The sequence below is a fragment of the Phodopus roborovskii genome, unplaced genomic scaffold, assembly GCF_943737965.1.
Source record: "Phodopus roborovskii unplaced genomic scaffold, PHOROB, whole genome shotgun sequence".
NCBI lineage: Eukaryota > Metazoa > Chordata > Mammalia > Rodentia > Cricetidae > Phodopus > Phodopus roborovskii.
In genome coordinates, this window is record NW_026126480.1 from 55,037,067 (window position 1) to 55,102,970 (window position 65,904).

Genomic DNA, 65,904 nt, shown 5'->3' on the forward strand with positions numbered 1-65,904 from the left:
AGAAAGCTACTGACCTCTGGCTCCTGACTGTGTCAGACTCCAGGCAATTCATTTAATTATATCCATTCACCCAACCACCCACCCACACCCATCTTCCCAGGCCCCAGACCAGGGACAAGGGAGACAAATCAGATGATTGTCATAAAACAAACAATCTTAAGCATAGTGGTTGTCAACAACAATCCCCTCCCCCCCCCTTTTTTTTTTTTTCTGAGACAGGGTTTCTCTGTGTAGACCAGGCTGGCCTTGAATTCACAGAGATTCGCCTGCCTTTGCCTCCCAAGTGCTGGGATTAATGGTGTGCATCATCACAGCCTGGCTAACAATCCTTTCTTTTTAAAACTTATTTTCTTTCCTTTTTCTTGGGCTGGAGAGATTCCTCTTCAGTTGAGAGCTCATACTGCTTTTCCAGAGGACCAGAGTTCAGTTCCCAGCACCCACAACTGGCTATGACTCCAGCTCCACAGGAACCTGCACACACACGTATATATCCACATAGGCACACACACACATTAACTTAACAGTTGAAACTTTTAGGGCGGTAGTGGCACTCGCCTTTAATTCGGGCACTTGGGAGGCAGAAGCAGGCAGATCTTTATGAGTTGGAATCCAGCCTGGTCTACAAAGCTACACAGAAAAACCCTGCCTGTCTCGAAAAACAACAACAAAAATCTTTAAAATTGTACTTGTTAGTGTGTGTGGGGAGGGGGCACAGGTGCTCCTGTGCCACAACAAATGTGGGAAGAGTAATGGATGACTCTGGGGAGTCGGTTCTCTCGTTCCCCCTTTCTTGCTATTTCTGCCATGGTAAGTATTCTGGCTAGCTGTCCCAAAGCTTCAAGATGATTTTCCTGACTCTGCCTCCCATTTCTCCATAGGTGGGCTGGGATTGCAGATATGTGACACTGCATCTTCCCCCAAATCCTTCCGATTTAGCTAAACAGTACTCTCTTTCCCCAGGACCTATGACTTCCCCTGCTATAGGTTTTTGACCATATTTACAGTAATGGGTATAGACTGTCTCCTGTACAGCGAGCTTCAAATCCAATCAGAGCGTGACTGAATTGGTTACCCAATACCAATAATACCACTATTATACAACTGGGCACATCCTGCCTGGCTGATTGGTCTTGGAGTTCACAGGTTCACAGCCAGGTAAGATCAGTGACGCCTTTTCTCCCCAAGCAACTTCTGCAGCACGTTCTGAGAATTCTGAGACTGTGAAAGCTGACCAGCAAGGAAAAAACTTCCAGCTCAGTTGCAGCTTGATTTCTCCATATCAGTGTCTTTAGCAATATAGTCTTATCTAGTTCTGATGGACAATTTTTGTGGTGGTTAGTTTTGGGGGTTTTGTTTTGGTTTTGGTTTTTGGTCTTTTGAGACAGGGTTTCGCCGCTGTAGCTTTGGAAGCTGTTCTGGAACTAGCTCTTGTAGACTAGGCTGGTCTCGAACTCACTGAGATCCACCTGCCTCTGCCTCCTGAGTGCTGGGATTAAAGGGCATACCACCATTACCCAGCTCTTAGATGTTCTTTTAGTTTGTTATGGAATATTCCATTACACTGTGTGAAGATGTGTCACCAACACCCAGCATTTGGTGGTTAGTTTTGTTTTGTTTGTTTAAGGGTCATCTGGGAAGAAGGAAACTCTATTAAGAAAATTACTCCAAAACCAATGAGATGGCTCAGCAGGTAAAGGAGTTTACTGCTAAGCCTGAAAGGAGTAGATAGCTAACTTCTATCAGTTGTCTGCTATTCTGTGTAACACACACACACACACACACACACACACACACTAATGTGGGGGAAATGCCTCCATCAATTGGCCTGTGGAGCATTTTCTTTCTCTTTTGCTTTTAGTTTTGAGACAGGGTCTCACCACATAACTATGGGTGGCCTCAACCCAGAGAGAGCCACCTTCCTTGGCCTCCCAAGTGCTGGATTAAAGATGTGCTCCCAGCCAGGGGCATTTTCTTGAGTGATGACGACTGATGTGAGAGTGCACAGCCCACTATAGGCAGTGCCACCCTTGGGCTTGTGGCTCCAGAAGGTATAAGAAGTGTAGCTGAACATAAGCCGGGTGGAGCCTAACAGAATTCCTCATGGCTGTTGCTTCAGGTTCTTGCCCTGACTTCTCTTCATTAAGGACTGTGATGAGGACGTGTAAAACAAATAAACCCTTTGCTTTGGGTCATAGTGTTTAATCACAATTAAAATTAATTGTAGCAGGCTCTTTTTTGAACCATTAGCCCCCAAATCTTAACTTATTATTATGAAATCTTAGTCTTAGCTTAGGCTTGTTTCTGACTAACTCTACGTGACGTCACATGGCTCTTGCCTTTTACCTCTCCTCCTTCATATCCTGCTTCCTCCAGTCCAGCTGGCAGCTCTGCCTTTCTTCTTCCCTGAGACCTGTCCCCCAGAAGTACCACTTAACCTCTTATTGCCTAACTATTGACCATTCAACTCTATATTAAACCAAACAGTGACACATCTTCACACAGTGTAATGGAATATTCCATAATAAACTAAAAGAACATCTAAGAGCTGGGTAATGGTGGTGTGCCCTTTAATCCCAGCACTCAGGAGGCAGAGGCAGGTAGATCTCTGTGAGTTCAAGGTCAGCCTGATCTACAGAGTGAGTTCCAAGACAGCCAAGGCTATACAGAGAAACTCTTGTCTCAAAAAAACAAAACAAAAACAAAAATGCAACTAAGAGAGAAGGTCTCATGGAATTGAGCATGGCCCTGATGGTCTGATTCTCCTGCCTCCACCACCCTCATGAAGGGACTATTAGTATGCTCCACCACGTGTGGTTTATGAAGTGCTAGGGATCCACTTGAATTCAGGGCTACATGAATTCTTCGTAAGCACTCGATTGAGCCACATCCACCACTCCTTTGTTTTTATCATTTGAGTCAGGATCTTAGGTAGCCCAGGCTGGCCCTGAACTCCTACTTTCCTGTCTCTTCCTAGCCAAAGCTGTGATTACAAGCATAGCCATTTATGTACAAGCTAGAGATCTGAACTGCTTGTGTGACAAGCACTTTCCTCACAGAGCCATCCCCCTGGCCCATAATATACTTTGAATAGTAAAAGGGCTTATCAATGTTTATAGGTTTTTGAGGGGGGGAGAAGGTAGTTGAAACAGGGTGCCACACTATATTTCAGGCCGACCAGGAGCTTACTACATATGTAGCCCAGGCTGGACTTGAACTCAAAGATTCTTCTGCCTCTGCCTTCCTAGTGCAGGGATTACAAACAGAGCTGTGCAAATTTGATGCTGGGCTACACATTAGTTACAGGCCAGCCTTGGCTATAAAATAAGCACCTAGGCCAGCAGTAGTGACGCACCCCAGCATTTAGAGGCAGGAACAGGCAGATCTCTGTGCATTCAAGACCAGCCTGGTCTACAGGACTGAGTTCCAGGACACCAAGGGTACACAGAGAAACCCTGTCTCAAAAAAGAAAAAAAAAAAAAAAAAAAGACATAATAGTTTCCTAATATCTATGGAATCTATAGTGATGTGACTTTTGATACTGGTAAGTTGTCTTTTTTCCTAACCAATCCTGGGTAAGATTTGTTGATTATATTGATATTTTCAATTTCTTTCCTTCCTTCCTCCCTCCCTTCCTTACTTCCTTTTTCTTTGAGACAAGGCTTCACTGGCTATCCATGAAATCACTATGTAGGCCAGGTTGGCCTTGACCTCACAGAGATCTGCCTGCCTCGACTGCCCAACTGCAGAGAGTTATAAATGTAATGTATTAAGTCATTTTCTGTACAAAATATAATTTACTTGGTAAATGTTCCACATGCACTTGAGAAAAATGGGGCCCTGGGTGGTGCATATCTGTATTTTGGCCCGTGTGTAACTAAAGAAAGAAAACTGAGTCAAGAGGATTCTGCAAGTTAAGGACAGACTGAACTACAGAGAGGATTACAGGCCACACTGGAACCTTGTTCCAACCAACCATCCAACCAACCCAGCCAGCCAGCCCAACCAAGAAATCATAAAGTCTGCTGTTAGGTGGAGCATAATACAAATGTCAATTGTGCCTATCTGATCATGTTCCTAGGACCTAATAAAGTCTTACAGATTTTCTATTTGCTTTATCTGTCATTGGGAAAGGACTATGGAGACATTTATCTATTGTAGATTGGTATGTTTTACCTAGAAGTTCAGTCACATTTTGTTCTTGTGGCGTTTGAAGCTGTTTTTCAGTGAATATTTAGGGTCGTTATCTGTGTGATTGCCTGCATTCTTACCTTTTTGTCTTATTTTATTTTGGTTTTGGTTTTTCTGGGCAGGGTTTCTCTATGTAGTCTTAGCTGTCCTAGAACTTGCTCTGTAGACCAGACTGGCTTTGAACTCACAGAGATCTACCTGCCTCTGCCTCTACCACCCAGCACATTTTTACCTTTAAAAAAAAAAAAAAAAAACTTATTTTTCACCAGGCACGATAGCACATGCCTTTAACCTCAGAACCTGGAAAGCAAAGGCAAGCGAATCTCTGAGTTTGAGGCCAGCTTGGTCTGTAGATTAAGTTCCACGACAGACAGAGCTACATAGTGAGATCCTGTCTTGAAAAAAACAAATACACACACACTCATTTTACTTGTATAGATGTTTTACCTGCATGTGCTCGTGTGTGTGTGTGTGTGTGTGTGTGTGTGTGTGTGTGTGTGTGTGTGTGTACTACATAAATGCATGAAGTCCTCAGGGACCAGAAAAAGAATAAGCATCTCCTAGAACTACACTTGTGGATGCTTGTGAGCTACCACATGGGTGTTGCAATCTGAACTCTGGTCTGCTGCAGAACCAATGGGTGTTCTTAACCACTGAGCTATCTCTCAGCCTCCGACATGACCTTCTTCAACACTGGTATTATTCTTTACTCAGAAATCTATTTGTTGCTATTAAGAAACAAAACCCTATGGTTCCCATTTTAAGCTCAGGGCCTATGTAAACTAGTCTGAAGTCCACGGAAAAGCTTGGTACCTCAGCTCTTTTAATGCAGCTTTTGAGAATACCCTCTATGCTGGGTGGGCTTTTCAGTAATGTAGCTGCCAGGAGCTTCCTGTGCTCCAGTAATACCTCCACCGGTGCTCCTGTAATTAACCTCAGTAAACTCAGTGGTTCAACCTGGACTTGGTAGGAATTGGGTTTTTTTTGCTCAGTTGTTGCCCATCTGGGGTGAACTGCTAATCCATGCATCTCCCCAGGAGAGGTAGCACAAAAAAATCAAGTACAGGAATGGAGACTGCTGCACTTGGTCTGGCATGAGATAACAATGGTGTGCATTAGAGCAGTGGTGGAGAAGATGGCACAGACCCTACAGATGCTGAAGAAGTAGGATCAAAAGGACTTCCTCTCTTCTTGATTATTGCAAAACCTCCTAATTCTTGCCTGCCACCCCACCAGGCTCTATTCCACTTATTCTACACAAATAAAACTAAAGAAAAATGAAAAGGGTATATCAGGAGTGAGATGTAATCAGTGAGGATAATAGCCTTAGTCTCATTGAGTAGGAAACACTTGAGGAAAGCCCTACAAAAACAGGATGTCTGGGTAGAGCTCCAGCTACAGGTACAGATTCTGGTCTTTGGAAGGAGGCAGGTGTGGCTACAGAGGTGCTAGTGAAGAGAGGATAACAGGTGAGGGGTTGGTCCAGGGTCAGATCACAGTGAGCATAATGAGCCTTTACTCTGAGTAGCATAAGAACCCACTGGAGGGTGTCAAGGGTGCTGGTACCCATGTGAGCACATGGAGGCCAGAGGAGAACTTCAGGTATCTCACTCTATCACACTCTAACTCATCCTCTTCATATCTGGCTTGAACCTGGAGCACAGCTGGCAGCCAGTAAGCCTCAGAGATCTTCTATCTCTGTCTTCCCACAGTACAAGGGTTTTAGGCTTGTGATCACACCCTGCTTTTTATAACAATTCTAAGGATTTGAACTCAGGTCCTTAATGCTTGCAAAGTATGCACATTTACTTTCTGGTAGCCTGTCCCTGTCTTCTTTCCTTCCTTCCTTCCTTCCTTCCTCCCTCCCTCCCTCTCTCTTTCTTTTTCTTTTCTTTTCTTTTTTTTTTTTTTTGAAACAGGATTTCTCTGTGTAGCCCTGGCTGTCCAGGAACTCACTCAAGGCTGGCCTTGAACTCAAGACATCTGCCTGCCTCTGCCTCCTGAGTGCTAGGATTAACAGTGTATGCTGCCACTGCCCAGCCAGTAGCATTTCTTACCTCCCACTGTTTAGGTAATTCACTAACTTGTTGCCCAGACAGCTTTGGACATTTGATTGTCTTGCTCCAGCTTCTAAGGGGAGTTAAGAGTTGCAGGCTGTATTGTCTTGCCTGTCACTGTTTTAAAAATACATTTAAGTGTGGGAAGAACACCCCTTAGCTGGTAAACTTGAGTAGTAAATGATTAAAAAGGCTGTAGAGGTCAGAGAACAACAACAGTTATTTCCTTTCACCATAAGGGTCCTGGAGATTGGACTCCAGTCATTAGACTGCCAGCAAAATTTAACCCTCAAGCCACTTCAATGGCCCTCATTTGTTTTTGAGATAGGATCTCACTTTATAGCCCCAGGCTGACCTCAGATTTACAGTGATCTTTCTGCCTCTACCTCCCAACTTCTGGGATTACAGCAGCTGGCCACTCTGCTCTACTCACTAAATTATCTCAAAAATTGAAGAGATCTGAGCTGGAGGCAGGACAGGGGAGCGAGCCCTCACCATCTTGGGACCTAAAAGGTTGAATTCATAGGAGCAGTGGGAAAGAGGCCAACATAGATACAGCATTTAAATAAAGATGGGCAGAGGAAGTGAGACAGATATACTTGCATATGTGTGTGTGTGGGAGTTTACAAAAAGTTTAGGAGATTTTCAAGTACAGGGGAGTGGTGGGTGGTGCACACCTTTAATACCAGCACTTGGGAGGCAGAAGCAGGCAGATCTCTGAGTTTGAGGCCAGTCTGGTGTTCAGAGCAAGTTCCAGTATCAGCCAGGACTGTTGCACAGAGAGGGAAAAAAAGGTCGTAGCCTTATGGGGGAGGGGCGGGGAGCTAATTTATTGAGCCAGTAAGCCAGAGGTTCTCAATCTGTACGTCTTGATCCTTATGGGGCATCATATATCAGATATTTACATTACTATTCATAACAGTAGCAAAATTACAGTTATGAAGTAGCACTGAAATAATTTTATGGTTGGGGGTCACCAGAACATGAGGGACTGTATTAAAGGGTCGTAGCATTAGGAGGGTTGAGAACCATTACGGTAAGGTCAGCAGGTGGTGGGGAAGATGGCTGAGACCAAGAATACAGATATTTAGGGGTGGCCAGACTCTACATTAGACTCCTAGGATCTGTTTAGTTAGGCCTCTGACTCTGCAGGGAGTCCGCCTTAAAAAATGGGGGGAGCGCCCCCTAGCTGATAAACTTGGTTAACGAACGGTTTTAGAGGCTGGCAAAGGAAAAATTCAGGGCTCAAGGTAGACGCTTTTAGGTCTCCATTCTGTTTGCGACTATAATGACTGAACCCTAACACTGAAACAGCAGACAGCTCAGAACAGAGAGGGTCATGGCTACCATCCAGGAATGAACACGCACGCTGATTGAGATTGAGCACTTCGGATGCTTAAGTCAACCTCTCGGCACAGAACTCTCCACACAAGCCTCGAAAGAACAGGAGCTCTGCTTCGTGTTAGTCTGGACACACACGAGCGCTGCTCCCCTTGTGGGCGCGGTAAGCGTTCCTTCAGGCAGGATAGGGATCCCCTGCCTACGGACTGCGCTTTTTCTGTTGGCAGCTAGCTGCAATAGAACCGAGCCCAGGGCAACCCTGCCTACTGACCCTAGCAACCACTCACCTGCTGTTCTCTTCCCATAGGCCAGAATTTTTTCTTTTCTTTTTCTCATTGGTCCGCGTAACTTTATTGCAACCAATCACCGGTAGCCACGGAACCCAATTCACTCCTACCCAACCTGAGTTGGGGGAAGTGACATAGGAAGACATCTGTTTTCTGCATCCAGTTTTCCCAGGAAGTACTTTACTTCTTACCAAGTCGTACTTGTCCCAGGAGTGAGGCGCTGACACATTTTATTTATTTCTTTTACGCCTGACGTAAAGCCTGGCTCTTGCTTGCTCCTCCCCCATCCAAATGGCACGGCCCGCAGAATGCCCTATCTTCCAGGCATTTTGACAGCTGGAGTCCTGGAGGGACTGGAAGGGTTTAGGGTGGTACCCCTACTACTGTGATTAATAAGTGGGAGGCGAGCAGCCCTCTTGGTCGCGACCACGCGCCACATCTCTTGCTTGTCCCGGCTGCATGCGACGGGTCCCGGAAGCACCGACGAGATCGCTGCACGCAAAGTGCACTTGGTACGGTCCACTCCGCCGCGCCCCGCGCCGCCGGAAGTGAGGTGTCTTACCCCGAAGTTCCGGTTCGCAGGGGGTGGGGAGTGTTGTTAACCGGAGCGGCTGCCGCAGTCGCGGTGATTGAGCGGGCTCGCGGCTCTGGGCTCCTGGTGAGTGGGCCGGTCTGGTCCAAGTTGCGGTTAGGGTGGGCGGTCGGGGACCAGGACCTTGCCCTTTGGGATCACTGAGATCAGCCCTGCGTTCCGCCGCCAGTTATCGGCCTGTCAGATGGCTGTAGACCTCAGGCGGCGGCGCTGCCACTGTTCCAGAGGCCGGGCCCCGCCTGCGACGTTTGCAACTCCTAGCGCTCACAGGTGTGCGGCTTCGAGGCGACCCAGGTGGCTCTCGATCCCGCCGCTGCACCCTGCTGGTTGGCCGTTTCTCATCTTGGAGTGGACACTGCTCTGGGGGGCTGGGAGGAGGGTGCCAGGGTTCCAGACTGACGTACCTACTGGGCACGCGTCTATGCAGACCACCCTAACACAGCTGTCACCGGCAGTACTGCCTCCCAGACTGTGCCCTCTGAGCTTTGCCTTCTCCAGCCAGGCCCAGCGTTCCCGCCTCTAAAGCCTATCATCCCAGTTCCTACAGAGGGTCAGCTGTAAGAGCCCTCCTCTTCCCAACATTGCTGCTTTGCCTCATTGACTCCCTAGAGGTGGTGGCTTGGCAGGCAGCATGGAAAGAGCCCTAGATTTGAAACAAGACTGACCTTGCATCAGTGTGAGCCTTTAACCCTTATGAGTCCTGGCTTCTTGTTTTTGCAGTGGGGAGTATATGCTGTTCTGAATCTAATGGTTGTCAGGGTGAGGTGAGAGTTTACCCCTACTACTGATGCTTTGCCAGGGACTGTGCCAGGTTTACACAATATGGACATCACAGGTGACATTTTCTTTGTGCAGGTCTCTGGGCCAGGGCGATGTTCCGCACCGCAGTGATGATGGCGGCCAGCCTGGCGCTGACCGGGGCAGTGGTGGCCCATGCCTACTACCTCAAACACCAGTTCTACCCCACTGTAGTATATTTGACCAAGTCCAGCCCCAGCATGGCAGTGAGTTCAGGGCTCAGTGAGGGAGGACTGCCCAGGGAGGGAAGGAGGAGTCTATGTGGGGCAGAGCCAGGGCTATATGTCATAGTAGGGGAGGCATAGCCATTGGCTGCTTAACTTGGAATAATCTATGACAAGACTTGGGGACATGTCATAATGATGAGCCTCAGGCAGAGGAAAGCAGAAAATGACCTCAAACTATGGCTTTTCCTCACCCTTAGGTCCTGTACATCCAGGCCTTTGTCCTTGTCTTCCTCTTGGGCAAAGTGATGGGCAAGGTGTTCTTTGGGCAGCTCAGAGCAGCAGAGATGGAGGTAATATATTGGTGACTCCAAAGGACAGGGTCCAGAGCCGGGCAAACAATGACTGGGTTCCATATCATCCCCTGCTCAACCCACAGCACCTTTTGGAGCGGTCGTGGTATGCTGTCACTGAGACTTGTTTGGCTTTCACTGTTTTTCGGGATGACTTCAGTCCTCGCTTCGTGGCGCTCTTTACTCTCCTCCTCTTCCTCAAATGTTTCCATTGGTTGGCTGAAGACCGTGTGGACTTTGTGAGTTGGGGGTGGCTGATGGGCATGCTGGTGGATTGGGGCATAGGGTGACCCCAACCATCTTGATGGTGTCCCTCTCTGATCTGCCTCAGATGGAGCGCAGCCCCAACATCTCCTGGCTCTTTCACTGCCGAATCGTCTGTGAGTAAGGCTCATGAGGAGGAGGGGGTTGCTTGAGGGGAAAGGCACCACTGAGGAGTAGAATGTGAAATCAAAAACTTTGAGCCAGTACCCCAGAGCCCTGGCTGCCCTTCAGGACAGCTGAACAGGAAAGATAATTTAAGAAGTTAATTTGCATAGTCTCTACCCTGTTCCACTCCAGAGCTTCTCAACTGCCTGGGCCCTCAGCTTTCTGCCTTTTCCCCTGGGCCTGGGTTGCCCCAACACCCTGCCTGGGCAAAAGTAGTTCCCAGAGGGCTGATTCCACTTGGGTATATACATCTGAATAGATAGCTGGGTCTATGGCCAAGATAGACATGAGGGTGGACTGCCGTAGAGCAAGAAGTGGTTGTCAAGCCTGTGCTAACCATACTTGCCTCCATTTGGGGGGGTCTCCACAGCTCTTATGTTCCTCCTGGGTATCCTGGACTTCCTCTTTGTCAGCCACGCTTATCATAGCATCCTGACCCGGGGGGCTTCTGTGCAGCTGGTGTTTGGCTTTGAGGTAAAACTTGTTTGAGAGATTGAGTGTGGGAACAAAGCTGAGGTGGTACTGCATGTGAGCAATCCTACAAATGCTTCAACAAATCCTACAAATGGAGTACCTGCTGTATCTCCACCACCATACTGACTACCAGGGAGCAGCCATCATTTAGTTCTGCCTGCCCTCATACACTCCTAAATGACTGCAGAAGGGCACAAAAAAGGATTCCTGACCTGGGCACCTTAGCAAGCTTTCCCGGAGGCTGGTGCCACAGCTGGCTATGGATGGATAGGAGAAAATTGCTGGGTAGATCACCCAGGAGACATGTCCCAGCTCACATTTGCTGAGTACTTACCGCATGCCATGCCTTATATGCATGAGTTACATCTCATAATCAACAAAACCAACGGTTGTTGTAGATGGTAGTGGGTGCTTCGTTTTACAAATGAACAGAGGTTGACCCCACTGCTTTAGTCCTAGGCTGTGAGGACCTCATCTGTGTCCAAAGCCTGTGTTGGTAATGCTGTACCTGCTGTGCTAAAGCCTGAGCCTGGTTAGGCAAGGGGAAGCTGGTGCTTACATTCGTCTTCTGTCCCTCCCTCCAGTATGCCATTCTGATGACCATGGTGCTCACCATCTTCATCAAGTATGTGCTGCACTCCGTGGACCTCCAGAGCGAGAACCCGTGGGACAATAAGGCTGTGTACATGCTCTACACGGAGCTGTTTACAGGTGACAGGAGCCTGGGCCTCTCCTGATCCACACCAGCATCCCCTGTGTGCCTGCAGCTATGTGGCCAGCTGTGCTCTATCTCCCCCTCCCCCCCCAGGCTTCATCAAGGTCCTGCTGTACATGGCCTTCATGACCATTATGATCAAAGTGCACACCTTCCCACTCTTTGCCATTAGGCCCATGTACCTGGCTATGAGGTGAGTCCAGCCTTGTCCCTTCACTGTCCCAGACTGATCTCTCCCATCTGTCTTCCTGTACTCACTGACTTGTCTCTTCAGGCAGTTCAAGAAAGCAGTGACAGATGCCATCATGTCTCGCCGAGCCATCCGCAACATGAACACACTGTAAGTGGGCTTATCCTGTTTCCTTTCCCAAACTCTGTCCTAGATCCCTTTGTTCCAAGTTTTGGTCCTGACATGTGCTCTACCATCTTATCCAGGTACCCAGATGCCACCCCTGAGGAGCTTCAGGCAATGGATAATGTCTGTATCATCTGCCGCGAAGAAATGGTGACAGGTGCTAAGAGACTGCCCTGCAACCACATCTTCCATACCAGGTGGGAGAGCGTTTAGGGCACCTGCACATTGGGCACAGGCTCATGGGGACCTGCTCACCACTGTCTGACCTTCCAGCTGCCTGCGCTCCTGGTTCCAGCGGCAGCAGACCTGCCCGACCTGCCGTATGGATGTGTTGAGGGCATCGTTGCCAGCCCAGTCACCACCACCCCCCGAGCCTGCTGACCAAGGACCACCCCCTGCTCCTCATCCTCCACCACTTCTGCCACAGCCTCCCAACTGTAAGTGGTCATTCATTTGCCCTCAGAGGACCTTCCCTGCCCTCAGATACTTGCCCTGGGCTTGGTATTGACAACGTTTTGTCTGCCCTCCAGAAGTTCATTCTGAACAGGAAGGGATGAGAAATAGATAAATGACTAGTGGTAAGCTCAGGTACCTGTAGGAGTGGTCAGCACCTAGTAGCCAAACTATTTGCTTGGGAGTGGGAACTGTCAGCTCATCCCTGTACTCACTTCCATTTTCTCTCTGCAGTCCCCCAGGGCCTCCTGCCTCCTTTTCCTCCAGGCATGTTCCCACTGTGGCCCCCAATGGGCCCCTTTCCACCTGTCCCACCTCCCCCAAGCTCAGGAGAGGCTGCAGCTCCTCCATCCACCAGTGCAGGTAAGCCTTTTGCATGCTAAGGCAACTGGGGGTGGCAGTCATGTCTAGAGACTTTAAGACTGATTTTCATTTTTGTGCTTTGCCAGCTGTTTCTCGGCCCAGTGGAACAGCCACCACCACAGCTGCTAGCACTAGTACCTCTGCCCCAACATCTGGCTCTGTCCCCGGCCCAGAGGCTGGGCCTGCCCCTGGCTTCCCCTTCCCTCCTCCTTGGATGGGTATGCCCCTACCCCCACCTTTTGGTAAGTTGGTTACTCTCTGGGATGTTCAGGGTAAAAAAGTCAGCCCCAGGTAGCTAAGACTGACCTCTGCTTCCTGCCAGCCTTCCCCCCAATGCCTGTGCCTCCTGCGGGCTTTGCTGGCCTGACCCCAGAGGAGCTGCGGGCACTGGAGGGCCATGAGCGGCAGCACCTGGAAGCCCGGCTGCAGAGTCTGCGCAACATACACACTCTGCTGGATGCTGCCATGCTGCAAATCAACCAGTACCTCACTGTGCTGGCCTCCTTGGGGTATGCATACCAGATTCTAGCTGCGCTCAAAAGCGGTCCCCTTGTAGTTTTTGACATTTGTCTTCTGTGTACCCTGTAACATATTCTGCTGCCTTAGGCAACCTATCTAGAGGCATGTCCGGGAGCTCTTGGTCATGTCTAGTGCTTTCATCCCTTCTTTCAAGGAAGTGTGACTCTACATCTGTGTAGAGTCAGTATTTATTAGCAAGCTGACTTTTAAATTTATTCATGTTTTTCTAAACTCAAATTATTTCTTTCATTGGCTGCTAAAGCTTATCACTGCACACTCCTGACACTGAGGGAACAGATAATAGAAAGTTACTTCAAATTAGCCAGTGCCATGTTCAAGTGCTAATCTCATTGCTTGCTTGCTTGAAGACTTGCTTTATAGCTGGATGTTGGTGGGGCACGCCTTTAATCCCAGCACTTGGGAGGCAGAGACAGGTGGATCTCTGTGAGTTCAAGGCCAGCCTGGTCTACAAAGCTACACAGAAAAGCCCTGTCTCGAAAAATCAAAAAACTTACTTTACATTGGAATAGAAATCAAATTCCCATTCATAGGTGACATGTGCAAAGGGCTGGCAGGTAGATGTAGTCCAAGGCTCCAAGGCTTGAACACCCAACTTCCCAGGAAAGCCCTCTAAGGTGCCCAGCTCTTTGAGTGAAGACTATGTGAGATGGATCAGCTGTTACTGCCTCTAAATGATTCACAGTCTACAGGTCTGAATCACCTGAGACTTGAACACATGTGTTCACCTATGTCTGCTTCTCACAAGAACTCGGGTAGTTTGCCTTAGAACTTTTCCTGCAAGGCTCGTGTTTAGTAGGAAAATCTGTCTAAACCACAGTGGCCAAGATCAAGCCTCTTTTGTCTCTTCTCTTGCAGGCCTCCTAGGCCAGCTACTTCAGTCAACCCCACTGAAGAGACTGCCTCTGCAGTATCTGCTGCTCCCTCCACCAGTGCCCCCAGCTCTGAGGTCCCTACCCCATCTCCTGGAGCCTCCCCACCAGTCCCTGAAGTTGAAAAGCCTCCTGGTAAGTGTGATTAACCTTGAGGGGTAAGAATGAAGGATTCTCTAGGATTTACTTCTGACTTCTCTGTCTAGCTCCTGAGTCAGTGGGTGCTGCAGAGGAGATTCCTGAGGATGGAGAGCCAGATGCTGCAGAACTTCGCCGGCGCCGCCTGCAAAAGCTGGAGTCTCCTGTTGCCCACTGACACTGCCCAGACCTGGCCCTGGCCCTGCTCTCAAGTGGCCCTCTCTGGAACAAGTCCTGCCACCAAGTGCCAGCTCCCTGTCTGCAACAGGGAGTAGTAACCCCCAGCTGAGAAAGAAGTGGCAGGACCTCTGAGGCCAAGGAGAAGTGCTGGGTTCCCAGTTGATTGTCCCCGATGGCCCTGGCAGCTGCGAGGATGTTGTTCAGCTCTAACCTTCCTTTACCACTCTGCTGTGTTCTGCTGGGGCCTTGAAAGTAGAGGCTGAGCCTCTGGGAAGCCTCCTCTCCTGTGCTTTCTGTGAGGTGAAGCCCCTCCAAGCCCTGCTAGTGAGTGTGGGACCATGCTGCAGTGCCGAACAGTATTAGCTTGTTCCCAAGTGTGGAGACCCAGAGGGGCTGAAGACAGACCAGGACCTTGCCCTACCCCTGCCAAGACTGGTACCAGTCTCCTTCCTCTACCCCAATCTTCCCAGAAACCCCTTTGTGATGGTGGCTGTGCCCCCTAAGCCCTGTGGCACTTCCATGTCTTATTGGCAACCACACAACTCAGGGAAAGGAGTGCCTGGGGGTGGGGGACAGGCGGGCAGCACTGAGGGACCCTGTCCTGCCCCTACCCAGGCTCCTTCCCCATCTCACCCAGCAGCCACTGCCTGGTGGGCCTGGCTGAGGGTGTGTGCTGCTCCTTAACCACTGCTCCCCAGAATCGGAGGCAGGCCACCTCCAACCTGTGGGACTTGAGTTCAGGATTGAACTATTTCTGTATCTAGGTGGCTTTTTGGCTTAAATTTTGTCTTTTTGATTTGAATGCTTGACCCCAGGAAGGAGGAGCTGGAGTGAGGCTAGGTTTAGAACAGGCTCTGGGCCAGGCAGGGATGATGGAGCCAAGACCTAGCTGCTTCTTCCTTTTGGTTTTGTGTTACAGGAATTTCTGGAGACAGTTTCAGATGATTATTTAATTTGTAAATATTGTACAAATTTTAATAGCTTACATTGTATATACAGCCAAATAAAAACTTGCATTAATGACCAGTGAGGCTTATAACTTAGGATGGGCTCCTTTTCTTTGCCCAGCCTGTAGACTTATGAAAGGCCTGTGGTCTCCTAGAATGAGGATGCCGAGACCATTCAACCACTAGGCATACATTCATCTTACACATGGAAAACCTGAGCACTGGGAGGTTGGTATCTTGCCTACCTTAGGTCTAAAGTCAAGCAGGGTAGCCAGGATCTGAACACCGCTTAATCAATTTAATGGTGGGGCTGGACAAGTGACTGATATGGGATGGGACAGCAAGAGAGAAAGGCCTTCATTTTCTGCCTTCAAACCTCTATGTAGCTGATTCCGCATAACAGGCTGATGTCCTCAACACTACCTATAACAGTACTTAGAAACTAAGATATACTTTTGTCTGTTTTATCCATTCCAGTCCATGTCCTGTGTTGTATTGTTTTCCATATCTGCCACCAAGCCCAGTATAGCAAAAGCTCCTGAAGGCCAAAGATGGATGTCCCTGAGGGGTCTGTCCTGTGAAGGCCTCAGAACATGGTTCAGTGGTTGTTTCCAGAATAGCTAACCTAAGAAATGTAACACAGGCTGATCATCAGGCCTCAGAAGCCTTTCTCAAGAAGCCAGGCTTTAAGCTGCTCATCAAAGTAGCCCTTGACTCGAAGAGTACCTGTCACCTCATTAACCTGGGTGACAGGTGTCTTTCCCAGCTGGGGGGTCAGAAATTCTTCCACATCCTTCTGTAGAGCCTGGATAAAGATAACTCCAGTCAGCAGTTTCTAATTCCAGGGGTCCTCCCCTTCAACCCTGGAAGGGTCAGGAACAGACCCAAGCCACTTACCCAGATGTCCCCTTCCACCTTACGGATCACAGTCATCTGTCGGTTGCCATGTGTGATGTCCTTGTAGACAGGGATATTATGCATCCGGGATCGCCGAACAAAGTAGGGCAAGCTAGGAGGCGGATCTGTAAAGGGGTTTGGGATAGGAAGCCATTTTACCCTAGGCCTCAACCAAGGTCCTTCCCCTAACAAAAACTGCAGGGTTATAGTGGGAGTTTTTGTGTTTGCTTTGAGACGAAGGTTTCCTGAATCCTGAGCTAGCCTCAAACACCGCTAAGCATGACTTTGAATTCCTAATCCTCCTACCTCCCAAATACAAGGATTTCAAGCTTGCTGCACCTGGCTATAGAGGGTCATTAAATCCTATTGGAAAAAACTACCTCCAGACTTCAGGTCAGGGCATCTCCTTTGTCCTTCAGTTTAGTTAGGACTGAACTTTCACCTTAGTGCTATAAGGCACCACCCAGGCCTGCTACCATAGTGCTCAAGAAGAAATGAACTGGACATGACTATTTACGCCTAGAATATGTAGGTAGTTCAAGGCTAGTTCGAGCTACAATTAGACACTGTCTCAAAAAGAAAAGTCAGAAACCAGGCATGATGGCCCACGCCTTTAATTCAGCCAAGATTACACAGAAACCCTGTCTCAGGGAAAAAAACAAAATACATAAGTAATTAGAGTATATCTCCCTGGATCTCTGGGAAAACCCCCTTTGGGCTACTCTCTCCTTTCCCATTGACCCAGTGAGGTTGATAACTTTTTCCCCCTTGAGACAAGGTTTCTCTGTGTAGCTTTGGAGTCTGTCCAGGAACTTGCTCTTGTATACTAGGCTGGTCTCAAACTCAGAGATCAGCCTGCCTCTGCCTCCCGAAAAAGTGCTGGGACTAAAGGCGTGCACCACCACCACCCAGCTGAAGTTGATAATTTTTGTAACCGACATGGGAGTTAAAGGGATTCTTTTGGTTCGGTTGTTTGATTTGCTGTTTTTGAGACTGTAGCTCCAGCTGGCATAAACCTGGTAGTGGCAATGGGATTTTATAAACATAATCACACACTGGACTCTGTATTAAAGGCTTTATACGCTGAGCAAGTTATACCCATTTTGCTGAATTTGAAATTAGAAGAAGCTACATGACTAATAAAGTCACACCAAGGGCAGAGCCAAGTTCAAACCAGGACTGTCTTTCGCTATTGCACATGGTCAGCTGGCCTGGGAGCTTTCTCACCACAAGGGAAGACTTCACCCCAGTAAAACAGGGTTCTGATCTTGGGCCCTTCCCTGGGGATGAGACAATACTAATCCGCCTACATCTCAACAGCACTTTTAAATCCAATGGAAAGTCCAAAGCCTCAGCTGGGGCAAAAGGCCTACCTCTCTACAGCCTTCAAACTAGGGCCATCATTGAGCTCACCTCTGGGAGGCTGCCAGCCACTAGGAGTGGGATAATGTGTATGCTTTGGTGGCGCTGGGATTTTGGTAGGTGGGAACAGGCGCTCCACAAACTGGTATTCATCCACAGATTCCAGAAAGCTGGGGTTATCAGGAGGGCCCTGAGCTTGGCTCTAGGGCAAAACAAATCATTTTTTCATTAGTTCACACAACACGGAAGGTCTTTAGTAGGTAAAGAACCAGGCAGAAACAATAGTATAAAGACCTGAGTTCGGAAAGAACCAGACTTTTCCAGAGTGCAAAGTGGGGGGGGGGGGGTAGACGGAGCCGGAGGGAGGCGGACACGGGGACTGGAAAAGCAGCTCAAACAGTCTGAATCCCAAGATTTCTCCAGGATCCAAATGACAAACGTGCATATTACTGAAAAGCCAATTAATCGTAAGACTAATCCATATAGTATTCTTTAGTAATTTTTTTCTGAACATGGCGTTGAAACTCTTTAGCTCCGAATATGGTGCTTAATCCGATCAGGCACCGAGAAGGAACGTGCAGTAGCTCTCGGTCCTAACCAACTCAAGCTATGCGGCAGCCCCATTCCAAAACCCAGACTGCCCAAGCTGTCACCTGCCCTCTCCATCCTGCATCTACCCTCAAGTGTCAACCCGAGTGTACAGGAAAACCAAGGCCTCGGGAGGGAATGCGGAGTTCAGGGATGTCATGAGTGACAGTGAGGCTCACACACAAGCCTTTTGCCCTCAGCTCCGAACTCTCACCAGCTGCCGTAGCCCGTAGCTCCATCGGAGGGAGCGCCCGGAGTCACGCACTGCAGCTAGAAACACAGAGGCCGCCATCTTGGATTGACCTAATGCGCGTACCATCTGCGCGCGCAACCGGTTCGGTCCCGCCCCCCTCCTGCAGCGCGCTCCGCCCACCGGGAAAGAACGCCTGCGTAATGCGTAAGGGGAAGACTAGAGCGGCGGTGGGCGGCACAAATACAAGCAATTTGCGCGGTCGCGCAACAGTGACGTGACACGCGGCAGGCGCTGAGGACGTGCGCGCCCTCGCTTCTTCCTCTTTCTTGACTCCATCTTCGCGGGAGCAGCTTCGGCGTCCGAGAGTTAGGTGAGACTTGGGGGGCGGGGGACAGCTAAACTTGCAGCGCTCGAAAGCAGGGCGACTGCGGGCCGAGGGAGTGCGGGGAACTCAAGGGACAAGGGCTGTTCTGCGGCCCGCTCTCCCAGCCTGATTCAGATCCCTGGCGGGCTCGGCCTTCCGCGTGTGAGACAGCGCAATCTCCTGTCCCCTTCCCATCCCCCTGGTCTCCTTTCACATGGGACGCATCTTTCCTTATCTCAGAAGCCTGTTTTTTCTTTTTTTTTTTCAGTCGCCAAAATGCAGCTCTTTGTACGCGCCCAGGAACTACACACTCTTGAGGTGACCGGCCAAGAGACGGTCGCCCAGATCAAAGTAAGTGTGTGATTCTCTTTGATTCCACCCAACTGTGCTCCTTTATCCCCAGACCCGCAGGTAAAGCTTGTCTACATATAAACATTGGTTTTTGGGGTTTTTTTTGTTTTTGTTTTTTTGTTTTTCTGTAGGTTCATGTGGCCTCACTGGAAGGCATTTCCCCGGAAGATCAAGTCTTGCTTCTGGCTGGCTCGCCGCTGGAGGATGAGGCCACCCTAGGCCAGTGTGGCGTAGAGGCCCTCACCACTCTGGAAGTAGCTGGTCGCATGCTGGGAGGTGAGTACTTTTTCACTGAACTAATAGAGTGTGTCAGCTCGCTTCTGCGACAATACACTTGTGCCTTCTAGAGTGGTATTTGAGTTTCTAACCAGACTGGTTCCCAGTAAAATCAAAATGCTAGCATTTGGAAGACAGGCAGGTGTATAAAGCAAATTCCAGAGCTACACAGAGAAACCCTGTCAGAAAAAAAGAACAATGACAGTCAAAATCAGGCTTCCAGTCTTTGTTTTGTCTGTAGAATACGAAGGATAGAGTCCTTGTCTTAGTATACATCAACCCTCAGCACTGAACAAACTGGCCACAGTGTGTTAATGTGGGAACCAACCCAGGATAGCTATTCTGTGGCTCCCATCCCTAAATCTCTGCAACTTGGTTTCACTCCTTGTTAAAATCAAACTTGTCATTAGAAGCCCAAGAGTAAGGATTGTGCTGGGCAGAGCGTTGCTTCTTACCTGCTGCCTCCCTCCCTTCCCCACACAGGTAAAGTTCATGGTTCCCTGGCTCGTGCTGGAAAAGTAAGAGGTCAAACTCCCAAGGTGAGTGAGTGCCAGAATTGGTATTTGGACTTTATTTTTTCCTATTGCAGCAAAATCAAGACCTTTGATTTACCTGTTTGTATTCTCTTTCCTGGAGGCCAGCTGGTGGGAAGGATGCCAGGCAAGGGAGAGGATAACAAGGTTCTTATCATCGTCCTTCCCTTTTCCAGGTGGCCAAACAAGAGAAGAAAAAGAAGAAGACTGGTCGGGCCAAGCGGCGAATGCAGTATAACCGTCGTTTTGTTAATGTCGTGCCCAGCTTTGGCAAGAAGAAGGGCCCCAATGCTAACTCCTAAGTCCTATTGTGATTCTGGCACTCTAATAAAGCCACTTTGCCCAAACATGTTACTGCTTTATTTGTGAGGCCTTAGGAAGAAACAACTTTTAGGCTGGTGAAGAGCTCCTGACCATTGGGAAGGGTAAATGAGAATCTGTAATTGTAAGGGTCAGCTCCTGGGCAGTGGTGGTGCACATCCTTTTTAGTCCAAGCACTTTGGGAAGCAGAGGCAGGTGGATCTGATTTCAAGGCCACCTGTGGTTGTGGTCTACATAGAGACCCTATCTCAACCAAAACAGATTTAGATTTAGTATTTTATAGAGGCAGTGATTTTAGAGGGAAGGGAGGCCTTGGGTAGGAGGTGAATTGGTTTTTACTGAATTTGGGACCAACTGTACTATCAAATCCAAGGAGCATGGGAGTCCTTCAGCTTTGGAAATTGGTGTTGCCTGAGATCATTGGCATCCTGATTTTGTCTGGCTGAACTTGATGCTTACTGGTTCAACCCTTAGCAATAGGCTTCCAGTAAACCCAGACCCCCATTTAAACGTTCTGAGAGATAATGGTCAAACTGTAAAATGCATTGCAACCAGTGTCTGGCCCATTGTAGGTATGTGAATAGTGACTCAGACTCTTGCCTTATTTAGCCATTAGCTTTTTTACTCTAGTGAGTGTAGGTAGGTCCCACATTCATGTTGAGGTTAGGACAGCATTCAGGGGTGTTCCAGGGATGGAACTTGGGTTATTAGGATTTGGAGGCAAGGTCTCAAACTGAAGCAGAGGCTAGTTTTGGACTAAATAATTGTTCCTCCGCCTCCCAAATGTTATTAGGCTACCACACTTGGCTTGAGCAGTGCTCAAGGATCAAATCCAGGAACTCAGATCCCCAACTCAGGTTCTTTCTAGAGGAAAAGTACAAGACTGTAGGCTGTGAGCCATGCGTAGTGGTAGGTACATCACTTTAATCCCAGTTCTGTGTTGGAGAGGCAGGCAGATCTAGACAGGCTACTCTGGTCTACAGAGCTACTTCCAGGAAAGCCTCTGGCGGTGGTGGGGGTTTGGGTTGCCCCAGTTTGTTTTGTTGATATGGTATGTGTATATCTCCAGATTTGTTACCACCCCTGGTTTATGACTTCATTCTCATGGGGTTTTCATTATTAATTTTGGGGGTGTTTTCGAGACAGGGTCTTAATATTCTGGAACTCACTATGTAGACCTGGAAACCACCCTGCCTCTGCTGACCAGGTGCTGGGATTAAAGGCGTGTGTCACTATACCCTGCTAAGATCCTAGATATTTTTGTTGTTGGTTTTGCTTAAAAAGTAATTTATTTTTGCACAATTTGGTAAAGCCACAGTGAACAAGCTGGGATCAGCGACATTAATCTTTTCGAACTGAGCCACCGCGTTAGTACTTGGGCGTCTTCTGCGCATGCTCAAAGGGCTACTAGAAACGGAAGTTACCGAGAAACCTCGGGAAAGTGCTGAAAGTAGGCTACGTCGCCCCACGCACAAAGGCGGAAATAACCGAAGAAGGACCGGAAGTGGCGGAGTTGTGGCGGCTGTGTGGTGCCCGACACGCGGTGCCAGTTGCCATGGAGCCCGTAGGGCTCTGCGGCTTCTGCCCAGTAGGGGAAGCGCTGCCGGCGCGCTACACCTGCCCGCGCTGCAACGCGCCCTACTGCTCGCTGCGCTGCTACCGGGCTCATGGCTCCTGCGCCGAAGACTTCTACCGCGACCAGGTGCTACGAGAGCTACGTGGCCGGAGCGCCTCGCCCAGCCGTCTGGCGGGCGCACTACGACGGCTGCGCGAACAACGCGAGGCCGAGGATGAGCCCGAGGAAATAGGCCTCAGGCCCGGCCCGCGGCCCGGCGGCCTTTCTGGACTCTGGGAAAGCTTGTCACCGGATGAGAAGGCGGCGTTCGAGCGGCTGCTGAGCCGTGGCGAAGCTGGACGCCTTCTGCCCCCGTGGCGGCCCTGGTGGTGGGGCCGCGGGGTTGGACCGCGATTTCTGGAGGAGTTGGATCGTGCCCCGGACAGGGATCTTTCGGAGCCAGAACCCGCCCCAGAGAGAACCGCGCCCGAATCTGTGGATGATGCCGCCGCCGCGGTGCTCCCTGCTGAAGACTCAGCTGCAGCCGGGCGGCCCGCAGTGCCCTCCCGTATCCCAGCGCTGGCCAGCCTGAGCCGCAGCCCGGCCTCGCCACTCGTACGCTTCCAGCTGCCCAATGTGCTGTTCGCCTACGCTCACACTCTCGCCCTGTATCATGGAGGGGACGACGACGCTCTACTCTCTGATTTCTGTGCCACGCTGCTTGATGTTTCTGGAGCTCTGGGCGCCCAGCAAGTCTTTGACTCTACGGAGGAAGCCCTGCAGGCTGCAGCCCACGTGCTGGAAGCGGGTGAACACCCACCTGGGCCTCTGGGTACGCGGGGTGCTATGCAAGAGGTTGCTCGTATTCTGCTGGGTGAAGGTCCTGTCAACCAGAAAGGCTACACGCTGACAGCACTAGGGCACCTGGCCCAGACTCTGGGCCGAGCCCGGAAACAGGCTGTGATTAGCGAAGAGCGAAATCGCCTTTACCGGGCTCGGAAGAAGTGCCAGTTCCTCCTGGCCTGGACCAACGAAAATGAGGTTGCCCTCACACCACTGGCTCTAGACTGTGCCAGGCTCCACCGAGCCCATGCTGTCACAGCCGAGGAGATGGCAACCCTTACTGGGGAGCTGGAGCGGCTTTGGGGAGGCCCGGTGCCACCTGCTCCAAGGACTCTCATTGAGGAGCTCCCTGGCTGAGCTGGGTGTCTGGTCATTAATAAAGATGTCACTGGTCTGCCCAAAAATGGCAGTACCTTTCTTTTCTTTAAAGACACTGAGTAGCTGAGGATGACCTTGAACTTGTGAGCCTGCCTCCACCTTGACAGTGCTGGGATTACAGGTGCTGGTCATCTTGCTAATTTATGCAGTGTTGAAGGTCAAAGGCTTCTTGCATGCTAAGCAAGCACTCTATAACTGAGCTACACCCCCCCCCCCAGGCCTGAAGTGACCATTTCTGAGGGAAACCAATTGTTCCACGTTTGCAGCGTCCCTAGTCAGCTAGTCCTCCACCTTTATTCCACCCCCAAATCACTGACCCCACGGGAGAAGAAAAACAAGGCTGAAAACAGGGAAAAATATTTTCATATGGGAGCAATGGCTCCCTCTTCTTGCTTCAGACCCCTCTGAGGCTGGTCATCCCTGTCAAGTAGAATGGGGTGCAGGCCCTTCACCCCACATGTGTTCAGGCCTGAGCTGGTTAGATGGATCTGCTTCAGTAGACATAGGGTATGATTCGGTAAGGCACACGCTTGCAGTATTCCTGCCAGGCACGGCCGTACTTGCGGAGGCACTGTTGCTCATCTCGGGCCTCCCGGTGTACCAGCAGTGCAGTAAAGTAGAGGAGGTAGAAGTAGGGCAGCAGGTAGGACAGCCCTGTAGGGAAGGGGTTGAATGGTCAGATACCAGCACGCAGTGTATAAAGGCTTTCTCATCTAATGACACACAGGGTGACAGGGTTTATCATTAAAAGGCTCTGTGTCCATCTCTAATCACAGATTATTCTCTCTACCAAGCAAACCAGACAGCCTCCATTCCCAAATCTACTCACCACAGGGCAAGGACCAGGCCAGAGCCATGATGAGGTCTCCCAAGTAGTTGGGGTGACGAACCATACCCCACCACCCTGATACCAGCAGCTGCCGCCCTGTGGCAGTAGGGATGGTTTGAAGACCTGGAGAAAGGTATCTAATGAAACAGGGAGCCGCAAAGCCCTGCCCCTCATCTCACCCATAGTCTCCAGGAGACCTAGCTTACCAGCCACACTGGGGTCAGAAGGATTCTTCCGGAATGTGTTTTTCTGGGAGTTAGCCCCACGGAAGATGTAGTAACCAATAGCTGAGGGAAAGTATGATCAGGTAGTGAGATAAAGTCCAAGCCTTCTTCCTAGCACTGACCACAAGCCTGCCCAAATCCCAGGAGTCAGCTCCCAGCTTTAGAGGAGCATCAGAGCCTGGGACCTACCTGATGGATAGTGAATAAAGTATGAAAGAGGGAGGGAAATAAAGGCCCTCCTACTGACCCTTAATGAAGCAGATGAGCAAGGCCATGGGCAAGCCCAGAGGCTGTGGATGGTATAGCAGGAACTGGGCCTGTAAACTGTAGATGAAGGGTACCCAGGCTAGGTCTCCAAAGACCAGCATGAAGCCAAATCCATCATGTATTATGTCCATGGTGGTGAGGACAGACTCCTGCAGGGACAGGATCCAGAGACACTGGCTTAGTCCAGATGACATCCTCAGGATCCCTTGCCTGCCTCCCCTCCTAATCCAGCCTTACCTCATACCAGAGGGCATCACCCACATACAGCAACTGGAAGCCATTGACCAGCCACATGGCCAGGGAAGGGCTCCCCCGCAGCTCTGCCTCCTGTATCAGCAGGGCCAGGTTAATGAAAACCTGAGGGAATTGGGAGCATCAGAGTGGGAAAGTGCCAACCTCTCCCCTCTCTCAACTGTCCACATGTTGAGTGGATCCAGGTCGAAACTGCCCACACTTAAAACTCCTGCTTTTGAATCTGAGCTTTGCCACTTGGGCAGAGTATGTATCCTTGCTAAAGCTCACTTTCCCACTGCCATGTGGAAAATGGGGATAAGGGCCCTGTCTTGAGTTGCTCTTTAAATAATATAATGCTTGCAGAACTGAGGATTGTGAACCTGTACTGTGTACCATTGTTTTAGTAGCTTCAGTGCACTAGGTAACTTCAGCAATACTGACATGGTACTTTCATTAAGGGTACCTTCCCTTGATTGGCATGGAACTATGTACAACCAGGCTGGCCTGGAAGTCACAAAAGTCTGCCTGCCTCTGCCTCCTTTGTGCTTGGATTAAAAGTGTGTACCACCACACCCAGCCCTCACAGTAATTTTAGAAGAAAACTTCATCCTATCCTGTTTCTCCTGTGAGAAAATAACCTTAGAGTCTGGTATGTATGTGGGCAGGCCAATTCCCAGATCCGTGGAGAGACCAGGCCAGGTGGGGTTACCGTAACTGTAATCATAGTTACTTGAGTAGCTGAGGAAAGTGGAGGAGACCTTGATTTTGAGACTAACCTGGGCTACCCTAGTGAGACCTGTTTCCAAACCAAACCCAAACTCAGATTCATAGAGGATACACTCCTGCCTCTGTGTAAGATCTCCAAGTTGAAAGCAGGGCCTTGCCTGCATCTCTGCAACTCTTCACCACCATCTGTGTCTGTATGATCTTAACCTGAGAACCCCAGAATCTGTTATCACTGTTAATGCTCTGTATGTATGTATGCTGTATATATTTAATTTTGTAGAGCTTTGTGTGTGTGTGTGATAAGCCAAATGCTCTCTACCTAATTTTTTTTTTTTTTAGATTTGGTATTAAGACCTCTCTTGATCTTAATACTAAAGCAAAACCATAACTTCATGGCAAAACAACATTGGCAAATGATGCTATCCACCCAACAATGCTAACCCACCCTGTCCTCCTCCTGGCCCAAGACCAGCATAGTTAAACCCAGCATACCCAGCCGATGAGGCCAGGCCTCAGCTCACAGAAATATTTGAAGTCAAAGGAACCAAGGCGAGGGTTCAGCTCTCGTCCCAGAAAGAAATCATAAATGGGATTTCCTGGGGGAATAACAGAAAATGAAGGCAAAGGTAGGAATCTATCCGCCTCACCCCTACCTCACTGGGACCCTTCTCACCTGAGTTTCCTCCAGGTGCCAGGGCTGAGACAGGAGCTGCCAAAGCCTTCACATAGAGAAGGAGGCTGAAGATGAAGCTGGTGAGTGTGGTCGCAAAGGCCAAGGGCAGGAGCATTTCAGGGAGTGCCCCCAGGGGCAGCCCAGCTGACACCCCTAGCCCCACCAGCAGGGCTGTTAGCACCAGAGCCTGGAAGCCTGAACCACAACAGAGTTCTGGGATTGCATACATCCATAGCGCTCTCCCCCCACCCCTCTAGAACAGAGTAACAGCACAGCGAGATCCTATAGGGGAACGTGTCAACAGAGCTAGTCCACGGATCCACAGTCCTCCCACTAGACTTAGAACCCTCCCCAACCAGCGTTAACTCAGATTAAGGAACGGGGAGGAGAGGACCCAGGCACCATTAATAGGGTAGCGCAGGCGACTCTTGTCCTTTAGTTCCAGCCCTTCGGCCACCTACGGGTATAGGAAAGGTCTTATAAGAGTTGCTGAGGCCTTCTCCCAGGTCGAACCCTCCCTGTCCCTTCCACCCTGGTGCTAGAACAGAGTGCACACCTTGCGCGCAGGCAGCAGGTAGAGCGCCACCTGCAGGCCGAGCCAGATGAACAACAGCAGCAGAGCCTGTGGACTCCACAGCTCCTCCAGCCCAGGCAGGTAAGTGGGTGGGCCCAAGAGCCGCGCCGGGCCCGATCGGGCCACCAGGAGCAGATGGAACATGGTGGCAGGCAGCAGGACCAGGATCGCCGTGACGCCTGGGGAGAGGGCCACTGTGTCGCGTGACTGCTTTCCAGAGCTCCCCCAAGTCCACAGGCACCTTGGGTCACCTGCCTGCTTAGCAGGTACCCCGCGCCATACTCCTACCTTGATTTTCATCTTAGTTCTCCCAAAGACCATCCTCCTGCTCTTCCAACTGTCTCCCATTCCACAAACTCCCTGCTGTACAGCTGCCAGCACCGGTCCATCCTTTCCTGCAGACATTCTGCCACCTGCGCACCCCCATCTTTCTGCCTCCAGATTTCCCAAAAGAAGTCTAGCCTGTTCCCTATTGCCGTTAAGTAACATTGGTTCAGCCTCCACCCCCAACCTTCCCATTTACCCAATGGCCCCCCGAATTCCAGTGAGGCCTGGGAGGCCTCACGAGGAGTCATGATCTCTGCTTTTCCGGGAGGCGATGGTTCACAAAAGATCAAGGGGACATATCCTGTCCTATCCTGATGATCTCATTATGGTTCTGTCTATCGCTGAGGTGAAACAGCTGCTGCTCTTAACTAGCAATCTTTAAATGGACACGCCCCCTGCCCATCCTGGGCCCAGCACAGCAGCCAATCAGCGCTAGGAGGTGGGGCCGCGCTGTCGCCTCAGAAGCTTCGGCATTAAACCCCACCCCTGGCAGGTCCCACCCCTTCAGGCAAGAGGGAGGAGGAAGTCACACTGGTTTATTAGACGGGTCCAGACTCCCGCCAGCGGGGTGAAGACAGGGCACTGGGAGGACAGGATAGGACAATAGGGCTGCCCCGTGACGGCGTTGGTAGGGCCTAGCCGCGCTCGCAGATGACCTCGACAACACTGGGTTCCATGGGTACTGGGTCCGGGCAGCGCAGGGCAGCCGATGCTACCACTTCGTCTAGCAGCAGATGCACTAGCTCCTCATCAGCCACAAAGCGCCACAAGTAGAGCTGCAGGAAGTGGCAGTCCACCTGCACCTGTTGCAGCCCGAATCGCCCAAAGGTACGCAGTCGCACACACTCCAGGAGCGTCTTCAGGCTAATCTTAATGATGCCAGTCAACACTGACACCTGCAAGTGGGAACAAAGGGATGCAGCTCAGTGACTTCAGGCTTTGAGGGAGAAGCATACACCTAACTTCTGAGCAGAGGCCAGGGAAATACAAAGACAGAAATTTCCAGGGCCAAGGCAAGGAGGGAATAATCCAATGTTGCCACAAGGAGGGGCAAGGGCAGATAAGTCATAGTGATCAGATCAGAGATGGGGAAGCAGTCACCACCCACTACAGAGTAAAAATAGAGGAGAGCTCTCCCTGAGCATGGGCCACAGTGGGGCAGAGATCAATATGTGACTGGGAAACCCCGAAGACTCAGGACTATTATGGAGAAAAAGAGTGACAGCAGAAGACTTCAAGTCTGTTGTGGAGTATTACTTTAAGATATGCTACAGTCATTTATGCTGTGGATTATTTGTTTAATGATGCAAACATGAGTTACATTTGTTTGATTAAATAAAATCCTGGGGTCAGGAGGCTGAGTCAGCAACTAGCTGACAGGAAGTGGTAGGGAGGAACCATGTGGGTGGGAGCTGAGCAGAAGGATGTCCAGCTTTTGGGGGGGAGACAAGAGTGGGAAGAGAAGGCTATCTATTTGCTAACCTTCTGAGCCAGCAGCATTTCCCTTCAACCTATGAATCCTGACTTTTATAGAGGTATAGAAATCTAGAGAAAGTTCCCTTTAGCAGCTGTAATAGAGCCAATGCCTGAGGGAACAGAATTCTTGCTTGGCTTTGGCCTCACCAAACTGCTATTGGTAGCTGTGGAACTGCAATTGCCGATTAGGACAGCAGTTGTTTAAGGGGCAAATACTGAATTTAATTAAAAACAACAGAAGTCAGCATCAAGGCTGGAGCAACAAGGTGGTTTTCCTCTGGACGACCTACAAACCCTAGAGACAGAGACTAGATGGTTAGAGTGACAGTTAGGCTCAGATGGGGTCCTAGGGCTCTCTGGATTGTTATGGGAGCCAACCCTGGGAGCCTTCCCCCTGTGATCTAAGAAAGAAGGTACTTAGTTCAGACCTTGTTGAATTCCACAGGACTGAACACATCAATTCGTTCAGAGAACAGCTTCTGAATATTGCTCAAGAGGTTTGTGTCCATCGGAGCACTGGAAAGTGGAGGGAAGAAGTCAGAGCCCACTTTACACACCTTCCCTCTTTTGTCTATATCAGGGAGGTTTCCCTCCCAGACTGACCTGGGTGTGTAGCTAGGTGCATAGCGACCCTGCTGCCGAGAGCTGCTGTATACAGAGAAGGTCCTTTTGCTAGAGTCACTGCTCTGGGCTTTGCGGACACCCTCTTCATACAGGAGCCCCACCTGGTGGTGAAAAGAGGTGCTGCAAGGGGAGCATGGGGTACTAGCAGCAGAAAATTCCTACTAGTTGAAGAATCATAGGTATAGTCACCATTTACACAATCAGGGATGTGGAACAAAGGCAGGGCAAGAATTAGTCAGAAACCCAATTTTCATCCCATCCCTGTTCCGACTTTCTGGGTGACTCTGGGCCTCCACATTCCCATAGGTACGAAATGGAGGTTCTGGTGGCATAACACAGGTACAGCCAGACCCCTTTCGCTTGGTCCTTGGAGAGCTGTTATCCAAGGCCCCAGCATGCATCAGGGCTCCACCAGCTAGCCTAAAGCAGCACCTGTACATCAATAGCTGTAGTGTCCTCTACCACACGCTTCATGACAGCACGCACGTTCCGGGGCTCCAGGGTACTGAGCCAGTCCCGAGTCTCCACGCTCTTGCGTAGCATCTGTGATATGACTAGGCCCTGCACCTTCACATAGTGAGTCAGCAGTCGCCGTGCTGTCTCTCTGGCCTCTGCACACAATGTACTCACAGGTGTAACTGGAGACTGATCCTAAGCCAGGAAAGCAGAGGACAATGGTTGTAGCTACTAGGGACAGATCAGAGGCCACTGCCAGTTAGGAGGGAAAGAGGGAAGCTGGGATGGGTTGTGGCAACAACCGGATATCCAGCCTCCTGTGTTCCCCACATGAGCTCCCTTCCCCTTTCCTGAGTCACGTCACCTGCACCAGAAACTGTTCATCTGTGAGTGTGAGGATGTAGGAAATGGTGGCTGTCTCATAATCCAGGCAGAGGCGAGAGAGCAGCAGAAGCAGGGCAGGTGGAGTGGCACCTCCCTTTTCTCCAGGGCTGTCACAGAAGCTCTGAGCTGTCTGGCACATGGAGCGGATGAAACCCACGATGAGGCCCTCACGGACTCCCTGGCTGCAGAACTCACCCTGTGAAAGGAGGCCCAGATCTGAAAACAGTCCTCCGTCGTAGGCAGGAGAGGTTCAGCAAAGCCAGAGCATGGGGCTGTTCCTTGCCCTTTGCCCTAACCCTCCTCCAAAGAATAGTCTCATCCTGCTTCCCTGCCTTGCATATGGTGGGGCTGGCAGGAGTAAGGTTCCTGGTACCCTTCTATATTTAGCTCAGCTGCCTCCGAAGAACATAAATTCGTACCCAGGGTGCCAGGACTGTGTGGGGGCTGGTGACTTGTCCTCAGTTCCCCAAGTACTAGTAAAAGGGTGCTAGAGGGCCAGTCAGCAGAATGAATATGCAAAGACAAAAGACAGACATACCCGGAAGTAGGGCTTGTTGGAGAAGGACACCTCCTTGGCTGTAAAAAGATGCACAGAGGCCAGAGAGGCCTTGATGTGGCTCAGGATGGAGCTGGCCACATTGGCCAGCAACTCAGCCAGGCTGGGGCCCTCCTTCCCAGCCAGGCGAGGTGCTGCCAGGGCCTGGCGAACATCTGTCAGGCAGCTCAGGAAGGCAGCCCTCAGGCCCTGCAGATGGTGGCTCAGGCGCTCTCGGGCGACTCGCTCCACAATCTCCGTGGCCGACTCTGAAAGCCCAGCAGCGGCTAACAGGGCCCCAGGTGCTCGCAGGCGCCTGTGAAAGCGATCTAGTGCCCGGACCAGCAGTGAGTTGTCACTGCCGCCCTGCTCCTGTGCCAGCCGCCGCTCCACCAGTACAAAGTAGCGGCCGCCCAACTCATGCGCAAAGGCTGCCAGCTTCTCTGTACCAGTAGGGCCCTGCGCAGCAAACAGCTCCTGGTAGGCTGCTGCCACCTGGCAGAGGCCACCCACGAAGCCATTGCCACCCCGGTCGGTGAACTCTAACACATCGGGCGCTGGTGGGGAGGGCCCCAGCTCAGTCTCCAGGCTGCTTAGTTCTTCCTCCAGCCGGCCCCGAGCGTGTGCCAGGAACTCCTCGCACAGCTCCTCAGCCGGCTCGCCCAGGGCCAGCAGCAACTCTACACACTCAGCCTGTTCCGGGGCACCCGAGCAACCTTCCCTGTGGGGATGGAGATGCAGTAAAGACAGCTGGTGGGGTGCAGGGAAGACAAAATGTGGGGGCACTCGATGTGACTAGAGGACAAGAATCAGGCCCAGAAACCACACCTGAAGCGCTGCCGCAGCTGCTCAGCCAAGCGGGCTGTGATGACCTGGCAATCATCCTGGATGGCGCGGAAGGAAGGCAGGTGCTGGTACTGCTGCAGCACAGCCCTGGCGCGACCCTGGTAGCGCACAGCCTGCCCATAGGCACCCAGTTCCACACACTTGGTGAGGCGCGAAGGCAGTTCAAAAAGGAACTGCAGCTTCCGCAGCAGTGCATGCACCCCTAGGGGACAGGAAGGGCACGTGAGTTGCTGAGCTCTGGATGGCTGATTGCAGGGCCTGGCCAGTAAAGAGCCCACCTGCAAGCTTGGTGATGCGCTCATGTCGGTCCTGTAGCGTAGCACTGATGCGTGCACTGAAGTTGGTGATCACTGCCATGTTGGTAGCCAGCCGGTCCATCTCATCTTCCATCTTCCGGAAATCATTCTTCATCTTCCGAATGGTGTCTAGAAAAACAAGCGCCCAGAGGGAAATGGAAATGACCAAGGTGCAGCTCTCACTGATACCAGTGATTTGCCTGGAATGGCTTAGGTCTTGGCCATAGCATGTATGGTATGGGCAAGAGGGTTATTACGATCGTACAAAGGTAAGCTCTGCTTACCCCCGTCCCTGGTGCAAAGGCGAAAGAGTGAGATTCCTTAAAATTGGAGGAAAAGTTTAAAAACAATAAATGAAACGCATCCAGTCACTATCCTGACTGACTCCATTTCGTCCAAACTTGCTATTTCCCTTTTTGTTTTCATTTTGTTCTGGAAGGGAATTGGTCCCTGCTACCATCAGTACCCACCAGACCTGAACCTGCATATGCATACCTCTGGGTTCCAGGGCCCCTTAGCTGATAGAGGTTGCTGCATGTTCGTTCCTCTTGGCTCCCTAATTTTGTCCTTTCACATATAATCCTGGAGCTATTGACTAGGATTCCAAAAGTGGAGGACCAGCTGTCAGGAGGAGCAGAGCAGGGAGAAGGGCTGTCCTAAGACAACCTAGTCCTACAGGATCAGCCTAACAAAAGTTGTTGTAAAAGTTAAAGTCCTGGGCCAATCAGGACTACAGAGTAAGACACCATCTCAAAAACAAAACAAAACAAACAAACAAAAAAAAAAACAAACAAACAAAAAAAAACCCACAGCCAAGCTGTAGTGGCAGACCTCTTTAGTCCCAGCACTGTAGTTCAAGGCTAGCTTGGTCTACACAGCAATTTACAGGAAAGCCAGGGGTACAACAGAAAAACCCCTGTCTCAAAAGACAAGAGAGAGAAAGAAAGAAAACCAACACTGAGATCCCATCATTGCTGCTGACTTCACAGCCATAGAACCTTCAGATTGGAAATGGTTGCCCATGTCTAAACAAACACAAAGTGTCTACAGCGTTTAATAAGAAAGACTCCTTTGGCAAGGATGGATGTCTACCATGGGACCTCATACATGCGGGACAAGTCTTCTACCACTGAGCTTCAAACCAGCCATTGTTGTGTTGCTTTCTGGCCTGGCTGCTGACTATGGGGGTGTGTTCCCTTTGTGGCATCCATATTATAAGTATATTCCACAAGCCTGTGAATTTTTTGTTTTGTTTGTGAGACAGGGTCTCATTGTGTAGCCCTGACTGGCTTGGAAACTCATTAATTTTCAATAGAAATTACTATCAAAGAATTTTTTTTTCTTTTTTTGGTGGGCTGGGGCTGTAGCTCAGTAGTAAAGTGCTTGCCTAGCAAACATGAGGGTCTAAGTTCAATCCCCAAGACCACCAAAACAACAGTACAGCAAACAAACAAACAAGCAAAGCTTTGTATGTATACTTCAGCTGGGAGGTAGGCTGGTATACGGTCATGAAAGTATAGAAACTGAGAGGAGGTGAGATGTAAGGCATGGGAGTGGGCTGAAGAAGAGAGGATGATGGGACACATATAACCTAAAAGCAGAAAGGAAGACTATTTGAAGGGATAAAGAGGACCACTGGAAGGGTTTAGGGAAGATGGAGAAACCAGTGAGGGAGAGAATGAATAAGACCAAAGAATAAAGATGTACGAAAATGCCATAATGAAATGCATCTCTGTTAACCTATTAATTTTTTTTTAAAGAGACAGATTTCTTTGCCTGTAGTAGAGCTATGAAGACGTTTTTCTTGATATAATACTGAAGTCTTTCCAGGTTTGGCATGGATTGATACATAATTAGCCAAGTGTGGTGGCACAAGACTTTAATCCAGCACTCAAAGAGGCAGAGACAGACTGATCTCTGTGAGTTGGAGGAGTAAATTCCAACAGGGCCACATAGTAAGACTATTAAAAAAAAAAAAAAGATAAATGCATTATCACCTAATTGAATTCCATGCCCAGGCCAGAAGTTGGCAAATCCAATTAAAACACAGTATAATGTATAATAACACATATACATGACAAATGACGATACATAATGAAACCTATCATTTTGAGTGCTAAACTGAAAATCTGATTTAAAAAACCTAAACCAGGCTGGGCATTGGTGGTGCAAGCCTTTAGTCTCAGCACTCAGGAGGCAGAGGCAGGAGGATCTCTGTGAGTTTGAGGCCAGTTTGGTCTACAGAGTTTCAGGACAGGTTCCAAGCAATACAAAGAAACTCTGCCTCAAAAAAACCAATAAATAAATAAATAAATAAATAAATAAATAAATAAAAAGAAGGGGGGTGTGCTGGCTGGAGAGACAGCTCAAGGGTTAAGAGCACTCACTGGCTGCCCTTCCTGAGGTTCTGAGTTCAATTCCCAGCAACCACATGTTGGCTCTCGGCCATCCATAATGAGATCTGGAGCCCTCTTCTGGTGTGCAGATATATATGGAGGCAGAATGTTGTATACATAATAAATAAAATCTTTAAAAAAAAAATAAAAATAAAAAAAATGCAGAAATGCCCTTGGCCTTGGTGGCACATGCCTTAAAAAAAAAAGAAAAAAAGAAAAAAGAAAGAAAAACCCAACAAAAAAACCTAAGCTAGTTGCTTTTTTGTTTGTATGCTTTTTATTTCTTATCTGGAAAATAATTGGTACATCATAAAATTCAGTGCTTTGAATATATTTAGCATAGTCACAAGGTTTTACAGTCAATACCTGTGGTGGTTTGAATAGGTGTGGCCCACAACGCTTCCCTATGGGAAGTGGCACTATTAGGAGGTGTGGCCTTGTTGGAGGAGGTGTGTCACTGTGGAGATGGGCTTTGAGGTCTCATGTGCTCAACTATACCCAGTGTGACAGTTGCCTACTGATGCCTGCGGATCAAGAGGTAGAACTCTCAGCCCCTTCTCCTGCACCATGCCTGCCTTCACACCACCATGTTTCCTGTCATGACAATAATACTAAACCTCTGAAACTGTAAGCTAGCCCCAATTAAATGTTTTCCTTTATAAGAGTTGCCATGGTCCTGGTGACTCTTCACAGCATAAATCCCTAACTAAGACAATACCACTATTAAATGAATACTCCAAGAGCTACTAAAAAGTTTCTTGGCAGGTTCCTCACATCTTGCCATACCCTCTGGTAGGCATCAGTCAGCTTTCTATCTTCACAGAGTTACCTATTCTGGTTATTTAACATAAGAAAATCAATACAACACATGGCCTTTCTCATCTGACATTCTTTTTTTCTCTCTTGAAACAGCATCTCACTATGTAGCTCTGGCTAGCCCAGAACTCAGAGATCTGTCTGTCTTTGCCTGAGTGCTGGGATTAAAGGCATGTGCCACCATATGACTTCTTTAGTGTAACATATATTTGAGATTCATCTATATTATAACATAAATCAGTATGTCTCACCTTTTTATGGCTGAATAACACTGTTGTTGGGCTACATAATTTACTTATCCATTCACACATGCTTTTTTAAATTTGTGTGTATTCCACATATGAGCACATACATATGCATGTGTAGCAAATGGATGTATGCACATCTGTGTGCATACACATGGAAGCCTGAGGTTGATGATGAGTGTCCTCTTCAGTCACTTCCTATCGCACGTGCATGCACGTGCATGTGCAACACATATGTGTGCAGACAGCCACAGAGACCAGATGGGGAGACAGATCCCTGTAAGCTAGACATACTGGCATTTGTGAGCCTACTGGGATCTGAACTGCAGTCCATGAATAGAGCAATAAAGCATGCTTAACAACTGAGTCATCTCCTCACCTTCCCCAGAATTACTTTTAGAGGCAGGATTTCTCACTGACTGGGCCTTGTCCTTTCAGCTTACTGGTCATTAGCAAGCCCCAGGACCACACCCTGTTGCACCCCATAGTCTACAGTTACACATGTGCAATGCCACACTTTTTTGTTTTTGTTTTGTTTTGTTTTTATTTGGTTTTTCAAGACAGGGTTTGGAGCCTGTCCTGGAACTCACTCTGTAGACCATAGCTGGTCTCAAACTCACAAAGATCCGCCTGTCTCTGCCTCCCAAGTGCTGGGATTAAAGGTGTGTGCCACCATCACAATGATTGTTCTGTTTTTTGAGACAGGGTCTCACTATATATCCCTGGCTGGCCCAAAACTCACTATGTAGACGTGCTGTTCTCAAACTCAAAGATCTTCAGCCTCTGCCTCTGCCTCTTGAAGTGCTGAGGTTAAAGGTGTGTTTTTCATTTTTACACAGTTGCTGAGAATTTGAACTCAGGTCCTCAAGCTTGCATAGCAAGCATTTTACCCATTAAGCCATTCCCAGAACTCTCACTTTGTTCGTTTGTTTCTCTAGGCAGGGATTTGATATGTATGCTAGGCTAGCCTTGACTTTGCAGCAATTCCCTGCCTTAGCCTCCAAAGTGCAGGGATTATAGGCTCTGCTTGTGTGAATATACACACACACAATTTCTAGGAGTGGAATTGCTGATCTCATGATAATTCTATTTAGCTTTTTGAGGACAGGCCAAATATTTCTGCAGTGGGGGTACAATTGTGTATTTCCACTGCTATTTTATCAGGGTTCTGTATCCTCTACATTCCAACCAACATGTTATTTATGTAGTTATGGCAATGCTAGTGGGTGTGCAGATAAGTCACACCTCCTTAATCAATAATAAGGGTAAAACATCTTTACATGAGCTTATTTTTCATTTGCATGATTATTTATTGGGGGGCATTCTGTATGCATGTGAGTACCTATGTATTCCCCATTATTTATGTGGAGGTCAGAGGATAACCTAAGGGAGTTGGTTCTCTTGCTCTACCACATGAGTCCCAAGGACTGAACTCAGGTTATCAGGCATAGCAATAAAATATTTAACCAGCTGAGCCATCCCCACTGGGTGTCTGAAACAGCAAGAGTAGGGGGCCAAATACAGGCCTTTCTGCATGTTGGGCCAGCACATTTTGCTGTTGAGGTATACCCCCCAGCCCATATCCTGGTACACATCTACACACAGCCTATTGAGAGTTTTGGGGTTTTTTGGGGTCTCTTAAAGCCCAAACTGGCCTTAAACTTCCTGTCCTTACCTCTCCATTGTTGGAATTATGCATGTTCCATTGTGCCCACTTTGTTCAACTTACTTTCTTTTTTTACTTTCTATCCTTTAATACTAGATAATCTCAACTGACCTATCTTCAAGTTTTCTCATTCTTCTGGTTTCTTTCCCTTCCTTCCTTTCTCCTTTCTATTTTTTTCTTTTTCTTTTCTTTTTTGAGACAGGGTCTCTCTGTAACAAATAGCTCTGGCTGTCCTCACAGCCAGAGGTAGACCAGACTGGACTCACATTTACAGAGATCCTCCCATCTCTTCCTCCTGAGTGCTGGGATTAAAGATGTGTACCACCACACCCAACTCTTGTGCTATTTCAAGTCTACGGCTATGTAGCTTAGTCTGGCCTGGAACTCAAGACATCTTTCTTCCCTCAGCTTCTGGAGCTCTGGGATTATAGGCATAGGTGGCTGTAGCCAGTGCCAGCATATTTCTTGAGTAACTATAAAACTTTGTAATCTTACCAAGTCTAATCTTTACAAAAATTAAAAATATCAGCTCTCCTAACACTCACTGTATGATTTTTTTTTTTTTTTCCTTTCCTTAGAAAAAACATTCAGGGGCTGGAGAGATGACTCAGCACTGCCTGCTCTTCCAGAAGTCCTGAGTTCAATTCCCAGCAAACATATGGTGGTTCACAACCATCTGTAAAAACCATCTGTAATGAGATCTGGTGCCCTCTTCTAGCCTGCAGGTTACATGCAGGCAGATCACTGTATATATAAATCTTAAAAAAATAAAGGGGGGAGGGTTAAAAAAAACCTTGAAGAGTAAACAAATAAAAAACCTAAAGCCATCTCTGTTAAGCAACATATGCATGTCAAACACTATACATACATACATACATACATACATACATACATACATACATATTCCAATGTAATACTGGAAAAATTACTATGGAAAATTCCTTAGAACAGAAATCACTTTCTCTTTTCATCTTGAAGCTAGCATTAACAGACACGCATTACTCACTGAACCTGCTTGAAATCAGATAAAAGAAGAATGTGTTAATGTAGCTGCCACTGTGACACTGGGAGAGTAGTCCCTACAAGGGCACAACCCACAGATGTGAACATTCTCTATGGTCAGCCTCCTGGACGTCTGATTTAATGTTATTACAAATCTCAAGTATTTCTCCTGAAAGTAAGATAGAAAGTATCGTGATGGGACCTGAACTATCTACTGCTAGGGCTGGAGAGATTTTCAATGGTTGAGAGTGCCCATTATTCTTACAGAGGACCTGAGTTCAGTGCTGAGTGAGCACCCATATCAGTCCACTCACAAGTGATGATCACCCTAGCTCCCGGTGATCGGACACCTCTGGTCTCTGGCCTCCAAGGAAACCTGGCCTCACATGTAAATACCCACACACATACACATAGTTAAATATTCCCACTACTCACTCTTAGGGAGTGAGGACAGTGAAAGGAAGGGAGTGACAAGGCCACCCTCAAGGCAGACTGACCAGAAACAAAAGTTACTACTCATAATTCAAAAATGTTTAATTGCCTGTGAGATGGCTTAGCAGCAGGTAAATGTGCCCATCATCAAGCCTGATGACCTGAGTTCAATTCCTTAGTGCTTCCTAAATGCTTCAGATAAACTCATTTCATTTTATCCTTTCTCCCTCCCTCTGGTCATTAAAACAATCCTCCAGTAGTAACAGTCACATCCATAAGAGTCTGACCACTAAGACCAGGACAGACGTGACAGTGGATTAATGTTGGGACAAAATTATAATCTACGTCTCCTTCCTTTAACCCCTGTTTTTCTCAGCACATGGGGAGATAGAAGACTGTGAGGAGTGTGTCGGAATGTGTCCCAGTGGGATCACCTGTAGCTGAGATGAACTTGTTGTAGTTCTCATATACCAGGGTCTGCATGTCGCTGTCTAGAGCCCGGATCTGCCGCACCATGTCCGTCTCACTGTCCATCAGCTGGGCCAGAGGACACTCTCTGCGCAGCTAGAGAAGCAGGTAGTAGTATTCAGTATTAGTGCTCACTCATGTCCCCCTGCCTTGCCTTAGGTTAGTTGGTTTTCAGTGCAAGACAACCGTGATCCCACCCTTATCAGGAATTCCAGATATGGAACCTATAAGTGACATACTTCAGGGGTTACTAGATTAGACCTAATTTGGGATTTGTCAGCTTTTAAAGTCTTCAGGCTCAGCTTAAATTCAACCCAGGCCCAGCCTTGCGCCTGTCAAGATATGGCCACGCCCACTACCCCGGGCCTAGGGCCTATCAGAACGTCAGCATCGAGATCACGGACCCCTGGAGCACCTCAGTCAGTCCTAACTGGTCCAAGCTTACTTAGTCTCCAGATCTGCCCCTGTTGCCCGGTAAGGGCTATTCCTCTTACGAACTCTGGCTCCCCTCACCACATCAACAAAATCTGGGACACGATCTAGGGTCCAGTATATTGGGGGGTCTAGACCCGTCCTACTTGACACATACACACACACACACCTTGTCCAGATAAACTTCCGGGTCGAAGTGCGCCCCGTTGAGATCTGTCGGGTCTAGAGGGTCCGGCCCCGCTGAGTGCCCCGCCGCCTCCCCTTCAGAGAGGCCGTAGTAAAGCTTCAGCATCCCATGAGCCTTCCGCCGACGCTCCGGAGCGTCCGCCTCGGGTCCTTCTGGGGAGTCCCCCGGCCCGGGCCCGACGGCTGCCGCTGCCGCCATAGCTCCAACCGCAGCACAAGGGGGTGAGGCAGGGGAGGGGAAGGGAAGCACTTCCGGGAGCCATAAAGTTGTTGAAACCAGGCGGTCCTTTAGGTGAAACGTTCCTCTGCAGCTTTGGACACGTGAGACTGAAGTTCCGCCTTGCACTTCTGGAGTGCAGGCGTTTCGCTAAGCTTCTGGTTCCTGTGATTTTGTAATGCTGGAAGGTGGGCGAGTCGTGGAGTCGTGGTGTCCCTACATCCCTACAGGAAAGACTCATGGATTATGTGCCTAGATTGAATGAATGGGCATTAAAATTAGGGAATATACTTCACAGGAAGTCTGCAAGGATCAAGTGTTCATTCAGTAGCCTACACTATAGCTCTAGTGCAGGATTTCCTAAGGTCCTGTCTCCAAGTTTTTCTGCTCACGCTCAATATAATAACCTTTATTCTGTGGTGTTACAGAACAGAACCTATAAACCTGAAGTGGCTGGGGAAATGTGCTGAGTGAGAAGTTGGCATTGAGGACAATTCCTAAATTTCTGACTTAGACAAAGTCTCGGGCATTCATAGAGGCAAAACTCTCAAGAGAGGAGGGAATGAGGTCAGAATGGGATATCCTGAGTTAAATAGGAAAAAAAAAAAAAATGAGTCTTTACCAGTGATGTACTGTAAACGTTACCGAGAATGGTAGATAGGGCAGTGGGCTAATAGCAGTCCTGCAGGCCAAACACTGAATAGCATCTATTTTATCTGTAAACTACGATTTAAAAAATAGTAATAGCTGGGTGGTCCTTGCACACATCCTTAATTCCAGGCAGGTGGCTTTCTGAGTTTGAGGCCAGCCTGGCCTACAGATAAAGTTCCAGGCAGCCAGAGCTACACAGAGAAACTCTGTTTCAGAAAAAACAAACAAAATTCTAATGGTATTAAAATTTATGTGACATCTGTCGAACCTCGTTATTTATTGTCTTTAATTATGTGTGTGCAGGTGCTCGAGGAGGCCAGAAGAGGGCGTTGAATACCGTGAAGCTGTAGTCACAGATTTCAAGAGCTGCCCAACTGCAGCTGGGGACCAAACTGCAAGAACAATACATATTATCCATGGCTTTTTGTTTTTGTTTTTTGAGTTCCTGGCTGACCTGGAACTCACTATGTAGACCAGGCTGGCCTGGAATTCACAGAGATCTGTGATCTCTACCTCCCAAGTGCTGGAATTAAAGGTGAGTGCTGTCATACTTTCTGTCTCTGTCTCTCTCTTTTTTGGGGACAGGATTTCTGTGTGTGCCAGCTCTGGCTGTCTTGGAACTCACTCTGTAGATCAGGCTGGCCTCAAACTCACAAGATCCCCCTGACTGCCTCCCAAGTGCTGGAACTAAAAGTAAGTGTCACCACTGCCTGGCCTCGGAACCCATTTCTTGACCTATTATTTATGGCTGATTTTGTCACAGAGTAAGTGGCCCATAAAACCTAAAGCATTTATTTATTCACTTGGTCTTGAACCAAAAGTTTCTTGATTTCTATTCACTGGGCTATTCAGACACTGTACATATTAAGATTTCAGCCTATGAGCCTGTAATTTAAGACACTGAATATGAGCTAGAGAAATGGCTTAGCAATTAAAAACACTTGCTGCTCTTCCTAATGACCCATGTCCCCAGGCTCACTACTGTCTGTAATTCCAGTTCCGGAAGATCCAATGTCCTCTTTTGGCCTCCATTGGGAGCCAGGAACACATGTGTATTGCAGGCAAAATACTCATACATACAGAAAAAAAAATTTAAAAAATCATAAAATGAAGAAAAGAAAACCAAGCATGGCAGTGTATGCCTGAGCGTCCCAGTGTTCAGGGGCAAAGATGCAGGAGAGGGTTAAGATCACCCATACAGTAAGTTTGAGGCCAACCTAGGGTACATGAAAACTGTCTCAAAAACTAAATAACAAAAAGTGGGGCTGCAGAGATGGCTCAGAGGTGAGGAGCACTGGCTGCTCTTCCAGAGATCCTGAGTTCAATTCCCAGCAACCACATGGTGGCTCACAACCATCCAACCATCTATACTGAGATCTGGTGTGGTCTTCTGGCTTGCAGGCATACATGCAGGCAGAACATTATATGTAGTAAACAAAACAAAACAGCAAAAAGGGCTGGAGAGTTGGCTCAGCAGTCAAGAGTAGATTCCTGAGAGCTGTCCTCTGATCTTCACATATGCACTGTAGCATGTGAACACTCTTACTCCACTTACCACACATTCTAATATAAATGAGGCTGGGTATAGTGGCACCTTTTTTTATCCAGACACGTAGATCTCTGTGAGTTTGAGGTGAGCCTGGTCTACACAGTGAGTTCTGGGGTAAACCAGGGCTGCCTAGTAAGACCTTGTTTCAAACAAACAAAACCAACTCTAAGTCAGTTAGTATTAACTAAATGTTATAAAATTTTCCAAAGCTTATTTGTATTTCATGCTATATAATACATAATACATAGGCCTCGGGAGTTTGCAAACTAGCATTGCACAGAGACAAAGAAGGGAAAGCAGCAACACCTTGGAACTGAGAGACAAGGCTAACTACCCAATCCTGGTTCTCTATAAAATCAGGTAGCCAGAACTGGGGAGGGCGCCGTGGTGGTGCAGATTTGCAAGGAATACAGTCTGCAGTCATCCAGAATATTCCCTGAAGAAAGGGTAATTTAGATTCATTCTCTGTCTCTGCTCATTGAAGTCTGTGGTGACAAGGGACACGAACCCCAGTGTTTCAGTTTAGAGAGCCTGGGATGCAGCCATTCTTCCCTCTGTTGGGAAAGCCTTAAGCTACTCATCTAAGCCCTAATTACTCTCCTGCCTAGAACCTGCTGTGGACTAGCTTGGTGTGGTGGCTCACACATTTAAACATAGTACTCAGGAGGCATAGGCAAATAGATTTCTGAGGCCAGCCTGGTCTACAGGAAAAAAAAATCCAAGACAACCAGGGCTATACAAAGAAATCTTGTGTGGAAAAAAACAAACGCTGGGTGGTGGTGGCACACGCCTTCAATCCCAGCACTCAGCTGAGGCAGGTGATCTCTGTGAGTTCCAGGCCAGGCAGGTCTACAGTTACACAGAGAAACCCCGTCTCAACAAAACAAACCAAAAAACTAAAACAAAACCTTGCAGTGGAGCTGGGACATACTCCTCCACCTTTCTAAGCCCTTGCCTGCTCCCTGTACAGCATCCCCTGTGGCAATACTGAGCTTCCCAGGAAGTAGAGAGGATGAAATGGTGTCTCCTGCCATTCAGTTCACTTTGCCTGTCATTCCACAATGGAATGTCCACAATATTCAAACACATCCTTCTATTTGTTGGAATCAGGCTATGTTCTAGAACCTTGCCCTCTCCTATGCCTGCCTCACTCTGGAATACACTGCTGCCTCTGCCAGAACACCCTAGAATGGCAAGATTTTGCTGCTCCTGGACAGGGACCACTTGCCCCAGTTCCTGGGCCTGACTTGAGCCCAGGCTGTGACCAGGATGAGGTGGCGGGACCGAATAGCTGTATTATTCTTCCCTCCAGGCATGATGCTCACTGTAGCTGCACTCATGCTCTTCTTCATACACATGTGTGTCTTTGCTAGTGATGTTCACAACTTTTGTGTCACCCACCACTATGACTTCATGAGCTTCCGATACACGGTTGTCCTGATGGTAGGTTTGGGATGGGGGCTCAAGGGCTGCGTGGGGAAAGCCAAGGGGCTGATGAAAGTGTCTGCTATGTCAAGGGGCCACTCTCCCACTGGGTCCATCTCCCAGTTCTCCCAGGTGATCAGCATCTGCTGGGCTGCCATGGGGTCACTCTACGCAGAGATGACTGATGACAAGTTTCTTCGATGCTTTGCTTTGACCATCCTGAGTAAGTAGGGAGGTGTGCTACAAGAAGGGAGTTTTGAAACCCTGAGATGTGGCAAGGAGGGGACAAAATTGTTGAGCTGATGAGCTCTCTCCTCCACCCAGTACTCAATGGAGCCATGTTCTTCAACCGCATGTCCTTGGAGTTTCTGGCCATCAATTACCGAGAGGAGAGTCACTGAGGTCTGGGGGTTGGGGACAGGAAGGAAGATGGAAAAAGCTGCTTCAGGTATTTTAATAAAGTCTGTTGTTTATTTGCACCTGTCTGCTCCTTTCAGGGTTAAGTAGGAGGCTGGACACCCAGGGACAAGCAAGTGAAGACCAATTTGACCAAACAAGGCTACAGACCTGGCCTGTAGCCTCAGCCTCCGACTTGGTCCAGGGGATCTTAGTGTCTCAGGACTGAGGAAGAAAGGTGGATAAAAGCTCTCAGGCCTCCCAGACCTTCTCTCCCCAGGATTTAGGTCCTAAGCTGGCCCAGACACAAGCACGGACTCAGGAAGGACCTACACGAATATGAGGGTTCATGAGTGGGTCCAGATTGGGATCACTGTCAGCTGCAGCCCGGCCGAGGCGAGACATAAGGGCGAGGAGTGCCAGGAAGCCCAGCAGCCCCAACAGGAGCAGGAGCCCTGCCCGCTGGAGCAGAGTCAGTGGCCGCTTCCGGGACCCAGCCCTGCTCCTAAGAGAAATGAGGGAAAGTCAGATCAGGCCCTGGGGCCCTGCCCTGGCACAAAGAGAGAAGCCTTAGTCACTATCTTTGGGCCTTAATTTCCTTATCTGTGTATTGGAAATGATCACCCCGTCCCCCTGCATTATCCAACACATCGGGTCATTATGAAGCTTGTTCTGGAGACAGGGGGACTCTCACCAGAGGGAGGCCCAGTCCTGCCCGGGCCCAGTTGACTGTGGCTAACTTCTCTCTCATAATGTTCTGGAGACTAATAAAAATCAGATGGCATCATAATAGGAAGAGGCCTCAGTGCCCAAGTCCAAATCCTCTGAAGAGGAAAGGACACAGCCCCTGGAAAGGATGCATACTCTAAGCCTGCCCACCTGCCAGGGCCTCATTTTGGCCCTGGGACCGGATGCTGCTAGTGCCCAGAACAAGCCTCACTGTTAACAAATTGTCCACCATGGGGCCTCTCCTCTCTAACACCCCATCCTGCATGTCTCCATGTACCTGAGCAGTTGGGCCAGCCAGCCCAGAGCAGGCCGGCGGCGGTATTTATCATCATCACAATCTCCATGGAGTCCTACCGTCCGATCATCATCCCGTGTATCATATACCTTCCTTGGGGCTATAGGAATAGAACACCAGCATGAATAAGCTCTGACAAACTGGTCCTGTGGAAGCTGTGGGGAGGCCGTATCTGTACTTGGAGTGAGGAAGAGCCATTCCATATGGGGCTCCTGAGCTCCCTCCACACAAATCACCCCCTTTTTTCTGTTTTCTGAGGAGGAAAATTCCCCAACTCACCGTGTGTCAGGGCCTCAGTACTACCCATGTGTATGACTGTGTGCTGCTCAGGACGGCTTGGGGAAGGAGGACAGGGAACCTGGCTGAGGAAAGCTGGAGCAATAGAAGTGCTGTCTATTTCCTCTTGCGCAGCAGGGCTGGTGGCTAAGGACAGAGAACTGTCAGTGGAGCAGGGAGGCAAGGCTCAGGCAGCAGATGGATGGAGGCCACCACTTACCATTGAAGCTGGACCAGTCAGAGAAGTCTGAGGAATTGAGGGGCTCAGGCTCTGGGCTTATCACCTCATCGATCTGCAGAAAGGAATCTAAATTAGTAGCCTGCTCACTCATGCTGCCAATCCATCCAATCTGGCTCAGGTGAGGGTCACGACAAAAAGATGGCCAGATAGACAGGGGGACTCTCACCAGAGGGAGGCCCAGTCCTGCCCGGGCCCAGTTGACTGTGGCTAACTTCTCTCTCAGTGCTGAAGCCACAGGGCCAGCTAGGTTGGCTGGTGGGAAGATGGGGCCGTTACAGCTGGGGCACTGGTAGCCTGCAGGTGCTGTGTTTCGTGGTAGCTGGGCAGCACGTTCATTGATGCAGGCCCAGTGGAAGAGATCTTAGGATCCATGAAATAAGAAAGAAAAGGCATGAGAAAGACAACTTGTTGTGTTCTTAGCCTAGGCCTAGCAATGCGCCCACCCCCAGCCAGCTCACTGCAGGAATGAAGGAACACATATATGGGTACCCAGGACCATTCCTTTTCCTCTTCACCCCAGGTCCCCAAGGCTTCATTCAACCTTCTTGTTAACACCAGTGTACTAAATCACAGTAGATTCTATCAACCTGGCCAGCCCATAAGGAGAATGTGTGGCTGGGAACAAAATGCCATCTACGAGAGTCTTCTCTGGGCCTGAACTCATTACACACCTTGGGCTAAAAGCTAAACAATAGTTTCAGGCTGCGTGTGGCAGCAGCCGCTTGTAAACCTAGCTGTTGGGAGGTAGAGGCAGGAGGATTAAAAGTTTAAGGTAAGCCCCATCAGAACCCACTACATACAAGAATACAAGAAGGAAAGCTTCCCAGACATACACACAGATACGTGCATATATCCAGAGGTACAAATATACATATGCTAATAAATATACAAGCAAACCCAAGAGTCATTCCTTCAACCTACACTAGTTGTCACATGTGTACACATCTGTCCATTCATGGCAGCTAATACTCAAAAATACATGGCAGCCAACACCCTCATGTCATCATGCATTCCTTGGGACATGTGTTCATATCCATTCATTATCCATTAATTTTCCCATGTCTATTAATCATTTGTATGATTGTACACACAGTCTCATGGAGAAACAGACATAATGTTTGCCCTTTTGGACTGGCATCTTGAAAAACTTAAGCTGAGGCTTTTACACCAGACTGTGACTAATGTCTCTCTCTAGCTAGCTGTAACGTGTGAGGCTTCCTCTCTGTCCAGTCTTGGAATCAGTAACGTTCCTGAAAAATGGATCTTGGTTACAGCCACAGATCATAGTCATCTCCAGCTCTGCAAGACTGGCAGAGCAGCGAGGAAAGACACCAAGGCTTTGGAAGGGACAAGGCTTGCCTGGGCTTACAAAGCAGGGAAGTACCTAACAGAATCAGGATCAGAGGCTCTGGCCTCCAGGCTTCAGGGACTTATTGTCTTGCTGCTTAAAGGGTGCTAGTAGACCAGTCTCCAAGCTGGATCCTGGGGCTGCCCTGACCCCTTCCTAGTGCCCAGGCCTCACCATAGCAGACAAGACGGGTCGTCTCTCGACTGGCCAGGGGTGTGTTGCACAGGCGGCAATTGGGGTTGTAGTCACTATCTTGTAGCCACTGCAAGTAGGACTGCACGATGCACTGGAGTGGGAGAGAGATGTCACAACGGGTGCCCAGGCTCCACGATGAATATACCACTCCAAGGCCCAACTGCCTTGTTTCTTCAGTCAGACTCATTTTGTCTATTTAGTCAATGAACATTTACTGAGCATCTACTGGAGGCCTAACAGAGAGCAACATAAACCAAGTCCTTGCCCATGTGGAGCTTACAATCTAACGTTGGGTCCCTCATGGATGTGGAAGGAGAAAATCTGGCCTGCCCACCCCAGTGCCCTTTTCAGCCTCTGCTCTGAACGCCCCACCTTGGCGTGATTGGCTACCAGGCAGTGCTCGCAGACGTTAACTCGATGTTCGAAGCAAAACAGGTTTGTCACCTTCCTCTTGGGGCACTTGCAAAGGCCCATGGCCGATCCTAGAGAGAGGATCTGAGTTAGCAGGGAACCAGGTTCAGGTGACTGCCAAATTTGTTCTCACCAACCTAGTTCGCTTCTTTTTTTTTAAACCCCCCAGACCGTTCCACACCAGTCCAAACGCCAAAATCTAGCCTGTTTCAGCATGGTTAAGTCCCCGCCCACAGCACAGACCGTACCACAGGCGACCCCTCATTTCATCAGGACCCAGCCCCTAGCCAGACCTCTCCATCAATAACTCCAATAACACCAACCCCGCCCCTAAGACCCCACCCCCTCCTGACCCCACCCCCATCCGGCAAACCCAATCTGAGTCTCAGAGAACCTCCGAGGTACCGGTCGCGACGGGTGCGTACTATGGTGGGAGGCGTACGGATCGGAGACTGTGTTGACTCACTCCGGTAGCTGAAGCCCTGCTCCCTTCGGCTCCGGCCGCTCTGATTATCCCTCCGCTGCCACGTCTCTTCCGGGTGCGGCGCGCGCTGATGACACCACAGCGCCACCAGACCACGCCTCTGCCTTACGCAAGACGTAAACCTGCGACAACAAAGGGGTAGGCCTTCTTCTTTCGTCACTTCCGATTCCTCCTTCGCTTGGCGGGTGATTTGAACGTTTGCAGGCACAGACTTCCCGGTTGGCGCGAGCCTAAGTTGGCGACCGTGGTGAAGGATACTGAGCCGGACCATAGACATGTCGGAGCGGCGAACGCGGTCCGGAGGGGCTGCCCAGCGGTCTGGTGAGTGGAGGACGAGCGACAGCGGTAGGGCCGTGTAGTTTGGAGAATGAAACTTAGCTCCCGGGCAAGTTGGAAGATGGCGTCTGCTTTCCCGAACTCGTCAAGCATCTTATTTCGTTTGGTTGTTTTAAACATGTTTCCGTTACCAGGACCCAGGACTCCATTTACTAAGTCTTCGAAGAGGTCCCAGCGGAAATCTGGTTCAGATCTCCCAAACATCTTTCCTGAAATCTGGCCGAAGGTGAGATCCGAGTTCCTCAGGTACTGACCTAATGTAAAACTGAACAAATGTGAAGCTCATGGTAATCCCTCTCTCCCTTTTCAGACGCCTCATGCGGCTCCAGTCAGAAAGGCCATCGTCTTGAAGAAGATCGTGGCTCATACAGTAGAGGTGAGGAGTGAGGGACTGAGAGGGATTTAGGAGTGAGATGTCAAAAGGGGCTTAGCTTTTGATTGATGGGTTGATGTTATCCCTACAGGTCCCAGCTGTCCACACACTTCGAAGGAGTCCTAGGGTGAGTTCAGTTCCACTTGCTTATTTGTGTGGGATCCAGCTCTCCTTAGAAATAAGGGTAGACATACTAAGCACCACATCCTCCCAGGCAGCTGAGAACAACTTTCCACTTGACACCTCACCTTTATGAATTGTCACTTCCGATTTCACTGTTCTGAATTGAAAGTTGCTGTAGACCAGGCTGGCCACAGACTCAAAAGAAATCCATCTGTCTTGGTCTCCACAGTGATGGTATCAAGGATTAAATGTGTCCATGCTATCAGGACTGGCTACAAATTGCCATTCTTGGTTATTACCTGTAGATGTCATTCATTTTTAGTTTTTGTTGTTGGGTTTAGTTTTTGTTTTGTTTTGTTTTTAAAGACAGTTTCTCTGTGTAGCCCTGGAACTCACCCTGTAGAACCAGGCTGACCTCAAACTCAGAGATCCTCCTGCCTCTGAGTGCTAGATTAAAGGCGTGGTCAACCACACTCATTCAGAATGTCTCTTGATGGCTTTCCTGCCTTGTATTAGGGCATAAGGTGTCATTGGATTTGAGCTAGGTCTTGGCCTCTAGAAAACTAGGTGCCAAATTTCATGTCCGTTAATTCAGTGAGCCTCCAGTGTACAGGATTCTTCTGTACATCTGGACATTGGCAGATCTAGCTAGACCCCTGAGCCTCAAGAAGCTCCTCATCTGGCTGGTATGCCTGAGTTAACCAATAACTGAGGAGTTAACAGACCAGCTTCCGATGATAGCTATATTGCTGTACTAAAAGTAAGAGGAGGGCTGCAGAATAGATGCAAATGAAAATCTGGGCTGATGTGAAACTCTGGAATTGTTTAAACTGGAAGTGGGATTACAGTAACCAACACATGAGCCTCAAGAACCTGTCAGGTTAAGCTTTTGCTGTTCACAGACTCAAAGCCTCTGGGGCTGCCTTTGAATACAGAGGTGGTATTGAAGTGTGCCATACCCGGAGATCTGCCTTCCTCTGCCTCCCAAGGGCTGTGATTAAAGGCGCGCACCTCCACCACCCAGCCTGTTCTGCTTTTTACCCCACCCCCACCCAGTTTTCCTCCTGGTGTTTTCAGTGCCACAGTGGGAGTGCTGGGGAGCCAGTGCTTTTCCCTTCTCTCTCTTCTTAGCTTTCCCTGACACATTCCCAGTGCCCAGGACACTCCCTGGTGTGGGCACGTCACCAGTAGGTATTTATTGGCCAGATTACTATTTTATAAAAAATCTTTAGTGGCTGTATAGCAGATGCCCCACAGAGGGTGAGGCTGGAAGCAGGCAAAACAGTTAGGAGGCCATTAAGCCAGGTTAGGTATGCTGGGATTTTATGCCAAGTACATTTGGCGTGGCAGCAAATGTAGTGAAACTTGTCATAAGTCAGCTTCTCCAGAACAGTATCTTTTTTCTTTCCAACAGTGAAGGTAGAACCCAGGGCTTATGCGTTCCGGGCATGTGCTCTATGCCTGTTGCTTAAAATCTGTCCTGGACTGGGGATGGAGTTCCTCAGTAGTGTTTGCCTAGCATGCGCAAGGCCATACGTGCCCCCCCCCCTTAAAATACACAAGAAACTGTAGAAATCCTGTGCCTTGTCGATCTTCCATCCTGATCCCCTAGCTGACAAGAGTTCTCTCACCTGTCCTGATACAGATATCTTTTATCTTGGAAAAAGAAAACAGCCCTCCTCTCAAGGTGCCCACAAAGGAGGATCTCTTCAAGACCTGTAGTGTCCCTGGCACCCCCACCAGCACCCCAGTGCTGTACACTCACAACGTTGAGTCCAACTCTGGGGAAGGAGAGCTGGACACCAGAGACTTGGAAATGTCTCAGAAAGTCAGACGATCATATAGTCGGCTTGAGAGGCTCAATTCTGCCTCAACCTCCACCCCTGGCCGCCGATCCTTCTTTGGCTTTGAGGGAACTGAAGACTTGCCCCAAGTCTCACCTGTCATGTGTTCAAAGTTTATTGAGATCCCAAAAGTATCTTCGAAGCCCTTGGTTCCAGATACGACGCTTCCTGGAATCTCTCCTCCAGTTGTGAAAGAGAAACGAAGGAAAAAGGTGCCAGAGATCCTGGTGAGTAGAGTAAGGGGCTGGGCCTCTCCCACAGTTGCACTATACAGGCAGGGGGTGTGGGGCCAGGACTCCAGGTTTTGAGGGAAAGTAACTGCTGAGGGTGTGGATAAGTGACATGCTATATGGCCAGTGTGGCTGCCTTTCCCACTCATGTCCTCGTTTCTTTCCACCAGAAATCGGAGCTGGATGAGTGGGCTATGGCCATGAATGCTGAGTTTGAAGCTGCTGAACAGTTTGATCTTCTGATTGAATGAGATAAAGTGGGCATACACCTGGCTAGGCTCTCATCTCCCTGTACATATTGCCCTTTGAGTAGAGCAGGACTTGTAGGGTCCTCTTTATTGCCTTGTTAGCCAGAAAGGTGTTGCTGGCCCCTTGTTATATTGTGGCTAGTTACCCTGGGCTATCTATCTATCTCCACAGTGTTAGGGATGAGAAGCTAATTCTGCTATGAGTCTGCACTGTCAGAAACAGGTTCATCCGCGGGTTGTTTTTCTCTTGTTGCCCTCTGTTGGTGGCTTGGAGTTATATCATCTGATAATGAGCTTACAGGCTGGAGAGACAGTTAAACTCTTAGGGAAATCTGGACATGGAGTCTAAGATATTAAAGAAGGAGGTAGTCATGGTGCCTTTTTTTTTTTTAAACACAAGTGACAGTTATGTAGGAGCTGCACATGTCTGTGTTCTGCTGTTGACAAATTGGTAAATAGGATACTGGTGCTTAGGGCAAAGTGAGTATAATTCATGATATGGGTTCCAGATGCCACCAACTTGAGGTTTGTGATCTCTGGTCATCCTTTCCTCACCCACACCTGCTTTCAAAATGAACTGCACAGTCTTGGCTCTGGGATGTGGCTTCTTGCAACTGTACTTGGAAAGTTCTGGCCCTTATTCCTCATGAGCCATATAGCTGTAGCACTGATGGCAGCTTTTGACTGTGACACACATGAGACCAGGGACGTCTCATGGTCCCTGCACAGTTGCTTCCTACCTACCACCACCTCTCAATTATGGTAGAAGATATGATTTCAAAGGCCACTGGACTTCCAACATATGCAAGTTCATGGGAGGAGAAGCTGCAGGGACTGAGAGCTGCAAACAAGCACCTGTTACATACACCAGGATGGTTTTGAGCCCAGCACACCAAGAATTTGTCCTCACTGGCCCCTGTGGACCCTGAGTTGGACCTTCTGATTGCTGCCATTACTACAGACTCCTCTGTCTGTCTTTGAGGAACTAATGGACAGCCCGGGGAAAGGTTTGATGGCAAATAAACTTTTAAAAAGTTCTGTTTGTGCCAGTTGTTGGTGGTGCACACCTTTAGTCCCATCACTCAGGAGGCAGAGGCACAGGGAGGTGGATTTCTGTGAGTTCCAGGCCATCCTGGTCTACAGAGTGAGTTCCAGGACAGCCTCCAAAGCAATACAGAGAAATGCTGTCTTGAAAAACCAGAACTAACAAACAAACAAAAACCAAAAAGTTCGGTTTGTAGACTGCTTTTTATTTGGTCAAAGACAGAGCCACTGGTATGTGAAGTCCCAGATGCCATGTCTTTGGACTGTCATCTGTACAATTGAGGGCTGTTCCTTTGTACAATTTGCCAGCCTGGCCTCCCTCCAATGACTGATTCTCTGTTCCTCCAAACTAGCGTTTCCTGGAATGAAGGCCCAAGCCCCCCTGTCCCAGGGGGAAGACTTGCATCTGGGTAAAGCTGCTAAGCACTCTTCCCCAGGGGATGTATATGGAATTGACCACACTTCATCCCTCTTCCTCTTTTCCTAAGGCTCCATCCAGCATAGGAGCCTGTGGCTCAGGCTTAATAGCTGGGTTCCTAGATGCCACGCAGCGGCTGGCTATGGACACCCGGGAGAAGCAGATCAAAGAAGTGATTACTTGGCCTGTTGTGCAGATGTGAGTGTCCCAGCTCATCCTTTGGCGAAAGCTAGGCCATTAAATTTTTTCCAGAGCCCTTACTGAATCTAGAATACCATCTCAGCTCTACTGGCCAACAAGACCCAGAGCTGCCTATCTCACCCTCTCCCTGGTTCCACGGTTGCTGATAAATTGCCACATTGGCTTTAATATTTGTGCTAGAGACCTGAACTCAGATCTCAATGCTTGCATAGCAAGCACTTTTTGCATAGCAAGCACTTTACCTACACTGAGTTATCTTTGCCTACACCATCGTATTATATACTTGCAGTGTATCTGCATTGTCATCATAATTTAAAATATACTGGCCACCTGTGCTAACACATACTCGTAATTCTAGCTCTCTAGGAAGACAGAAGCAGGTAGATCTCTCTTAAGTTTGAGGCCAGCTTGATCTTAGTTCCAAGACAGCCAGAGCTAGGGAAGTCCTGTCTAAAATGAACAAAGCGGCCAGGTATGGTGGTGGCAGGACACACACCTTTAATCCCAGCACTCTGGAGGTAGAGGTACACAGATCTCTGAATCCAAGGCCAGTCTACAGAGGGAGTTCCAGGACAGCAGAAGCTACACACACACAAAGCAAGCCCTGTCTTGGGGTGTGAGGGAGGTAAAACAGTTGGAGCATGACACTGTCAGCACCTGACCTCTCTTTAGTTAGTTAATGCTCTTGAGAAATCAGGCAGGACATTTCATGAACATGGCAATATAGAAAGGAGATGGGATTTAGAGGTGGCAAGTAACTTCAGACTTAGAACTTCAGGAATTGCTGCTGCTTCCATCCTAATAGATGAAATATCTCATGTTACACAGCAGGAACACCCTCAAAGTAAGCCTGCCACCAGCACCACCATGACCAGGGTCCTGAGGGAGGTTTGCTCAGCAGGGAAAGTGGACAGGGAACTTGAAGTAACATTCATTGATAAGAGCACAATAGTAGGGACAAGTTTGAAATTCTATTAAAAAGCAAAAACCCCTATTCTGAGTGAGATAATGAGGCAGGATAGGAAAAAGGTATCAGCTAGCTGCACACCTGAAGTCTCTGATTTGGGAGGTGGGGGTGGGAGGGCAGGAACGAGCCATGCTCCACTGTGATGAGTCCCAGACCAGCCTAGGCTACCCCAGACTCTCACAGACAAGAACACCAACCTTTTTAATGTAAGTGTATCCCCTGCCATGCTGTCATGTTTAGGATGTGTTTATGTGCAAAGGAATCTTCCAGGGGCTGTAGCTCAATGGTACAGTGCTTGTCTAACACACATGAGCCCTTGGGTTTGATCTCCAGTACCACTTAACATGAAAATGATTCTCTAGCATGATGGTGGCGCCTGTCTTTAATCCCAGCACTCAGGAGGCAGAGGCAGGCGGATCTCTGTGAGTTCAAGGCCAGCCTGGTCTATAGAGCAAGTTTCAGGACAGGCTCCAAAGCAATACAGAGAAACCCTGTCTCAAACAAACCAAAAAAAAACCATGAAAATGAATCAATATCTGAGATTCATGTTTTGTATTTCACCTGGCACTTTGCCAAAGCTGCAGATATGCAGAATTTTGTCAGATGACTTCCTTCACAAAAAAACAAAATCAATCCTGGGAGGTGATGGTGCAGACCTTTCTTTAATCCTAGCACTTAGGAGGCAGAGGCAGGCAGATCTCTGAGTTCTAGACCAGCCTTCTCTACAAAGTGAGTTTCGGGATAATCAGGGCTGCTGTTACACAGAGAAACACTGTCTTGAGAAGAAAAAAAAAGCAAATCCTAAACAAACAAAAAAACAACACAAGGGATTGGGTTGGGGAGATATTACTTAAAGGAATCCTACAGTTTTGTAAAAGTGGAGAATTATTTCCACTTAGTCAGATGGGCACTGAGAAGCAAATCAAAGATGGTATTTAAGACCCTCTGTTATGACACTTCTTTTCCTTTTATTGTTTCTCCAAACAGGGTCTCGTGTAGCCCAGGCTGGTTCTTAAGTCATTATTTAGCTAAAGGCTTTCCTTAAATTCTTTTTTGTTTTGTTTTGTTTTTGAGACAGGGTTTCTCTGTGTAGCCCTGGCTGTCGTAGAACTTATTCTGTAGACCAGGCTGGTCTTGAACTCAGAGATGTGATTGCCTCTGACTCCCAAGTAAGTGCTGGGTTCAAAGACATGCACCACCACCACCTGGCTGGTCTTAAATTTTTGATCCTCCTGCCTCTACACCCAAATACTAAGACTACAGCTGTGCCTACAGTATCCACTTTAGGGTTGTAATTGGATTTGTTCCCTGGAGACGGTCATGGGCTCCTGAGATGACTCCTTGGGTAAAAGCCTGTACCAAACAAATCTAACAACCCTGGTTTGTTCCTTGAAGTCAAAGGTGGAAGAAAGAACTGGCTCCCAAGAGTTGTCTTCGCCTCACATGCTGGCCATGCACATATCACAATGGTAATAAACTTGGAAAAAGTAGAAAACTGTGTGTATTGATCACTTTTCTCCTCATATGGCAGAACAGCTTAAGTAAGAAGGGTTTATCTTGGCTCACAATTTGAGAATGCAGTTCATCGTAGCAGGGATGCCATGGCAACGGGAGTCTGGTCACATTGCTTCTGCATTCATGATGCAGGGCCAGATGCGTGCCGGTGATTGGTTCTCTCTCAGCTTTTTATTCTGTCTAGGACCTCAGCCCATGAAATAGTGACAGCCATGTCTAGGGCAGGTCTTCCTCTCTCAGTTAACCCAATGTAGGAGCTTCTTCAGTGACATGCCAGGAGGTTTGTCTCCTAGGTGATTCTAGATTGTCAAGGTGACAATTTAACCATCAACACTGGGCAACCTGTATTTGCTGAGGGTTTTACCATCTGGGCTGGACCATGGTCTGGCAACACTAGCTTGGGGGTCTGGATAGAGCTGGTAATGTACACTTCATAGACCAATTACTACCCCAAGAAAGCCAAGTTTGCTAGAAAAAGCAACAAATAGGATGGGGGAAGCAGGTCACAAAGAAGGTCTGTCTCCCTCAGGCTCCCACAGGCAAACTGAGTGTCCACTCCAAGCAGACCTTGAAAACAGCAATGCAGCCTGCTGAGCCGCAGATAGAAGAACCTGAGGATTCCAGGGAGCCCAGCATGGAGGTGACAGCAAGCCCTGGGGTCTCCCTCATTTACTGCTGACCCTAAGACAGAAGACAAGGGAGAGGGGTGGGCTACAGAAATTATTTCTTAGTATGGGTCAAGTCCTGTATTCCAGATCCTCAAAGTCCTCCCTCTGGCTGCAGCCTCCAGCTGCTGGGACATGTTGGGTCCTTCTCCAGCTGGCAGACCTCTTAAAAAAAACAACTCTCATTTGCCCACGGCTTCCTCCCCATGAGCTGAGGAGGCACAGAGATAAATCCCTGTAGAGAGTTGGAAAGGGCAAGAAGGGGAGGAAGGACTAGGCCCTTGGGTTGGAAACTTCATGCCACTTCAGTCACCAAGGCACCTTTTCTGCAAAGACATCTTCAGAGCAAAATTTGAACCTGCAGTCGGAACCCACTGTCACATTCCTGTTTACACTCCTGAACACTCCTGAGCCCAAAGATGCTGAATCGTAAGGCTGCCTAAATGGGTGTCTTAAGTGGGTAGGTATTACCCCAGGGAGGTGGAGGACAAACACCCCCTCCCCGGACTATTCAAACCTGTGCTAAGTTTAAGCTTTGGTCTGAATAGCAGGAAGGCCCGCCTACACCTGACAGATGGAGCTGGGTCTTGGGTTGGGAACTATGAACTGGCCTCCAGACTGAGGTCTGCTCTCACCTCCCCAGGGACACGGAGACACTGGAGCACCGGTTCCTGGGTCAGGAAGACTGGGGCCCTAAGCGTACTTCAGCGGAGATACAGAATTTGCAGAGGGACTGTAAGAGGTGAGCTTCAGGGACACGGGGGTTGGGGGGGAGGGGTTACAAGACAGGATGGTGAAGTCAGCTCTGGTTCTTAGCTGAGGGCTTTGGCTGTGGCTTTAGTCTTAACCCTCACCTCCCAAGCAAAAGTATCCTACAAATCAGGATCTGTCCCACTGGTTAGTGACCACAGCCATGGCTGACTGTCAGGAGTCTAGTATATTGAGGATTCCTACCTTTAACTGTCCAAGAACTGGATAGGCAGCTGGCTGTAGAGGGCTCCATTCTGTGATGTCAGCCAGCGGAGCTTGGCGTCTGCTCAATTCTACCTGGCAATAGAGGTCCTGGGATGGAAGTGATGCCTCTCCTGCAGTGCTTCATGCCTTTAACTATGGATCTGAGCAATGCAAATTTACACCCACATACTGCAGGTACAGGGCTCTCAGGCAGGGCTGGTTCATAGTAGAAACTCACCAACCTGGAACCATACAGAGTCCTAACCAGCCCTGATACAGCACAGAGGGATGCCAGGTCTCTGTCCTGCTCCATGGAGACTTCAGAGGACTCATGGCCCAGCCCAGGTGATAAGCAGCCTATCTCTTGCTAAAGAAGAGTTGGGTATGAGTACACAACTGCAACACCAGCATTTGGAAGTAGAAGCAGGAAAACCAGATGTTCAACATCATTTTTGCTTTGAGAATTCTAGGTCAGCCTGGGCTATGTGAGACCTTGTTATGAGTAAAAAACAAATAAGGGTGTGGATGTAGCTCAGCTGGTTGAGCCTTTCAGGAAGCTGGGATTCCAATCCCAGTATTGTATAAACTAGCTGTGGTGGAACGTGGTCTCAGCGGTTGGGGGTGGAAGTGGAAAGGTCAAGAGTTCAAGGTCATCCTTGTCTCTACAGTAAGCATGAGGCTAGCCTGGGCAACGTAAGAGTCTGACTCAAAATTGTCTAATTAATTAAGGAGAAGGGGCTGGAGAGATGGCTCAACAGTTAAAGAGCACTTGGAGAGGACCCAGGTTCAGGTCCCAACATTCACATAGAGGCTCACAACTGTCTATAACTCTAGTCCCAGGCGATCCTGTTAGGAACTAGCAGTCTACTGACCCTGCCCCCAACGATGGGGCCCCAATGATGGGCAGGACGCTCATAGCCATGTCATCGCTACATCAGGCTTTACCTGGCTGCTCAAGCTTTATCTGGCTGCCAGAGGACTCAGTTACCCATGTGCAAGACCCCCTTTTAAAGCAAGTGTGTCAAGCGCGCCCTCTTCTCTTGCCCTCTCTCTCGCCCTCTCTCTCTCTCTCTCTCTCTCTCTCTCTCTCTCTCTCTCTCTCTCTCTCTCTCTCTCTCTCCAGCTTTCGGTTGGCCACCAGCTACCCTCCTTTCTCTCCCTTCCCTCAATAAACTCCACGTGGGCATTGAGTCTCAGGTTTGTGTTTTATAGGCATTAGGGATCCGATTCCCTTTTCTGGCTTCTGAGGACACCAGGCACAGGAGCATGCAAAGCATTCATAATATAAGCTAGAAATAAGTTAATTTTTTTTCTTGTTTATTTTTAGAGACAGATTTTTACTCTGTAGCCCTGGCTGTCCTGGAACTCACAGATATCCACCTGTCTCTGCCTCCTGAGTACTGGATTAAAGGCCTGAGCCACCACCACTCAGCTTAAATAAGTAAATCTTAAAGAGAATGCTGGGGAACTCAAGAGATGGCTCTGGAGTTAAGAACTCTTTCAGAGACCTGGATTCTACTGTCTATAACTCCAGTTTCAGAGGATCTGAAACCATCACACCAATGCATATAAAATATTTTTAAGTAAAAATAAGTAAATACATACATAAAATAGAAAGCTGGGTACGGTGGTCCATGCCTTTAAATCCCAGAACCAGGAGGTAAGGAGGGTTGTTCTCTGTGTGTTTGAATTCAGTCTTGTTTACATAATGAGTTCCAGGCCAGCCAGGACTACATAATGAGTCCCTATCTCAACAACAACAAAACAAAAATATAAAAACAAAAAAATGAAAAAAAAAAATAGGCAGAGGCAGGCAGGTCTTTGTGAGTTCCAAGACAGTCTCCAAAGTTACGGAGAAACCCTGTCTCAACCCCCACCCCACTCCCCAAAAAAAAGAGAGAGAAAGTAGCTGATAGAGGTTACACAGAAGGGACAGTTCCTCCACAGTGGTGATGTGGGTTACGTCCAGCCTCCTAAGGAGGCACCAGCCAACAGAGCTGGCCCAGGAAGTGTGTGACTGGGGAAAGAGCCTGGGGTTCAGGTGACCCCTCTTTTACTCTAGGCTTCAGGAGGCACTTAACACTAACCAAAGGAACAACCTGGACCTTGAAGAGAGGCTACAAAACCTGGTGAGACCCCAGCCCCAGAGCCATGCCTTTGCCTTGGCTCCTCCCTGCCCCCAGCCTCGTTCATTTGCTTCTGGGGCTGAAGGTAGTCCTGCTTGTCAGCCATCATCTCAGGCCCTGCAACCCTTTCTCCTAGCCTACCTCATTGTACGAGAACATTGAGGAAACTTTGGTCACTCAGATGTCAACTGAAGTCTCCCAAGAGGAAGCAGGGGTCACCCAGGAGAAGGCAGGGGTCACCCAGGAGAAAGCACAGGACACCCAGGAGAAAGCACAGGACACCCAGGAGAAAGCACAGGACGCCCTGGAGGAAGCACAGGACGCCCTGGAGGAAGCAGAGGACACCCAGAAGGAAGCCATGGCTCTCAGGCAGATGAAGAGGGCTTCTACCCAGCGCTACTTCCTTGAGCCTCTCATACTGTTGCCAGCAGCCACCCTATCCCCAGAAAATAGTGTCTCACAGGGACAGCAATCAGCCCTGGCCAGGCCTGAGGCCAGAGAATTGACACCTCTTCAGGAGGCTGCTCCACTACTCAGCCCCTCTTCAAGCTCCAGCAATAAAGATCCCCACTGAGTTGCAGAAGCAAGCGTCCATGGGCCTGGCACTTGGGTGGGGTAGAATCCAGCCACTCCAAGGAGAGCTGGGTCTCGGGACCTTCCTAACCCCCACAGCCCTGCCTTCAGACTCACTCAATCCTGTTGTCTAGTGTATCCAGGGTGGGACAGGATAGGGGTCTCTACTTCATCCTTGAGGATCAAGGCTATAATTTGAGAGTATAGGCATAACACACAAAGGTCAGGATGAATTTCTTCCCATTTATGACCTCCACCAAGTCACCACTCTTTTTATTGGGGAGGGGCTTACTTAGAGCCATTTTTGTCATTTAAAAAATTTTTGAAGCAACAGTTGGGGGGCTTGGGCAGTTTATGGGGCTGCTGGCAGTGTCACCACCCTTTTGTAAGTTATGGGTGGGAAGCAGAAAGATGGTGGGAACTCCCCAGGGCCCGGAGATGCATCTAGATCTGGGCTTTGCCTCTCAGGATTTGTCCGGCATAGGGAGCCTCATTAGGTGCCCACATAGTGGGAAACTAACAAAGATAACCTGTATAAACTGACAATTGACTGCTCCATGGCATAGTTAAGGGGAAATTGTTTATTGTAGAGATGAAAGAGAACAGTCAGAGCCATGTGGAAGAGTCAAAGAGAGAAGCAGATTGAACACGCCCAACAGACCAGACCTGACCAGGGCTTTCTGTGAGAGAAGGGAAAATGGAGAAAACAGAAAACACAGAGCAGAGCAGAAGAGAGTGAGAGATGAACAGATGGATGGGTGGGTGGGTGGATGGGTGGATAGATGATAGATAGATAAATAGAAGAGCAGGGTATACTGGGTGGTGGTAGCCCACAGAGTGAGTTCCAGGTTTTCTAGGACAGGTTTCAAAGCTACAGAGAAACTCTGACTCAAAAAACCAAAAAATGAAAAAATAGCAGGGTATTTGGAGGGGGGTGGTAGTGGCACACGCCTTTAGTTCCAGCACTAGGGTGATACAGGCAGGCAGATCTCTGAGTTCCAGGCTAACCTGGTCTACAGAACAAGTCCAGGACAACTAGGATTGTTACATAAAACAAAACAAAACAAAACCAAGGATAGTAGGGGAGGGAGTAGCGGGGGAGGGAAACCCTAGGTAAAAGTCAGCTGTATCCACCCTACTCCACTTTAGCTAAATAACCTCTACGTTTATGGAGCCTAAGCTAGAACTTTTCTCTAACTCTCAAAGTTTAAAAAGGATAGGAAACCCTAGAAAGAGTAGGGGTGGGAGTCAGGTGACCTTTGCACTGCTCTTGGGCAGACACCATCCAGGAACTCCCTACCTATAGCTCCTCCTCCAAATAGGCCTGACTCTCCTGCCATCCCCAGGCTTAGCAATCAAAGCCAAGACCTCACTGTGCTAGGCAAGTGCTTTGCCACCGAAATACATACAGCTCCAGCCCCTCTTCTCTCTCTGTCTTTGTAGTGCCAGGGGTTGTCCCAAGCTGAGGGCACACTTAGACATGGCTTGACTTTGTCTCAGTTTAACCTGAGCAGAGCTCACACCTTTGATTCAACAGTACACCTCTTCAGAGATGCAATCCCCACCTGATGATTGGAGTGGGTTTCAGGCATCCCCTTCACCCATTTCCTGCCATCCTTGACCACTGGCAGAGTTGTACAATATCATTTTCCAAAAAGGAATCACCCAATACCAGGGATTTTTTTTTTAAGATTTATTATTTGTACAGTGTTCTACCTGCATGCCACAAGAAGACACCAGATCTCATTACAGATGGTTTGTGAGTCACCATGTGGTGGCTGGGAATTGAACTCAAGTCCTGTGGAAGAGCAGCCAGTGCTCTTAACCTCTGAGCCATCTCTCCAGCCAGACCAGGGATGTTTTGGCCAACAGTTAAATGATGAATCTGCCTAACTGTGTAAGGACCTCTCCCCACATTTATTAGAGACTACCATTTATCATGTGTAAAAATATTCTCCAGTATACAAAATGTTCCTAATAATAGTTTTCTGTCCTCCATAATAGATTTATCTGCTGATGCCGTGAACCAGATAAAGCCCAGATGAAAACGTATTACAACAGGTTTATCTGAGCAAAGCAACTACCAGGAAAGTTCTCTAGTCCCAGAGATGCTGTACCCCAAAACTACAGCAGGGAGACTGTATAGGTTGTAGGCAATGGGTGATGATATGTCTGCCACAAGCTGGGTTTGTGTCCAAGTGTAACAAAAACTGAGCAGTTAGGTGGGGACTTGGGCTGCTAACAACATTAGGGAAGGAAGTTGCAGTAGTTGCTAAGAATTCAGAACTGGTCTTTTTTGGCTCCTTTCCTTAGTTTGGAGACTCTCTGAGTGGGTGGGATTTGGAGAGAGTGGGAGAAGGACAGAGAGGGAGGTAGGGAGGGAGGAATGTGGCCCAGGCAGGGGTGAGCTAGAGGTTCCAACTGAACAATTATAGTAATAAAGCCTACTTTCACCCCCTCTGTGTCCACAACATTATTCAATTTAGATTGCTTAATCGTTAAATATTGTCCAATAGGACTGAAGACTAAATACTTGAGACTCTGAACAAGATAATAAAATGCTTCTAAGCCTTCTGGGCCCTTAGATTGGTTAACATTCACAAGGAAGCAAATTTTTAAATTACAGTTTATAATAAGGGGAAAGTACATGCGCTTCAATACTTGTCGAGGTCAGAGGACAACTCTATGAAGAGTTCTCTCCCTTCACCTTTATATGGGCTCCAGGGATCAAACAGATCCCCAGGCTTGTATGGCAAGCTGAGCCATCTCTCCGGCCTGGAGCCCATCTCTGATAGAAAATCACCAGTGGTGATTTCAAACTCTTGCCAGTTTAGTCTGGAGGGTCCACAACATTGCTTTCCTCAGGATTTCAGTCAACAATAACAAACTGTGCCGACACACTTATGTAAATAAACCTCTTTTTCTGACCAAAACATCTTTGTTTCTGTTTTTGTTTTTTGAGACAAGGAAACAGGTAGACCACATGGCCTCGAACTCACAGATCTGCCTGCCTCTGCCTCCTAAGTGCTGGGATTAAAGGCATGCACCACCACTGCCTAGTCCAAAACATCATTTTTTGTAATTGCTGTTATTGGCATATTTCAATTTCCTTTTGGGTTGGGTGGGAATTAAACTACAAAACCCAAACTGTCTTGTTATGCAGATAAAAGTTACTTTCCTTGCCTAATAAGGGACAAGATGGAATTTAGGGACAGACCAGCCTGAGGTCTGTGCCTGCTGGGCTTTCTCTTTCAAAGCAGAGTAAATATAGACTAAGGAAAACACCATAAAGTTCAAGGAATTCCAGGGAAGGAGTACCCCATCCTAAGGATTTCCATCAAGAGCAGACATCATTGTGGCCTGACTTACCTATTCCCTCTGACACGCTTCAGGCCTGAGAACCCAGGAAAGCAGTCTCTTGGGCACTACCAGGGCTGCCAGGCTGCTAGGAATCAAGTCAGTTACAGAGCCACCAGCTAGTTCTCAGCCACAGAGGTATAGACTTCTCTACTGTTATAATTTTAAAAAGATATGTCAGGACAAAGTCACACCATCCAACAGGGCTCACATGGAAGGTTTATTGGAAGAGGAGAGAGAAGGAGCAGAGAGGGGGGCAGAGACTGGTCCCTGGGGACAAGAGTGGTAGAAGAGAAAGAAAGAGAATGAGGAAGAGAAAAAGAAACAGACAGAAAGACAGACAGAGAAAAAAGAGAGGAGGTAGGCAAAAACGTTATGAATGTAAACAGATGTTCCTCTTAGAGGCTGCAGCTGAGGACGTACCCTCTCATCACCCCAAGGACAAGTCAGTACAGATGCCTGAATACTAAAACCTAGTCTACCTGACTCTAGAGTTCTGGGCTTCAGCTTGTATTGTTCTAAACTCAGTCCCCATGGCCACTCCAGGCAACACTGCCAGGCAGTACCAGCCTAATACTCTCTTTCAAATCCAAGTCCCACAGAGAAGCTGTGATGGCTTTACAAGGCCTCTCAGTTGACAATCAGCTGGCTTCCCCAGATCTGGTAGTCAAAAGAAGTCTTGGTGTCTGCCAAAACACCATGTCCAGTCCTCCAGACTTGTTGGTCCTCAAGACACTGGGCTGGCTGACTACAGACCCTCTTGTGACCCTCTGGTGCCATCTCCAGGAAGTTCAGAGCCTGTAGGCACTTTCCTGCCTGGAGGCTGCTGAGACAGCTCAGAGTGGAGTGAGTGTGGAGCTTTAGCCTCATTCCTGCTCTTTGTTCTAATCACAACCAAGGCTTTTGCAGCTCCATCAGCAGCACAGTGCATACCTCAGAGGCTCCTGTTGTGGTTGAAGCATTTATCCTAGTGAATTCTGGGTATTATCTGTCTCTGTTTGAGAGGCCTAGGAGAAGCAGGGTTTGGTGTGTGTGTGTTTGTGTGAATTGAATTGTTGGATCCCCACACTGGGGAGACCCCCTCTGGAATCCTGGGATGCAATAATCTTCCACGGAAATTGGCACTTGATGCAAAACAGTAAGAGGCTTTTTATTCCAGCTGGCTGGGGTTCAACCACACAAAAGAGGAGAGAGCAAGCCCCAGCCCAATTTTACATGAGCATATAAAGACAAAAGCCACAAGCGGTGTGTGTAAGGTGGGGGGGGGTCTGGGATTAGAGGCTAGCAAGCTCCTGATTGGGTGGGCCCAGGTGGCCAGGCTCATGCTCCTATCTGGCACCTGCTTCTGTGTTTCTAGGAAATGTTTTGCAAGCCCATCCCCAGGGATCCTTCCTGGTCAGGAGTGCATGTTCTCAAGCTATTCTGGGACCTAGGGCTACTGAAAAATTTCCATCTTAACAGTATATGAACATGTTCTTTGAACATATATGTGTGACTGTTTGTGCATGAGAATAGGAGGGAGTAAGACTTGCTGAGTCACAGCCTTGAGTTATGATGGGCTGTGGTCCAGGCCCAAGGGTGGAGGCTGACCTCATATGGAGACATGGAATGCTTATTCTGCCATGGTAGGAGGAGGGCAGGACAAAGGGATGGGCCAGGGCTAGGAGACTGAGTGGTGGAGCAGTGACCGGGAAGCACAGTTATTAACTGAAACCTGGGTGGAGAGAAGGTATGCAGGCTTAAGAGAAGATAGAGAGCTAGCAACATGGCTTGGTGGGTGATGGGCTTGTCACCAAGCTGTCCTCTGACCTCTATATTTTTGTTTTTGTTTTTGGAGACAGGGTTTCCCTGTATTGCTTTGGAGCCTGTCCTGGAACTCACACTATAAACCTATAAACCAGGCTGACCTCGAACTCACAGAGATCTGCCTGCCTCTGCCTCCCGAGTGCTGGGATCAAAGGCACGCACCACCAACACCCAGTGACCTCTGTATTTTTGCTACAATATGGACACATACATATTTTTGTTATTGTTCTTTTGTTTTGTTTTTAAGACATGTTTTTCTGTATAACAGCCCTGGCTGTCCTAGAACTCACAGTGACTGCCTGCCTCTGCTTCCTAGTGCTGGGAATAAAGGTCTTTACACATGATCCACATAACTAGTATTTTTTAAAACATGTTTATTTGCTTTTTTAAAAATTAAATTTTATTTTATGTTCATTGGTCTTTTGCCTGCAAGCATGTCTGTCTGTCTGTCTGCCGAGTGAGGGTGTTGGGTCCCTGGAACTGAAGCTACAGACAGTTGGGAGCTGCTGTGTGGGTGCTGGGAACTGAACCCAGGTGCTCTCAACTTCAGAGCCATGTCTCCAGCCCCATAAAAGCAGAGGGGAGAAGGTATCAGACCTGTGGGCCCAGCCAGGGCAGTGGGATAGCCTTTTTAGCACTTGATGAAGGAAGACCTTCAGAAACTTGACATAGTTTTCTGGTTGTGCTCAGAGAAGTCACTGGGAAGTGGAGCTGTCCCACCCTGATGCTTGCTGAGGTCCAAGCAGACATTCCCAGAATTGGAGCTGTGTCTTACATGCTGCGCCTGACCACCCAGGGCCATGTGATACTACAGCACAGGCACTGTTGGTGTCCTAAGCAAATAGAATGAAGGGTTACAGGCTGGGTCAGGGGAAGGAAAACAGTGGGTGGAAAGGAGCTCATTGGCTCTCCCACTGAGGTGAGGGAGGGAGGGAGAGAGGGAGGGAGCTCACATGCTTTTAGCTCTCTGCACTGAATTCCATCAGTGCCCACAGTCTAGAATGTTCAGAGCCAGGGTCATAGTGCCCATCTAGCCAATGGGTCTAAGTGTCTGTGGAAGTCTAGATACTAAATGATTCCAATAGCCAGAGCTGACTTTTCTTTTTTATTTTTGTTTTGCTTTGTTTTTCAAGACAGAGTTTCTCTGTGTAGTTCAAGGCCATCCTGGTCTACAAAGCAAGGTCCAGGACAGCTAGAGTGAGAGAGACCCTGTCTTGAAAAACAAAACAAAAGACTTACTTTATGTATATAGGTGTTTTATGCCTGCCTGCATGTTTGTGTACCGTGTGAATGCTGGTGCTTGCAGAGACCAGACGAGAACATCAGACCCTCTGGAAGTGGCATCAGGGGTGACTGGTTGTGAGCCACCATATTGAATCTGAGAACTGAACCTGGATCTTCCACATGCAAATCTCTTCACTCCCTCCATTTTATTTGAGATAGGTAGGGTCTTTCACTCAACCTGGAGCTCCCTGATTTGGCTATCCTGGCTGGTCAGCAGACCTGGGGGATTCTCTCCCCAGTCCCTCAACCCTATAGGGTTGTTAGGGCTATAGACAGGAGCCACCATGCCCAGCCTTGTACAAAGATTCAGGGAATGGAAGTCAGGTTCTCATACTTACAGAGAAGCATCTCACTGACTAAGACTTCTTCCCTACACTTATTTTTTTAAGGCAGGGTCTCATGGGGCTGGTCTCAAACTCACTGTTTCCTAGGCTGGTCTTGAACTCCTGATACTCCTGCTTCCACCTCCAGAGGTGGAAGCCATGCCTAGCTTGAATTGATTTCTCAAATGCTACACATACAAATGTTGTCCACCATGCTCTAAGACACAAATCAGACTCAAGCATAGCTGCACACTCACTCTTGACTAGTTGTCTCACAGTTGC

At 48.6% G+C, this 65,904-nt stretch overlaps 9 protein-coding genes across 12 annotated transcripts; 5 read left to right on the plus strand and 4 right to left on the minus strand.

Annotated features, from left to right (window-relative positions):
* The first annotated feature begins 8,288 nt into the window (after positions 1-8,288).
* Positions 8,289-15,319, plus strand: Syvn1 (synoviolin 1). Of its 3 annotated transcripts, none has more exons than XM_051193748.1 (16): positions 8,289-8,385; positions 9,321-9,469; positions 9,688-9,780; positions 9,867-10,019; positions 10,112-10,160; positions 10,580-10,683; positions 11,268-11,394; positions 11,492-11,591; positions 11,673-11,738; positions 11,834-11,950; positions 12,027-12,190; positions 12,441-12,569; positions 12,656-12,811; positions 12,892-13,078; positions 13,965-14,113; positions 14,185-15,319. In XM_051193748.1, the coding sequence occupies exons 2-16, from the start codon at positions 9,338-9,340 to the stop codon at positions 14,292-14,294; spliced, it is 1,836 nt and encodes a 611-aa protein (XP_051049705.1). In that variant the 5' UTR covers positions 8,289-8,385; positions 9,321-9,337; the 3' UTR covers positions 14,295-15,319. The 3 variants fall into 3 exon arrangements, with proteins under 3 accessions (XP_051049705.1, XP_051049704.1, XP_051049706.1); XM_051193747.1 differs by lacking the exon at positions 8,289-8,385 and adding an exon at positions 8,392-8,531; XM_051193749.1 differs by lacking the exon at positions 8,289-8,385 and adding an exon at positions 8,711-8,735.
* On the minus strand, positions 15,232-18,395 carry Mrpl49 (mitochondrial ribosomal protein L49). The gene is made up of 4 exons (XM_051193769.1): positions 18,305-18,395; positions 17,554-17,704; positions 16,141-16,265; positions 15,232-16,048 (listed from the first exon to the last, which is right to left on the minus strand). The coding sequence occupies exons 1-4, from the start codon at positions 18,380-18,382 to the stop codon at positions 15,902-15,904; spliced, it is 501 nt and encodes a 166-aa protein (XP_051049726.1). The 5' UTR covers positions 18,383-18,395; the 3' UTR covers positions 15,232-15,901.
* Positions 18,396-18,491: 96 nt separating this feature from the next.
* Fau (FAU ubiquitin like and ribosomal protein S30 fusion) lies at positions 18,492-20,154 on the plus strand. The gene is made up of 5 exons (XM_051193770.1): positions 18,492-18,653; positions 18,916-18,998; positions 19,130-19,274; positions 19,758-19,813; positions 19,984-20,154. The coding sequence occupies exons 2-5, from the start codon at positions 18,924-18,926 to the stop codon at positions 20,107-20,109; spliced, it is 402 nt and encodes a 133-aa protein (XP_051049727.1). The 5' UTR covers positions 18,492-18,653; positions 18,916-18,923; the 3' UTR covers positions 20,110-20,154.
* A 1,464-nt stretch (positions 20,155-21,618) lies between these two features.
* Positions 21,619-22,930, plus strand: Znhit2 (zinc finger HIT-type containing 2). Its single transcript, XM_051193762.1, has one exon. The coding sequence runs from the start codon at positions 21,684-21,686 to the stop codon at positions 22,881-22,883; it is 1,200 nt and encodes a 399-aa protein (XP_051049719.1). The 5' UTR covers positions 21,619-21,683; the 3' UTR covers positions 22,884-22,930.
* A 319-nt stretch (positions 22,931-23,249) lies between these two features.
* Positions 23,250-27,073, minus strand: Tm7sf2 (transmembrane 7 superfamily member 2). The gene is made up of 10 exons (XM_051193760.1): positions 26,955-27,073; positions 26,414-26,610; positions 26,260-26,314; positions 25,858-26,052; positions 25,677-25,780; positions 24,462-24,581; positions 24,205-24,373; positions 23,940-24,020; positions 23,734-23,856; positions 23,250-23,558 (listed from the first exon to the last, which is right to left on the minus strand). Exons 1-10 carry the CDS (start codon positions 27,004-27,006, stop codon positions 23,398-23,400), a joined length of 1,257 nt encoding a protein of 418 aa, XP_051049717.1. The 5' UTR covers positions 27,007-27,073; the 3' UTR covers positions 23,250-23,397.
* Positions 27,074-27,279: 206 nt separating this feature from the next.
* Positions 27,280-39,287, minus strand: Vps51 (VPS51 subunit of GARP complex). 2 transcript variants are annotated; one of them, XM_051193733.1, is made up of 10 exons: positions 39,002-39,287; positions 38,367-38,496; positions 31,358-31,504; positions 31,062-31,281; positions 30,237-30,954; positions 29,679-29,894; positions 29,291-29,509; positions 28,838-28,959; positions 28,663-28,750; positions 27,280-27,654 (listed from the first exon to the last, which is right to left on the minus strand). In XM_051193733.1, the coding sequence occupies exons 1-10, from the start codon at positions 39,215-39,217 to the stop codon at positions 27,394-27,396; spliced, it is 2,337 nt and encodes a 778-aa protein (XP_051049690.1). In that variant the 5' UTR covers positions 39,218-39,287; the 3' UTR covers positions 27,280-27,393. The 2 variants fall into 2 exon arrangements, with proteins under 2 accessions (XP_051049690.1, XP_051049689.1); XM_051193732.1 differs by lacking the exon at positions 39,002-39,287 and adding an exon at positions 38,640-38,746.
* A 3,284-nt stretch (positions 39,288-42,571) lies between these two features.
* Positions 42,572-43,339, plus strand: Tmem262 (transmembrane protein 262). Its single transcript, XM_051193771.1, has 3 exons — positions 42,572-42,878; positions 42,984-43,083; positions 43,185-43,339. Exons 1-3 carry the CDS (start codon positions 42,705-42,707, stop codon positions 43,259-43,261), a joined length of 351 nt encoding a protein of 116 aa, XP_051049728.1. The 5' UTR covers positions 42,572-42,704; the 3' UTR covers positions 43,262-43,339.
* Zfpl1 (zinc finger protein like 1) lies at positions 43,310-46,816 on the minus strand. Its single transcript, XM_051193763.1, has 7 exons — positions 46,713-46,816; positions 46,320-46,431; positions 44,964-45,157; positions 44,777-44,849; positions 44,560-44,703; positions 44,263-44,380; positions 43,310-43,761 (listed from the first exon to the last, which is right to left on the minus strand). The coding sequence occupies exons 1-7, from the start codon at positions 46,812-46,814 to the stop codon at positions 43,575-43,577; spliced, it is 930 nt and encodes a 309-aa protein (XP_051049720.1). The 5' UTR covers positions 46,815-46,816; the 3' UTR covers positions 43,310-43,574.
* A 676-nt stretch (positions 46,817-47,492) lies between these two features.
* Cdca5 (cell division cycle associated 5) lies at positions 47,493-58,853 on the plus strand. Its single transcript, XM_051192151.1, has 10 exons — positions 47,493-47,556; positions 47,706-47,797; positions 47,882-47,947; positions 48,036-48,071; positions 49,713-50,138; positions 55,064-55,174; positions 55,546-55,628; positions 55,843-55,941; positions 58,216-58,282; positions 58,416-58,853. Exons 1-10 carry the CDS (start codon positions 47,511-47,513, stop codon positions 58,851-58,853), a joined length of 1,464 nt encoding a protein of 487 aa, XP_051048108.1. The 5' UTR covers positions 47,493-47,510.
* The last annotated feature ends 7,051 nt before the right edge of the window (positions 58,854-65,904 follow it).

Bases quoted from the DNA above. Each gene is read 5' to 3' on its own strand.
- Syvn1 (XM_051193748.1), top strand. From the start codon at position 9,338: ATGTTCCGCACCGCAGTGATGATGGCGGCCAGCCTGGCGCTGACCGGG. The intron at 9,781-9,866 runs GTAATATATTGG...CTCAACCCACAG, and splicing joins TCAGAGCAGCAGAGATGGAG to CACCTTTTGGAGCGGTCGTG. The intron at 11,739-11,833 runs GTAAGTGGGCTT...CATCTTATCCAG, and splicing joins ATCCGCAACATGAACACACT to GTACCCAGATGCCACCCCTG.
- Mrpl49 (XM_051193769.1), bottom strand. From the start codon at position 18,382: ATGGCGGCCTCTGTGTTTCTAGCTGCAGTGCGTGACTCCGGGCGCTCC. The intron at 17,705-18,304 runs GTGAGAGTTCGG...GTTTTGCCCTAG, and splicing joins GCTACGGGCTACGGCAGCTG to AGCCAAGCTCAGGGCCCTCC. The intron at 16,049-16,140 runs GTAAGTGGCTTG...ATCTTTATCCAG, and splicing joins AGGTGGAAGGGGACATCTGG to GCTCTACAGAAGGATGTGGA.
- Fau (XM_051193770.1), top strand. From the start codon at position 18,924: ATGCAGCTCTTTGTACGCGCCCAGGAACTACACACTCTTGAGGTGACC. The intron at 18,999-19,129 runs GTAAGTGTGTGA...GTTTTTCTGTAG, and splicing joins AGACGGTCGCCCAGATCAAA to GTTCATGTGGCCTCACTGGA. The intron at 19,814-19,983 runs GTGAGTGAGTGC...TCCCTTTTCCAG, and splicing joins TAAGAGGTCAAACTCCCAAG to GTGGCCAAACAAGAGAAGAA.
- Znhit2 (XM_051193762.1), top strand. From the start codon at position 21,684: ATGGAGCCCGTAGGGCTCTGCGGCTTCTGCCCAGTAGGGGAAGCGCTG.
- Tm7sf2 (XM_051193760.1), bottom strand. From the start codon at position 27,006: ATGACTCCTCGTGAGGCCTCCCAGGCCTCACTGGAATTCGGGGGGCCA. The intron at 26,053-26,259 runs GTGCCTGGGTCC...GTTGTGGTTCAG, and splicing joins CCTGCGCTACCCTATTAATG to GCTTCCAGGCTCTGGTGCTA. The intron at 23,559-23,733 runs GTGAGTAGATTT...CCTTCCCTACAG, and splicing joins GGCCTGGTCCTTGCCCTGTG to GGCTGTCCTACCTGCTGCCC.
- Vps51 (XM_051193733.1), bottom strand. From the start codon at position 39,217: ATGGCGGCAGCGGCAGCCGTCGGGCCCGGGCCGGGGGACTCCCCAGAA. The intron at 30,955-31,061 runs GTGTGGTTTCTG...CCATCCCCACAG, and splicing joins CAGCTGCGGCAGCGCTTCAG to GGAAGGTTGCTCGGGTGCCC. The intron at 27,655-28,662 runs GTCTGAACTAAG...TCCCACTTGCAG, and splicing joins GTCCTGTGGAATTCAACAAG to GTGTCAGTGTTGACTGGCAT.
- Tmem262 (XM_051193771.1), top strand. From the start codon at position 42,705: ATGAGGTGGCGGGACCGAATAGCTGTATTATTCTTCCCTCCAGGCATG. The intron at 42,879-42,983 runs GTAGGTTTGGGA...TCCATCTCCCAG, and splicing joins GATACACGGTTGTCCTGATG to TTCTCCCAGGTGATCAGCAT. The intron at 43,084-43,184 runs GTAAGTAGGGAG...TCCTCCACCCAG, and splicing joins CTTTGCTTTGACCATCCTGA to TACTCAATGGAGCCATGTTC.
- Zfpl1 (XM_051193763.1), bottom strand. From the start codon at position 46,814: ATGGGCCTTTGCAAGTGCCCCAAGAGGAAGGTGACAAACCTGTTTTGC. The intron at 46,432-46,712 runs GTGGGGCGTTCA...CTCCCACTCCAG, and splicing joins TGGTAGCCAATCACGCCAAG to TGCATCGTGCAGTCCTACTT. The intron at 45,158-46,319 runs GTGAGGCCTGGG...ATGGATCCTAAG, and splicing joins GACCCGTCTTGTCTGCTATG to ATCTCTTCCACTGGGCCTGC.
- Cdca5 (XM_051192151.1), top strand. From the start codon at position 47,511: ATGTCGGAGCGGCGAACGCGGTCCGGAGGGGCTGCCCAGCGGTCTG. The intron at 55,175-55,545 runs GTGACAGCAAGC...ACATCTTCAGAG, and splicing joins CCAGGGAGCCCAGCATGGAG to CAAAATTTGAACCTGCAGTC. The intron at 58,283-58,415 runs GTGAGACCCCAG...CCTTTCTCCTAG, and splicing joins AAGAGAGGCTACAAAACCTG to CCTACCTCATTGTACGAGAA.